Raw genomic sequence first — 69,083 nt, 5'->3', positions numbered from 1 at the left:
AGAGATAAGACAAAGAGAGAGAGAGAAGATGCGACAGAGAAGGAGAAAGGGACAGAGATAGAGAGGAAAGGTGGGGGAGGGAGGGTGGTGGGTTGGGCGAGGTTGGGCGGGGTGGGGAGGGGGGTACGACAGAGAGGGAGAAAGAGACAGATAGGGAGAGAGGGAGGAAAGGTATTTTGGAGAGAGGGAAATAGATGATGGTGGTGGTGATGGTCGGAGATGATGAATTGATGGTGGTGGTTGGGGCTTGGGAGTTGGGAGTTGGGTCGCACACACAAACGGAAAAAGAAGGAAGGGAAAAAGAAGAGAAGAGAAGAGAAAAATAAAGAAGAAAAGAGACACGGGTGGGAGGAAAGAGAAGAAGAAAAAGAAAAGAAAGAAAGAAGAAAGGGGGGCACGTGGGTTAGGGGGAAATGAAAAGAAAAAATAATAAAAATAAAGTTTTATTTTGTAAAGAATAAATAGGGTATTTTGGGGTTTTGATTTTGGATTTTGGGGTTTAGGGTTTAGGGTATTTTGGGGTTTCAAATTTCAATTGGGGTTTGGAGTTTTTTATTTTTATTACATATGTTTTTAATAATTTATAGTATATAGTCAATAACTTAATAGTTTACATGTTTTTTAATTTATATCATCTTCTAAACCTTAGGGTATATGGTATATGGTATATGGTATAGGTCATATACCTAATAAGGCCGTTAGGCTAAATGGCTAATACTATATACTAATAATAATATATTATACCATATTATACATTTATGATTGAGGTAATTACATAAATCATAAATAGTCTATAACTCCATAGTCCATATTGATATTAAAATATTATACCATATTTTACTATATTATATCATATTATACAATATACTAAATTACTAATATTATCATATTATACTATACTATACCATATTATACCATATTATAGTATTATACTATATACTATATACCAAACTCTAAGTTACTAACTATGAATTATAAATTTATAGTATTAGACTATTAGGGTATAGAAATTAGTAATTTAGTATGAGATATCATATACATATACTATATAGGATTTATAATTTAGTATAATATTAGGGTTTAGGGTATTTTTCATTATTTTTTATATAGAAATGTATTATATAAATTAAAAAACATATAAGTTAATAAGTTATATGTTTAGGGTTTATAAATTTATATATGTTTTATATAAATTATAGAAAATTATAAATTATATAGAAAGGTAATACTAAGTATTTTATATTTAGGGTATACTGGTATAGTATAGAAATGTATAAAAATGAATTATTTTAATTATATTTTTTCAATATACTGTCGGTATCGGTATATCATCGGTACCGGGCTTTGTAAATTGGTACCGTTACCAAATTCATCGGTATTTTTAGTATCGGTATTTTTCGGTATCGAAACCTGTACGGCATCAATGTTTTTCGATATTTCGGTATTTTTACCCAGCCCTAGCTATTACAACTGAAGAGATATTAGTTCTCATGCAATTTTCATTTTCTACAATTTTTCAATATAGCTGCCCTGCTGTTGTCAGATTTCATTTATTGCACATAATAATGCCTTGATCAAATTTTTCATAGTGACAAATAGAGCACCAGTCCCTTTGGCCAAATTTTCAAATTTTTTAAAACATTGGGGGATTCCAACAATTTCCCCATTGTTCAAATTTTGTAATTATTTGGATCTGTAAAAAATTAATATAGAATGATATACAATGTATTTTGTATCTAGCCTCTGATTAGCCCATGTAAATTGTAATCTCATAACCATAGTCTTTTATCTGTGTACACAACAATATTAGCTGTGAGTAAAATCCAGAGATAGTAAAAGCCTAATATCAACAAAACACTTAACAAAAAACCCAGAGAACATGAACATTAACAAAGCAACCTACACCTAAAAATATTAACAAGCATATTAGTTTTAACTTTTAGATTTAAACTCAACTAATGTATGTCCCCAGTCAATGTGTGTCTCCATCCAAAGCATGTTCCCAACAAATTTTTTTTTGAGTAATCCCTGCACAGAAAAAAGAAGACAAAAAGAAAATTTCATAAAAAAAGGAATAAAAAACTTCCCTATCAAAATTCAAAATCCTGCCAATTCATGTTCCCAAATCAAATACAAAAAATATAGAGACAATGAGCAAATCAACACCGGGCAAATTTTTAATAAAAAGAAAAACCAAATCAACAAAAAATAAATTACCTTTTGGTTTGTTCTTTGGGTTCTGGTGTTTGGATTTTTGGGTATTTGGAGTTTTAGAATTTTGGGGCTATGGGGCTTTGAGTATTCCTTGCAAAAAAGAACAAACAAAAAGTTTCATAACAAAATTAAACAAACTTAATTTCAGATCAAGACTCATCCAATTGGTGTTCCCAAATAAAAAAAGATGGAAAAAGAAATACTTTTTTTCCTTTTAACTCTGACGGAGAAGGAAGTTGAGAGAGGGATTGCGATGTTCCCAAAAGTTATATATATTTCTAAAAAAATCAAACCCTAAAGAAATCAACAAACCTTAAAATTTTTCAAAACACTAAATCAAAACCTAAAGGAAAATTAAAAAAGAAAAAACCTTTTTTGCAGTGGGTTTCACTGTTTCAGTAATGAGTTAGGTTTTGTCCTAGGCAGAGAGGGTGAGGGAGAGATTTGGTTGTGATTGTGGAGGAGAAAGAGGCGAAAAAAATCTGGGGTTATATATGATGGTCGTCGTGATCATCACACCTGCAGAGGGATTGAGCAGAGAGATATATGGGTTGAGAGAGAGAGAGAGCAGAGAGGGATATGTAAATGTAATAGCTGGGGCAAATTTGGCAATGAACAAGCCTACTGTCAGTCAATTTGAAACCAAGCCATCTAATCTCCTAATTTCATAAGCATATTTATTATAATTAAATGAAATCAATAAATATAAATAGCTTGGACACTCATAGTTAGCCACATTAGGGAATTAAAAGGATTTAGGGGGTCGTTTGGGGGTCACCGGCGACTGAGAAGTGTGTTTCAAGGGGAGGGGTCATCGGTGTCATTAGGGAATGCTCCACTAAACAATTTAAGATGGATTGACAAAAGTAGTATTATATTATAATCCTTAATTTTAAACCCCCTAATCATTCTAAAAGTTTTCCTAAATCCTCACTCATCTAAAAACTCTCTCAAAACTCTCAAACTTATAATACCTTTTTTACCCTTCTGACGTACGTTGAGACATTCTGACGCGCTATGACATGAATCAATGAAACTGAATTTCAGAAATTCAGTTATACTAAAAAAATTTAAATTTACATTATTATTAACTAGAATAAAAAAATCATTGCACCATTATTTTCAATGGAGAAAAAATAATAATTACACCTCTACTTGACAAAAAAAAAAGAGGAAATTACAGATTTGGTCCACTTATTTTATACCTAGTTCAATTTTGGTCCACGATCTTTTTTAAGTTCTGTTTTGGTCCACTAATTGTTTCATTTGTTCAATAAAGGTCCAGATTTGTGACTTTAAATCTTTTGGGTTGTGTTTTCTTCAATTATAATTGAAGTATAAGTTATATTTCATCATTTCTTAGTCATAAAAACAAATTTGGAGTATTATAATCTAAGAGAATTGAGATTTGGTGAAATTTGAAAAATTGGCAGTTTTGGGTACCCTACTTTAGGGTCAATTATCTTGAGTTTTAGAACTCCAATTTGAATGATCTTTATATGGTTGTAAAGAAGAAATGCATAGCTTTAAAACAAGTATATATTTGCTGAATTTGGGTGAGATTTGATAGGGTAAAAAGCAGGCCAAATTTGAGAAAACAAATCTGGACCTTTATTGAACAAGTCAAACAATTAGTGGACCAAAACAGAACTTAAAAAAGATTGTGGACCAAAATTGAACTAGGTATAAAATAACTGGACTAAATCTGTAATTTTCTCAAAAAAAAAAATTACATCAATTCAGTTTCACTATAGACGAAATTCAGTTTCAATCTGAATTCGAATTAATTTCACTAAATGCACTAAAACTGAATTTAATGAAACTAAATTCAGTTTCATTGCATTCATTAAATTCAATTTCAGTGAATTTAAATTCAGTTCACTGAATGCACTGAAACTAAATTCAATGAAACTGAATTTAGTGAAACTGAATTCACTGAAACACAAACCCTAGACTATGTTGTTGTCGTCATGATTTCTGATCTCAAACTCAAACCCTAAACAACGTTGTCACCGTCCAGATCATGAATCTCCAACCACCTTACGCGCGCCGAGTACACGACAGCCGCTGCTGCTTCTGGTGGCTACCTAGATATGTTTCCACTTGCAAATTTGATTCATCCAAAACTCATGTTTGACCAACTGAAACTGTTTTAAGAACTAAAATTATTCAATCTCAATACAATTCCTAAGTCTAATCCACTTAAATTAAAGCATATAATCAGAGATCAACAAAAAAGTAAAGGAACAAAGAATTTAAAACTCATAGCGCTGCCACGTGTTTCATGAACTAAAATTGTTTCACGAACTGAAACTATTTAAACTATTCCACACCTAGAATCTCTTTTCAAATTTTGAGAAAGGTAAGGTTTCAAGCTCTAGAAGACTAGACCCTCATATTTTCTTCTTTCTTGAGAAACAAACAGAGTCATCTCGAAATTTGTTACTAATAAGACCTCTCAGCTTTAAAGAAGAGCAAGACTTACTTTATCTTGGTTTAAAGCAACAGCTTTCATGGTCTGAAGATTGGCGCGTACTCTGATATATATTCATCTTTTTCAGTTTGCTAGAAAAATGAGAGAAGAGAAGGATCGATGGTACAAATTTAATACACCTTGAAATATAAACAGGTAACTACTAAATATGATAAATACATAAAAGTAATAGTTAAATTTAAAAGGACAGAGAGAGCGAGAGAGACATTTTCATATTGTTTCGAGCTTAGAACCAACAGATGGACAAGCTTATAACCAATTGTACAAACTTCGACATTTTCATATTGTTTCACATTTTCTTGAAGCGGCATTCAAGAAAAGCATAACAGATGAACAAGCTTAGAACCAACTGTACAAAGCATTGCAACATAAAAGTAGAAATAACCCAAAAACCAAGAATCTCATGTATGTTTGATTTGTCACACAACCAATATTGGAAGCTTTTATATATACAGATCTAAGTCACTGCAGGCTAGATCTAGAAATTAGTACGAGCATAAATATAGATCTACAAGCTACTAAAAGATAAATACAGACCTTGTTGTTAGAGACCTATACCTATTTATATTTCCAACTAAGCTTTAGTCTATCCACGTGTAATAATGGCTTGCTCACATGAGTAGCTATGTCATTTATTCTTTAGGCTGAAGTCGGTTATGACTCTTTTCCTTTCAGTATTATATAAAAGCCTTACTGGCTTTGTTAGTTGCTTGAGGAATGAATTAACAACAAATTTCCTATTTCTCTTTTCTCTTCAATTCTACTTGTTGTGACTCTGAACTTAACAATTTGGTATCAGAGTCATTCCTTCCATGGGGAAGCAAACGGTTTCCACCTCTGCTGAGCCCACGGCTGCGGAAATTGCTCAGGATCTCCACGATCATGTGGTGGCCCAACTTGACGAGGTTCAAGATACAGTGGCTTCACTTGTCGTACACCAGGACGATCTCCAATCATATCTCTCCGAGATTCAACGTGCTCTGGCCCTGTTGACTTCGCAACATGACTCTGAGCTTGCCTTGTAACACTCTCTGGTGGAGGAGATCCGCCGTGTGCGTCCGACTTCTCCAGCCCCAGCGTCCCTTACCTTTGGGCCGATTTCGGTGCTACATTTGGGATCTACAGCAACCACTCACATTCTCATCGGATCAACCTAGATCAGCATCCCCCTTCCAACTTCCATGCCTTCGTCGACCCCATTTTCGGTTCCAATTTTGGGCTCAGCGCCGTTAATTCCATCATTACAACGACCACTCGTGTCTCTGCTCCCTATTCATACTCTGCGCTTGCCACCTTGGACGTCTCCACGGCCTTCCCATTTGGGATCCGTGCCCACCCCCTTTGCTAGCAGCCCTCTCAGCATGCCCCTTCGTTCTTCAGTCGTTCCATTTATGTCCCAGGCCTCAATACCATTCTTGCCGCCTCTGGTATCGACTTCTCCAACTTCTCTCTCTTGGGCTGGGATAAAGCCTGTTAAGGTGGAACTTCCTCATTTCTACAGTGATGATCCATATGGTTGGATTGCAATGGCGGAAGAATTTCTTGACTATTATGAGATCGAGCTTGCACGGCGTGTGGCGGTGGCCGTCACTCATTTGGGCGATGATGCTGCTCTTTGGTTCAAATGGTTTAAGGTGCGTTATATATATGATTCTTGGGCAGTATTCACAGAAATGTTACGTCAGCGTTTTGGGCACGGGGCTAATTTGCAGTTTCACGTCGACCTATCTCACATAACCCAAAATGGTTCGGTGGAGGAATATGTAATCTATTTCATTAAGTTATCTTGTAGGGCCCCATGTTGTTCGGATGAGCTGCTTATGGGCATCTTCATTGGGGGCCTTAAAGAGGATATCCAGGATGATGTTTTGGCTCATGACCCTACGTCCCTCACTCGCGCAATTGCTCTTGCGCGTTGCTTTGAATTTAGGTAGACATGGCGTCATTCACGCCCTTCTTTTCCTCGCTCGGGTCTTGGTTCTTTCTCTCATGCACCATCACTTGCTACGCAACCCACTATCCAAGCGACTACCAAGCCCTCATTCACAATGGACCACCATGTTATTCGTCGTACCTAAGCGGAATTATAGGAATGGAGAGCCAATGGTCTTTATTTCCACTGTGATGAACCATACAAGTTAAGCCACCGTTGCCTCCAACCACATCTTCTTATGATTGAATCCGACTGGAGGGAAGATGACGTGGGCCTGATTTTCCTACCGAGGAGCACCCATCACCAGCAGGAAAAGGCGCCATCAACCTTTATGCGATCGCAGCACACAAAAGACATCGTGGGCGTGCAATGCGACTGGTCAATCATATTGGCACAACTCCAATACAGGTCTTCATCGACTCAGGTGTGGATCAAAAATTTTTGAACCCAGGTGTGGCTGAGCGTCTTGGATATTGCATTGATGGTCAGGATGTGGAACCAATCGTTGTCGCTACGGGAAACACATATTGGACTAAGGGCACTGTTTCGGATGTGGAAATTAATTTGTAGGGCTATAAGTTTTGGAATACCTTCCGTTTGCTTGCAGTTACAGGGTGTGATTTAGTTTTGGGTGCTGAATGGCTTGAAACCTTGGGATTGATTGGATGGAATTTCAAAGACAAGGTGATGGAGTTCACAGTGGCGGGTCAAAATTTCAGATTAATTGGTTTGAAAAGGACTTTTGCAAGGCAGATCATCCAGAGAGTACGACAACATAACTCATCAGGAGAGGCCATCTTGGCTCAAATATTGGGCTATTCTTGTTCCGAACCACTATTACTCGAAGTATCTCCCACTATCCACTCTTTTCTCAATCAATATGCGGATCTTTTTGTTGCTCCAACTGGATTATCTCCCACTCAAGACATAGACCATCGCATTCCTTTGGTAGCAGGCATAGGATCGGTGAATATTTGCCCTTACCAATATGCCTATTTTCAGAAAGAGGAGATTGAGAAGCAGGTGGCGGACATGCTATCCACATGGGTTATTCGTGAAGTTCCAGCCCTTTTTTCTTCTCTTGTCCTGTTGGTTCACAAGAAAGAAGGGTCCTAGAGGTTTTGTGTGGATTACCGAGCACTGAATCAAGTCACCATTAAAGACCGTTTTCCAATTCCCAACATAGACGAGTTATTGGATGAGTTGCACGGCGCAACGGTCTTCTCCAAACTAGACTTGTGCTTGGGCTACCATCAGATTCGCATGTGTAAAGATGACATTCCCAAAACAGCTTCCGGACTCACGAAGGCCATTATGAATTTTTAGTAATGTCGTTTGGACTTTCTAACGCACCCTTCACATTCCAAGCTTTGATGAACTCAATTTTCCACTCTTATTTGTGCAAATTCGTCTTAGTATTCTTTGATGATATATTGATCTATAGTGCTACTATGACTGACCATGAGGCACATTTAGTCTTCGTTTTTTATGTTTTGTCTTCCCACAGGTTGCGACTTAAATTGTCGAAGTGCTCCTTTGGCCAGCCACAAGTGGCTTATTTGGGGCATTCTATTTTAAGTTCAGGGGTCACAGTGGACGAGACCAAGATCCAGTGTATCAGGAAGTGGCCTAAACCCATCAATGTTAAGGGTTTGAGGGGTTTTTTGGGACTGGCAGGGTATTACCTTCGCTTTGTAAAAGATTTTGGGCTGATTGTACGACCTTTCACAGACATGCTCAAAGTAGATCATTTCATATGGACACCTGCTTCGGAAGCAGCCTTTGTAGCTTTGAAAATAGCTCTATCCACCACTCCGGTGCATCCCTACCCGATTTCTTAAAGTTGTTTGTTGTAGAATGTGACACTTTGGGGGGTGGACTTGGAGCAGTTTTAACTCAAGATAGGCATCCTATTGCGTTTCTGAGCAAACCACTCTCCGAAAAAAATTTGGCTATGTTCGTGTACGACAAAGAAATGATGGTCATTGTTTATGCAATCCAAAATTGGCGACATTATCTTTTGAGGAGGCAGTTCAAGATTCTCACTGATCACCAAACTCTCAAGTACCTCTTAGACCAACGCATAGACACATCGGCACAACAACGTTGGTTGTTAAAGTTATTGGGCTTTAACTATGTTTTGGAGTTCAGGGTGAGTGTCCACAATGTTGTTCCCGATGCTCTATCTAGGCAGCACGAGACAATTAGTTTGATGGGTCTCTTTAGTCCTATATTTGATTGCATTCTTTAGCCCAATCCCTGAGGGTATATGGCAAGACTTAGCAATGGATTTTATAGAGGGACTGCTTGCTATTAATCACAAGAATGCTATCTTGGTAGTGGTTGATCATCTTTCCAAGTATGGGCACTTCATCCTCATTTCTCATTCATATCTTGCTGTCAAAGTAGCTGAGATATTTATTCGAGAGATTGTGTGGCTCCATGGGATGCCTAAATCCATAGTAAGTGATCAAGATCTTACATTTACAAGCCAATTTGGGGACGCTTTCTTCCAAAGCCACGACACTCGTCTGTGTAGGAGCTCGGCGTATCATCCGCAAATCGATGGTCAATCTGAGGTTATAAACCGCACCTTGGAACACTACTTACACTACTATGCTGGAGACACACCCATCTCCTGGGTTTCTTAGTTACCATGGGCAGAGTGGTGGTACAACACCATTTTCCAATCCTCCATTCAAATGACTCATTTTCAAGCGGTTTATGGCGTGCCTCCTCCCACATTTCCTTCCTATTTTCCTGGTTCCTCTGCTATACATCTAGTTGATACCACTCTTTGTGATCGTGACGCCTTATTTCGTTGCCTCCGACATAATCTACAAGTTGCCCAAGAACGTATGCGCTTATATGCCAATAGGAAGCGCTCATAACGCAAATTTCCAATCGGAGATTGGGTGTTTTTGCACCTTCAGCCTTACCGCCAGAGTTTCGTGGGCAACTCCCATTGTCCTAAGCTTGCTCCCCGCTTTTATGGTCTATACCATGTTTTGGCTCGTGTGAGAAAGGTTGCATATCGGTTACAGTTACCTCATGGGTAAAAATTCATTCTACCTTTCATGTTTCACTGCTCAAGCCCAAGGTCGGTGATCGAGTAATTACTTCCTCTGTTTTGCCTCTAATGACGGATATTGGTACAACTCATTGGGCACCTGAGAAGATTTTGTCCAGAGGTCTGTTCAACCGCCACAATGCAGCATTGACTCGCTGGCTTATCAAATGGGTGGGTCTCCCTGAGGAAGACGCCACTTGGGAAGACGCATCCGACATCCAAACTAGATTTCCAGATTTTGATGCATGAGGACATGCAGGTTCTTTGGAGGGTAGTCTTCTTAGATACCTATACCAATTTTTATTTCCAGCTATCCACGTGTAATAATGGCTTGCTCACGTGAGTAGCCATGTCATTTATTCTTTAGGCTGAAGTCGGTTATGACTTTTTTCCTTTAAGTATTGTATAAAAGCTTTACTGGCTTTGTGAGTTGCTTGAGGAATGAATTAACAACAAATTTCCTATTTTCCTTTTCTCTTCAATTCTACTCGTTGTGACTCTGAACCTAACACTCGTCGTCGCCAGAATCGACGAATCGCCGGCAAGGGAGCTCGAGTCTGCCTAGACCCGATCCAGCGTCGATGTTCGGTTTCGCAGAGAGTGGAGGACATGGAGGAGAGGTGAGCGTGATGGGACTGTTCTTGCCGACAACTGTTTCCGGACAGCGGAGCATGCGCTGACAACAATTGCGAGGAGAGAGAGAGAGAGAGAGAGAGAGAGAGACGCACACAGATGTGTGTGTGTGTGTGTGTGTGTGTGAGAGTGAGAGAGTGAGTGAGAAATGTTGAAGGTGAATATGGACAGGCTTGCGTGTCCTAAGGCATGCACATGAATAATATGGACGTTTGATATCCAAATATCTTGAATTTCGGATTAAATAAGGGGCAGAAGCATTAAATAAAGTGAACTTAGGAGGCTGACAAATACTTTTATATAGACTTGAGGCTTTGAATTAATCTTACCCCAAATAGGGGGTTAATAATAGTTTACTAATTATATTATAAGATAAACGAAAAAGAAGCCTTGTTATTAGTTTTGATGCATGATAATGACAAGGTGGTTGTATTTAAATTCTTGCTAATCAGGCCAACCTCATATATAGACTATATAGTGCATGCTTTAGAATATCAATTCCGTGTATGATAAGAAATCGCTAGTTTCATACATGGTAATTGGTATTAGGTTCCCTTGTCAATAAAAAATTGAAACTGTTGAAAAAAAAAAAATAAAACTGTGGAAGCATCTTATTTAAGTTGGTGGAGATTTAGGCCCACAAATAATTGGCACACTATTGACATTGAGTTATTAATTGAGATTATTAATTAGAGATGTTATGGACCGATGACCCACACGCAAAACAGATAGTTATTCAATAAATTTAAGCCCAATTTCACTTTGAAATGAAGTGAGTCGTATTGAAATGGGCCATTTGAAAGACTGCCCAGTCTGCCCAATTACATTACACCATTGACCAAATTTTAGACCAATAATTTGTACGCTATTTTATATTCCATTTGACCTCTCAAATAGATGATGATGAAATCGATTTGACAAAATAAAATATTAGGAAATTTCATTAAATAGTACTTTTTAATACAACAATATCTTTTCTAACTTTTCTCTCTCATTTTTATCTTGAGGAAATTACAGATTTGGTTCACTTATTTTATATCTAGTTCAATTTTGGTTCATGATCTTTTTTAACTTATGTTTTGGTCCACTAATTGTTTCATTTGTTCAATAAAGGTCCGAATTTGTGACTTTAAATCCTTTAGGTTGTGTTATCTTCAATTTTAATTGAAGTATAAGTTATATTCATCATTTCTTAGTCATAAAAACAAATTTGGAGTATTAGAATTTAAGAGAATTGAGATTGGGTGAAGTTTGAAAAATTGGCAGTTTCGAGTACCCTATTTTGGGGTCAATTATCTTGAGTTTTAGAACTCCAATTTGAATAATCTTTATATGGTTGTAAAGAAGAAATGCATAACTTTAAATCCAGTATATATTTGCTGAATTTGGATGAGATTTGATAGGGTAAAAGGCAGACCAAATTTGAGAAAACAAATCTAGACCTTTATTGAACAAGTGGAACAATTAGTGGACTAAAAACAAAAGTTAAAAAAGATTGTGAACCAAAATTGAACTAGGTATAAAATAACTGAACTAAATCTGTAATTTGCTCTTTTTATCTTTTATGACTCTTTGTCCACTTTTTGGACAAAAATACCAATTTAGTTGCCACATCTAAAGTGATAAATATGATGAACTCGCTGCAACACCATCTTTTAAAAAAAGGGTAGAAAATGATAGAAAATGGTAGATATGATGAACTGGTATCTTTTAAAATGATGAATTGGTAAAATGATAGAAAATGGTATCTTTTAAAAAAAGGGTAGAAAATGATAAATATGATGAACTAGCTGCAACACCATCTAAAGTGGATGTAGCACCATGTGTCTACCATCATTTAATGACAATTTGTCAACCATTTGTCGTCGATGATTAAATTTCAGATCTGAAACAACAAAACCATGTCGAAATTTTATATAACAACATATGCAGATCGAAGTTTGTTAAAGTCAGATCTAAAAATGACAAAATTGACAGAAAAATTTGAAATTATTAAAGTTCCAAAGTCTCAATCTAAGCTTTTTTCTTTTTGTTGCTTAATAATGAATACAATGTTCTTAATAATCTTTTTCCTCGATTTGTCGACTATGTGTCGACCATTTATCAAATGTAAAATAACAAACTCATATCAGAACAACAAACCCAATGCCCAGATTGGAATTGATTTCCTAAGAAATTAATTCCGTGAACCAAATGAGTTCTAAATGCTTTACTAAGAGGGGGAAAACAAAACTCAAGCTTCAGCAAGAGTTTTATTTTCCCCCCAATGAGGGTAATTATTTCCCTTAGGCCATGAAATGATTTCCCTTATGTATTTACCAAATATGAGAATGAAATTGGTTTCTGATTTTCATGCCTCCAAAACTTGAACCAAACGAGCCCTTAAAATTCATTTATTTATTATAAATAAAACGCAATTATATCATTTAAAATTTAACTTTAGGATACAAATTTAGGAACTCTAATATTATCCAAATGAATATGAAAAAACCACTCAAATTCTCAATGAAACCATGTATGTGTTGTTGAACAAAAATATACTTTTTTTTATTACATGTGAGCCAACAATATTTATCATAATTTTAACTAATTATTTCACTTACCTTCACCATTTAAACTTACCAAAAATACTTCTAAATAAATTCTTAATTTTAGATTTTCAATTAAATCCCAAAGGCAATAAAATTAGAAAAAAAAAAATTGTCTTCGGATAAAATCATAAAATGGTTTTATCCACAAGAACTTAACAAATTATTTCATCTCTTGTTTAATGATAAAACCCCAAACTCTATCTTTTTGTGAAGATCCAAGCATAAAAATTTGGTTTCACAGAAAAGGGTATAGATCTAAGCATCGAAGCCATGATTAAACAAGCTTAAAAAATTTTGGGGAAAAAGAAAATAAGAAAGGTGAACTATTCTAGTGTATCGATCTGGGAAAGGGTATCGATCTGCAAGACTGCAACCATTTTGTTTTTTTTTTTTTCTTCTTTTCATTTACTGGATTAGTTTTTAGCCGTTAGATCTGCACATTAACGATCAGAAAACCCAACCAGATCCTAGCGGATATAAACATAGCAGAGGATCCCTCCCTGTCCGAGACGCCAAAAATATGTACAAAACGACAGGCAAAACCCAAAACCCACACACCTGACACTACCTTTACATTTTGCATTCTTCATAAATACATGCCCATACTACAATACCTATTGTTCAAAGCTTAAAGAAAACACACACACCACAATACCCATTTTTCAAAGCTTAAAGAATCATGGAAGGTTCAAGAGGGAATGACAAGGTTAGAAAGAAGATGTTTACTGTTAGATTATATGGGTCGATCAGCATTATTTCTTGTTTTTTGGTAAATGGTTGATTTTAATCTGATAATGAAAACCCATCTTCGTGTTCTTTTGGGGCTGGTTTAGCTACGTGGTTGATTGTGAAAAAGTGTTCATTTTTCTTTGGCTGTATATTGTGCTGGTTGTTTTATGGTATGGGTTCCTATTTTTATGCCAGCACCTTTCCATTTTGCTTTCTTCAAAAACACACGCCCACACCACAGTACCCATTTTTCAAAGCTTAAAGAATCATGCAAGGTTCGAGAGGGAATGACAAGGTTAGAAAGAAAACGTCTGGTTTTTACTGTTACATTATATGGGTCAGCATTATTTCTTGTTTTTTTTTTTGTTTTTTTTTTTTTGATAAATGGTTGATTTTAATCTGATAATGAAAACCCACTTTCTTGTTCTTTTGGGGCTGGTTTAGCTACGTAACCGATTGTGAAAAAGTGTTCATTTTTCTTGGGCCGTATATTGTACTAATTTTTTTATGGTATGGGTTCCTATTTTTTATGCCAAGAATCTGGGGTAGGCCATTCTTTATTCCTTTAACTCATGACAATATTTAATGGGTGCATTTATTGATTACAAAGTTGATTATATAATATATATATATATATATTCCTTTTCTGCAAAAGCACATAGTTGCTTAAATTTATGTGTATTTCTTATTCATTACCATATTTAATGGGTGCATTGTGCCTCTGTTTCTGCCTTTCTGGTGACAAATATGCTTAAATTTTTGTTTAATTTCTCTGTCATTCATCTATTTTATGTTTATTTCAGTGAATTCCCAATTTTTGTTTACATGGTTTATTATGTTTTGGATAAAATTTCCTTTTGTTCCTAGAGCGTGCTACCTGTTGATGGATCCCTCTTACTAGTAATCTCGTGATTATGCAAGTCTTAATTGAAATCCAAAGTCATGAAAATTAATTTTTTCAACCAATGAATGGTTCTTGACAGTGTGTATGTAGCAGTTATGAGTATATTGGACTGAATACAATTTTGCCAATGCACCAACTTGTGAAACTGTATAGAACATGAATGACGACCTTTGGAAATTAAGACCCTTTTCACTCTTTGATTAATTACACGCTCCACCTTGTTATTTTTCCTAGTCAGACTCCTATGACCTAGTTATCTTATCCCTTATTTTCCTGTTTTCTTGTAATTATGTCCTTATTTTATTTACAGATTTACAGATTTACAGGTATAGGTGTAATTCTTCTTATTTACCTAAGTTGTAACTCTAAGCTTGAGTTTATACTTTACAATAGGTGTCTCATACTAAAATTTTATCCCAAACAAGACAAATTGTTAGATTAATAAATTTGGTTGAAGTTGGGCTATGTTGCTTCCTAACACTCCCCACCCTTTCATATTTCTAAATAACATGGTTGCTAATCAAAGAAGCAGTGCCTTGTTAAGCATGTGTAGTGTTGGACTAGCTAGTTCAATAAATGTTGTTATACACACTTTGAACTAATTTAAAATTTTTTGTATTGAAGACTTAGTACATAAAGAGAAAAAATTTAGATAGCTCGATCTAGTGCAAATTGGGGAAAACCTATGCCAAATTGGTAGAAGATAAATGTGCATATGCTGCTCTGTTGCATATGCATCTTGTCTGGTATTCATGTAATGTGTCTACTGTTGTTCTAGAGTTGCAGCACATTTTGTAGACTTTTCCTCTAACAAGATTTGACATGACTTGTTTGCTTTGGGTAATTAATCTCTTGTTAGATAGAACCAATTCGAATCCCCTACAATCTTCAAGTTAGGAATAAGAATTTTAATGTGCATATATATACACAAACACACACAACTTTCCAATGCAATAACTTGTTAAACTTTATAAAAGAACATGAATGAAGGTGACCTATCAAGACAAAAGTAAATAAAATATTTATCCATTATTTTTCTCTTTTCTTCTTCTCGATCACTTACCTAAGTTGTAATTCTGCCCTTATTTTATTTACAGATTTACAGATATTTCCAGTTACAACCTTGCTCGATATCGTGATGAGGAAGCTTTTCTAAAGCTTCACTCTGAGCTTGATATATTGTTTATGCTTTACAATAGGTGTCTTACTTATTGGACTAATTAGATACATGTTATAAAATAAATGTCTAGAGCACCATCCTGTACGTGCTTCTGCTAATTGACAATGATGATGATCATCAGAAGTGTTGATTTTCCTTTTAATGTGATCTCTTTCCTTTTCAGGCACCCTGTGATAAATGCAATCTTGTTGTTCCTGAAGAAAAGAGTGCAATTTGCAGTAAATGCAAAAAACGGGAGCATTTGTATGTCTCTCTCTGTCTCTGTCTCTGTCTCTCTCTATTTCTATCTCTCTCTCTGTCTCTCTCTCTCTAATTAATCTTTCCATTTCTAGGTCATGCATGCACAATCCTCCTCAAGATCCAGAGTATTGGCTTTGTGAAAACTGTTCAACTTATGGGACAGGTAAAACTAAGAAGACTAAAATACTTTCACTTGAAGATCTCAAAGAGGACAAGCTACGGACTGAGGTGAACAAATCGGGAAAAAATTCTTGGAAGCCGCCAGCCATGTGCCAGGGTAGTAAGAGGAATTCTTCAGGAGGGAATCCTCCTATGTCTCGCAACAGCAGCTTGAAGGAAAGAATGTCAAAGCGAGATCCAAAAGGTGATGAAACCAAATGGGAGAAAAAACCTTTCCTGTCGTTGCCAACATTGTCCACCTTCAAAAGGAAAGACTCTTCTAGTCTTAAATCTTTAGGAGTGAGTCCTTCTGTATCTGGCAAGAACAAAAGCATCTCAAAGCAGGAATCTCAAATAATAAAAGGTGATCAATCTTCTAAACTATTCTTAAAAATTTGTCTTGTGTGCTTATATCACTCATACTGGTTGTAACATTAGGATTATGTGCTCCGCTGAGATTGTTGGAGAAGATTCCTGTAGGACAAGGCAACTAAAATTTTTAGGGCTTGCCTTTGTTCAGAGTTAGATTGCTTGAAAACTATTAGTGTAAGCTTAGTTAGGTCAACTTAAAATCATGTCTTTTTACATCAAAATATTTGGAGAAGAATCATAGTAAATTGTGTTGAGCTCACATTTATGTTTTTTTTATGAGATATATATTGTATCACTTTTTAACCTCAATTCAATGGGAAACTAGATAGGAATTTGTGGTTCCTCTTACTCCTTTCTCGATTTAGGTTGTTTAGAGTTGATCTTTTGAGGGCTTTCTGACTTTGTTAACTTTTTTAATATATAATTTGACAATTAAAACTACATTGTTTTGTTTTTAATCTAAGGTTCTTATTTTATTTTGGTACTAGCTAGTTGGATGGATGTTATGTGTGCAATGCTTATGATCTTTGATCTCAATAATAGGAAAAAGGACTTTCGAAAGCTCAGGAAAAGATCAGGAAAAGAAGCAACATGACTTGTCTAAGAGGATGAAGCGGACTGGCATGGAAAAGGGTATTTTAATTCCAGGCAAGGTTTATAACTTGAAACTGAATTGCCTGTTTCAAGGTGTTTTAAATTCTTTCTTTCTTTCTCTCTTAGCAAGTTAATAACATCTTACCAAAAAAATTGAATTGTATGTTTCAAGGTTTTATTCTTTCAAAGCAAGTTAATAACATCTTCTCTTAAAATTGAATTGTATTGTCTTACTAAATCTTGTACCTATTATACTTCAGGCAGTAATATTGATGAGCATGAAGAAAGAGACCTCCTTCTCCTGACTGGCCCAAAAAAGGGTATTTCTATTCCAGGCAAGGGTTATAACTTGAAACTGAATTGCTTGTTTCAAGTTAATAACATCTTCCCAAAATTTGAATTGTATGTTTCAATGTTTTAAATTCTTTCAAAGCAAGTTAATAACATCTTCTCTTAAAATTGAATTGTACGTAGTATTTTCTTACTAAATCTTGAACCTACATTACTTCAGGCAGTAATATTGATGAGCGCAAGCATTCAGATGCTGAAGAGAGAGACCTTATCCATGCCTTTTCGAGTCTGTATCTACATCGTCCAGATCATCGTCCTGCTGAACGTGCTACTTGGGAGTGTGTAACTTGTCAATTTAATATGTTAATATTGCATCCTTTTTACGATTTAGGAAACTTATTTATTGATTTGAATGCCTAGCATAATTAAAGTGAACATATTATTTGGTATTAAGTTACTAGATATATACTATGTAATTTTTGTTTTGTTTTTTTTTTTTTTAACTTAATCATCTGCTGATTTCACCTTTGTATTCTCAATATGACCGTCTCCTTTTATCCATCCATCTCCATCTTTGATAATATTCTATTAGCATGTAAAGGCTTACCATCTAAAAGAATGATTTTCCACGCTACTTACGGATTTAAATCTGAAAACCCTTTTTCAGGTCCTTCAGATGTATGTGGCATTTAATATTTTATTTTCATTGATCAGCATTGTCAAAAATTTAATAAATGTTTGTTTCTTTAGTGGACGCTTACTACTCTGGTGATCTTGAGGGACGATCTACAGGCAAAGTTCATTGTGAGACATATCAATTCTCACAAAGATTGGCTTCATATATTCATTTCAATGTGCTTGAGAGATCCTCTGTTTGGCATGGTCTATTCCAAGAGGAAGATCAAGAACTTGCACTGTATTTTCTCCCTAAGGATGTTAAGAGGTATACTTTGGCTTCCTAAGTTCATGTTTATATATATATATATATATATAGGCTCCTTCTATTGAGGTATACCTCAACTTATTTATGTTGAGCTAATTTTTTACAAGGATGATCTATCAATGAAGATGTAAAAAATAAACGGTTCGAATCGACACAAAAAGACTCGTGTACCTCAACATAAATAAGTTGAGGTATACCTCAATAGAAGAAGTCTGTATATATATATATATATATACATGAACTTAGGAAGCCAAAGTATACCTCTTAACATCCTTAGGGAGAAAATACAGTGCAAGTTCTTGATCTTCCTCTTGGAATAGACCATGCCAAACAGAGGATCTCTCTAGCACATTGAAATGAATATATGAAGCCAATCTTTGTGAGAATTGATGTCTCACAATGAACTTTGCCTGTAGATCGTCCCTTAAGATCACCAGAGTAGTAGCATAGTGCAGGATCATGATGAACAAGGAAGCGTCCACTAAAGAAACAAACATTTATTAAATTTTTGACAATGCTGATCAATGAAAATAAAATATTAAATGTCACATACATCTGAAGGACCTGAAAAAGGGTCTTCAGATTTAAATCCATAAGTAGCGTGGAAAATCATTCTTTTAGATGGTAAGCCTTTACATACTAATAGAATATTATCAAAGATGGAGATGGATGGATAAAAGGAGACGGTTATATTGAGAATACAAAGGTGAAATCAGCAGATGATTAAGTTAAAAAAAACAAAACAAAAGAAAAATTACGTAGTATATATCTAGTAACTTAATACCAAATAATATGTTCACTTTAATTATGCTAGGCATTCAAATCAATAAATAAGTTTCCTAAATCGTAAAAAGAATGCAATATTAACATATTAAATAGACAAAACACACTCCCAAGTAGCACGTTCAGCAGGACGACGATCTGGACGATGTAGATACAGACTCGAAAAGGCATGGATAAGGTCTCTCTCTTCAGCATCTGAATGCTTGCGCTCATCAATATTACTGCCTGAAGTAATGTAGGTTCAAGATTTAGTAAGAAAATACTACGTACAATTCAATTTTAAGAGAAGATGTTATTAACTTGCTTTGAAAGAATTTGAAACATGGAAACATACAATTCAAATTTTGGGAAGATGTTATTATCCAAACCTGTATATATCCATAAGAATAAAGTTAGAATATTGTTCATTTGTAGCCAAACAAACTACCTAAAACTGTTGGATCTCGTGGATGAAAATGTATTGTTCATCAGCCCCATTCATAATGTCGATGCTGAGTTGATGGTGTTTTCATCTAGATTGCTTCATCCTAATGCCAAAAGTGAGATTCTCTCTCTCTCTCTCTCTCTCTCTCTCTCTCAATTGATGTCTTTCACTCTCACTGCAGGAGCTGTCTTACAATATGAGAAAGGAAAAGAGCTAGCAACCTCAAAAGGAATAGATTTCTTATGTGGAATATTCCTAATTGGTCCAAAGAGAGTGGGAGCGAGTCTTTCTACAATAATCAACAAGTGCACTCAGGGGATACAGGGCGCTGCCTTTTGTAGATTGCAGATACAGTGTAGTTAGTACTTTGAAGTGGATCGTATTGGTCTCTCTCTTCCTTCCAATTTCAGATTATCAACTTAAGATCTTTTCTCTATTAGTTCCTTGGACAGATGTATATTGCATCACTTGGACAAGGACCATTACTATGACTTTAGAGAACCATGAGAAAGTTTAGAGGTTGCCAAATTAAATTTCCATACAACAAAGTTTAGACTCAAATTCATTTTGCTCCGCTAGTATTAATGACTTGAAAATATTCTATATCTCAATAATGGTATATGAAAAATCCTGATTATGATCCCAATCCGAATGCAAGAATGGAAATTCAAAATATATGTTATAAAACTAAGAAAAAAAGACAAATTGAAAAAAATCTCTTAAAAATTGAGCATCTCATTTCTCACAAATTATGGTGTATATCGTAACACGGCCACGTTGTATAACCCTTATATTATAACACGTAGAGTGGTATACCACATGACCGTGTTACTATTATACACATTCATTTTTTCTCATCAGGGTCTTTTATATATTAGTCTTATTGTCCACAAAATTTGAATTCAAGACATTTTCCTTATAAGGGGAGATTTGGTGTCATTATCATTGGCTTCTTATTAGGCTCCATGATTATATGAGATAGATGTCCAAAGTCTCTTTTGTATATTTGAATCATTTGATTGCACTTCCACGTCATTAAATTACATATATTAATTATGATTTATGACTACATGTCATCTTTTTGTACTTTTTTTTATTTAAATTATGTAATCATTTCCTTACTTATCTCTTATAATTTGTAAATGATAATTTGATTGGGAATAGGTATCTAAGGAAAGAGTTTTGGGATAAGTATCGTTAATCAACAAAATTATCTTCATAATTTTTTAGGATAATCTTTTTTTCTTTTCTTTTTAATTTCGAGTTTGCCTCGAGTTGTCTATTTTTTATTTTTTATGTGGTGGTAAATTATAAATTTCATATAGGATTTGAGTTTGAGGGTTAAGGTTTAGAAAATCGCACTCTTACACTATTTTGCAGAGCAAAAGAGAATCCATCCCGGTGCTTGTTGCCCTACCTGCCAGCTTTAGCCGCCATTGGAGAGCACCAACAATTATTATAATTATCTTTTTATAGAATATTAGCAGAATGAGAGGTTCAAGAAAGACCCAAACGGTAAAAACCCTAAAAGACCATTCTCTTTCACCAACATTATTTTTGTTCAAATTTTATTCTCTCCAAATTTCTCTACTGTGACGACCAATTTGTACCATAGTTAGTGTTGCAAGTGGGTGGCTTGTCTATAACTCTACATATATGTTATATACATTTATTTCATATGTTTGCTTGAAAGTGTCCCCTATGGGTCAATAAATCAAGCTTGCTTGTCTGCTTGTATTGTGAATTTATGATGGTTTTTATATATTCCATGTTATGTTGTTATTAAGTTTTTACTTGTATTTTTATTGAACTGCTTCTTGATTTAATTGCTATATTGTGTTGTGGTTGATTATGCACGCATTTTCCATTTAGATTCTTTAGGCAATTTATGTGGCTGTATTTTAAAGATTAATTCATCATATTTGTTTGTCCTTAATTTCGGACCCCCCACCCCCCCACCCCTCCCTTTTTCTGACTTGTTGATCAATTATAATGTTAATGTGGAATATGGTCTTTATAAATGCCTTGAGTAACTCTCTAAGTGCCTTAATTGAGCTCTTTAGATTGTGGAGAAACTTAGAGAAAGGAAAATGCAACAATTTAGGCTTCTTCCTCAAGTAATTTTGCCTAATTTGTACACTTCCTTCATTCATTGTGCAATAAAATGTTCTCCATATATATGTCTCTCACGCAATAAAATAGCAGTTGGTTGAACAATTTTGATTTTTGTGTTAAATTTGATTTTGGTTGGTCCTAGATAATGGATTATATGCTGATTGCTTGCCCTTGTTGGATGCTGTATTCTTATTGAGATCTTTACAGTACACTTGGTAAAATCCCTTTAAAAGGGGCAGTACCCATTTCTCCTCCAATAATCTACAATTTTATCAAATGACAAATTGAAATACCTGTGGTTTGTGAACATGCTACAGAATGAAAGCAAAAGGAGGAAAATCCCTCATTGTTTGTCAATCATTTTCCCAAGCATGTGGAAAGCAAATTCTAGTGTTACACCTATGCATGACAACAGCAGCAGGAAGGGAAGCATCTCAAATTTTATTGAGCAAGTTAAAAAAGGTAATAGATCTTTTAAACTATTATTAGAAATTTGACTTATAGTGGCTGGTCTGCCGAAAGTGAAAAGGGGATAAAGGTGTGCATATCACTCATATTGGTTGTAACATTTGGTTATGTGCTTTGCTGAAATTTTTGAAGATGATTCTGTAGGGCAAGCAACTAAAATTTGTAGCCTGAGTTGCATTTGGTCAACTGGAAATCATGTCTTTTCAGATCAAAAGATTTCTAGAAGAATCATATTTGATTGTGTTGAGCTCCCATTTATGTTTTTTTATTAGATATTTGTATCACTTTTGTTTCCTCAGTTCAATGTGAAACTAGATAGAAATTTGTGGTTCCTCTACTTCTTTCTCGATTTAGGTTGTCTAGAGTTTATCTTTTAAGGCCTTTTTCATTCTGTTAACTTGTTAAATATAATCTGATAGTTAAAACCTACACTATATTTAAGCCAAGGTACTTATTTTATTATGGTGCTGATTGCAGAACAAATAAGGGATGGTAGAGTGCAGTTTGGACCTATATTTGCTTTTGGGAGATACATTAGATTTTATGCATGTATTTCATATTAATAAATACAACAACACCAGAGTCTTCTCTCAACTATTTAGGGTCAGCCCTCCATTTAGCTTCTATTTTGGCATCTTAGTCAAAGTATTTTAGGGATGTTCCTTTGGTGGAACTCATCTTGGTTAGAGGGGAGCTATTGGGTGATATAATATGTTCTTTATATAATTAGGTATTTATAGAAACATCACCAAAATTATCATGAGACAAATTTTAGAGAATGTTAATTAAAAGTTATAACAAATGGAATAAATCTAAATCCTCTATGAATTTCCAAGCAAGGCGGCTTTTGTACATTTAGAAATGCAGAATCACAACAGTTCAAGTGTGTTCCTCCTTTTCAATGAGCATATTATCACAAATCTCTCTCTCTCTCTCTCTCTCTCTCTCTCTCTCTCTCTCTCTCTCTCTCTCTCTCTCTCTCTCTCTCTCTCTCTCCCTGCAGAATAGTATGCATGTGTGCTTTCAATGTCTTCTCTATGCCTTAATGGAATAACTTAGAATTCTGTTTTTATAGAAGAAGTGATAAGAAGTTCACAAAAATTCTTATTGGGAGTCTTTTGTCCTCCAATATAATAGTCAAGCCCATCACAAGGAAGGTGATATGGTTGGTTGGTGGAATCTGGAAAGATGGTGGGAAGCTTTGAGTTTGAAAGAGATCACCGAAAGATATAACCACAGTAGGCAACTATCATCTAACAAATTATACAAACAAATATAGATCAAAGAAGAAACAGGGATTCTTTTCAGCACCATTACTTCCAAAGTACAGAAATTTGTAAAACCTCAAAGAATATGCTTGTACATTCTGTTGTTTCCAGAAATATTGGAGAAAGCAACTATTTTGTTCACAAAATCAAGTTACACCTCATGGATGGTTGGTTCTAGTGAAATGTTGTTCATTGTTGTAACTCCTATTCCTATTGCTACTATATCAATCTTCTTAGTTGGATGAATACTAATGAAAAATACATATTGCCATGCCTTGTTCTTGATATATACAAGTATGAGAAGCTAAATACTATTGTCTCTGTCTTTGCCTTCTCTATACTTGATGACTGGCTCTTTGATGAATACGACATAGATTAGAAGCAACGCTATTTACAGAGCTTAAGAGAATCCCTCTTGGTGTTTGTTGCCCTTACCCGCCAGCTTTAGCCGCCCCATTGGAGAACACCAACAATTATTATCATTATTTGTAATATAATATTAGCAGAATGAGAGGTTCAAGAAAGTCCCACACGGTAAAAACCCTAAAAGACCTTTCTCTGTCACCAACATTTTTGATTCTTGTCATTATCTGCTTCAGCTGTGTTTTTGTCACATACTCATATGCATGTCTCTTTCAGATAAGAATAGCAGTTAATTGGACAATTTTGATTTTTGTGTTAAATTTGATTTTGGTTGGTCCTAGATATTGGATTATATGCTTATTGCTTGCCCTTGCTGGATGCAATTTTCCTATTGAAAGAGTTACTTCCCCGTTCTCATCTAATAGTCAACAAAATGATCAAATGACAATTTGCAATAGCACTGTTTTATAGTCATGGTTGTTGCTGTGGTTAAAAGTGTTTTCACAACCTTTACTAAAAACATCTCTGTCCTTCCAAATCCATTTGCCTATTTAAAGAAGAACTTTAACCTCAGAGCTGAACTTGAATTTAGCTTCATTGTTCATTGCTAAAAGTCCAACTTCCGATGACACTGGGCTCAGCCAGCATATATGGATATTTTTATGTTTTTTTTCATTTTGCAATCTCTTTGTGCTTTGCATAGGCTCATTAAATCTACTCTTTAACCAATGTCATCAACGAACAATAGCCCAGCCTGCGGTATCAAAAGCAGCAACTCACCTATTTTTTAAGTTTCAAAGCCATGTGTTTGCGCAGTATGTACTTCTAACAAGAATCTGCAGCCACATGAAACCACATGAGTTATATATGCCTTAAGATGATTAGTACTCAATGTCAAAGATCCATATGTAGTTTTAATTTATTATTTGTGAGGCATATCTTTCTAATGGAAGTTGCCTGTAAAATCTAATGGATCTTCTTATTCTCTTAAAATTTAATTGTAGTATTGTCTTACTAAATCTTGAACCTACATTACTTCAGGCAGTAATATTGCTGAGCGCAAGCATTCAGATGCTGAAGAGAGAGAACTTATCCATGCTTTCTCTAGTCTGTATCTACATCGTCCAGATCGTCGTCCTACTGAACATGCTACTTGGAAGTGGGTAACTTGTCTATTTAAGATGTTAATATTGCATCCTCTTTTATGATTTTGGAAACTTGTTTACTGATTTGAATGCTAAGCATAATTAGAGTGAAAATATTATTTGGTATTAAGTTACTAGTTTTTGTTTTTGTTTTTTAACTTAATCATCTGGTGATTTCACCTTCGTATTCTCAATATGACTGTCTCCTTTTATCCATCCATCTCCATCTTTGATAATATTCTATTAGCATGTAAAGGCTTACCATCTAAAAGAATGATTTTCCTTGCTACTTATGGATTTAAATCTCAAAACCCTTTTTCAGGTCCTTCAGATGTATGTGGCATTTAATATTTTATTTTCATTGATCAGTATTGTCAGAACTTTAATAAATGTTTCTTTCTTTAGTGGACACTTCCTTGTTCATCATGATCCTGATGATCCTGTACAATGCTACTACTTTGGTGATCTTGAGGGACGATCTACAGGCAAAGTTCATTGTGAGACATATCAATTCTCACAAAGATTGGCTTCATATATTCATTTCAATGTGCTTGAGAGATCCTCTGTTTGGCATGGTCTATTCCAAGAGGATGATGAAGAACTTGCACTGTATTTTCTCCCTAAGGATGTTAAGAGGTATACTTTGGCTTCCTAAGTTCATGATTTATATATATATCCATAAGAATAAAGTTAGAATTTTGTTCATTTGTAGCCAAACAAACTACCAAAAACTGTTGGATCTCGTGGATGAAAATCTATTGTTGATCAGCCCCATTCATAATGTCGATGCTGAGTTGATGGTGTTTTCATCTAGATTGCTTCATCCTAATGCCAAAAGTGAGATTCTCTCTCTCTCTCTCTCTCTCTCTCTCTCTCTCTCTCTCTGAATTGATGTCTTTCACACTCACTGCAGGAGCTGTCTTACAATATGAGAAAGGAAAAGAGCTAGCAACCTCAAAAGGAATAGACTTCTTATGTGGAATATTCCTAATTGGTCCAAAGAGAGTGGGAGTCTTTCTACAATAATCAACAAGTGCACTCAGGGGATACAGGGAGCTGCCTATTGTAGATTGCCGATACAGGAGTCCTTCCAATAATAAGAAGCCAATGATAATGACACCAAATCTCCCCTAAGTAGGAAAATGTCTTGAGTTCAAATTTTGTGGACAATAAGACTAATATATAAAAGACCCTAATGAGAAAAGAAAAAAATGAGGAAAAATGAATGTGTATAACTGTAACACGGCCATGTGGTATACCATTCCATGTGTTATAATATAAAGGTTATACAACGTGGCCGTGTTACTGTATACATAATAATTTTTGAGAAATGAGATAATTGTTTTTTATTACAAAAAAAATGAGAATTTTTTCAATTTGTCTTTTTTTCTTAGTTTTATAACATATATTTTGAATTTCCATTCTTGCATTCGGATTGGGACCATAATTAGGATTTTTCATATGCCATTATCGAGATATAGAATATTTTCAAGTCATTAATACTAGCAGAACAAAATTAATTTGAGTCTAAACTTTGTTGTATGGAAGTTTAATTTGGCAGCCTCTATGAGATAGATGTCCGAAGTCTCATATTTAATATTTGAGAAAAATTTACCAAAGTATATGACATAAACTTCATTAGTTCATTTAGGATATTAATTTTATTTGGTATCAATCTACACTTTTAATTTTAATTTGTTGCAAAACATAACCTCATTCTTAAGGGTATAATAGATATTGTACATGTTAAATAACCAAAATTCATGTGTTTTCCATGTTTTTGCCGAAAAATTGTCTTGCATATATGGATGTCGAATTTTCAACTTTATTGGATACCCAAAGAACTCTTTTTTTATATATAAAGCAGGGATGAGAGTTTGTGAAGGAGTATGAGATTTATTATTTAGGTCCATTGACTTTAGGTACCAAATTGTAATGTTTTTTCATTTTAACTATCAAAACATTTATGTCATTTCAGTTTAGGTACCAACTTTAAAAAACATGGTTATATCGAGCTGTAACTGTCTAACAGTCATAACTTTTTTATTAATTTGTTATTTTTTTCAATATTTGCAAGGCTTAAACTTTAATGTTTAGTCTTTAGGTTATAAGATTTCATCCTCCAAACCTAAATCAAAAGTATGAAACCCTTAAAAATTTTGATTTTTTATAAATTTTAAACAGTCACAATTGTGACTGTTCGACAATTACAACTGTAACTGTTCGACAGTCACAACTGTATAACAAACTGATTTGTGACCTAATCCAAAATGTCTTACTCTAGGTTAGTACCTAAACTAAAAAAAATTAGTGTTTTGCTGTTTTACTGAAAAACTATTAATATTTGGTATTTAATTCTAATTTCCATTATTATTTTTGGTGTGGAATGACATTTAATTTTCATGTTTAGTATACGCACGCATTCAAAATTCTTGTTATATCTTAAAAATCCATTCGAATCGTTATCTCATGATTCTCATGTGTCATTCCAAAATTCTAATTTGTAATCCAACAAAAGAATGAAATGAGAATATCGAATTTGTTCACCAAAGTATATTTAATAAATAATGTGATAATATTTTTTTTATTTTTCTTGATTGGGATAGTATGATAATATTTCATTTGTTTTAAATTTCAGTACACTTTGGACTTTATTTATTGTTAATAAATTTAGTGAAGAAACTTGAAAGTTGGTGACCTACTGTGATGCCTGCACATTTTCTAATTTGTATTTGCGTGTTGTTATTTGCAATTTTGCATTCATTATCAAAGCTTGAAGAGAAGCTCGATTCAGTAACATGAGAGGTCCAAGAAAAGGAGAAATTATTCTGTATAACTGATACACTGCTACGTGGTGTAATCAATTCAACGTGTCATAATATTGATGAATGTTATTAATACTATATCCTATTAATAAAAATATACCGTCCAATAATACCCTTACACGTTGGATTAGTTACACCATGTGACGGTGTATCGGATACACCCAATAATGTTTTCTAAGGAAGACCCGCACGGTAAAAACCCTAAAAGGACCCTTTCTCTTTCACCAACATTCTCAATTCTTTTCATTATCTTCTTCAACTTTATTTTTGTTGTTCAAATTCCAATGTGCTTGGTTTCATTGTTCACTCCAAATTTTTCTATCACATAGTTAGTGTTGCAAGTGTCTCTAACTCGGATTTGAAAATGAGGTGGGCTAAGCTAAAAAAAACCTCGACGGTACGAGGCAATTTCATTAATAAAAAAGAAAAAAGATACATCTAGTCAGGGGGGACATAGTAAGCCTTACCCCTCAAAATGTGTATCTATACATAAATAAAGACTAGAAAAAAAAAATTAAGGTGGAAAAAAAAAACTAAACATGCAATGCAACTACAATATAACTCTATCTAAGTTGAACCTTGCGGTTCTTCATAGCATAAAATTCAAAAAAACCTCGACGGTACAAGGCAATTTCATTAATAAAAAAAAAAAAAAGATACGCCTAGTCAGAGGGGACATAGTGAGCCTTTCCCCTCAAAATGCGTATCTATACATAAATAAAGACTAGAAAAAAAATTAAGGTGGAAAAAAAAAACTAAACATGCAATGCAAATACAATATAACTCTATATAAGTTAAACCCTATGGTTCTTCATAACATAAAATTCATCAATGACCTCTTCTGTATCTATACTATTAGAAAGTTCCCTTTCAATATGAAGAATCATACAACTAGCAAGAAACAAGAATAGTCAACATTAGACAAATCAATCTATGAATCAGTGGGTAGAACTCTGACTTTCTTGTTTCAACTAATTTTCGACATAAATTAGAAACATAATCCACATTTTGAAACTTGGGGTCAGATCGCATATCCTTCTCATAAATGTGCATTCTACTTTTAAAGTATGCATTTCAACTGGAGTGAAATCTTGAGGAAAGAACTTCTTTGCAAGATTACATACATCATCAGTTTTAAATGATTTGAAATTATCATGAGGATCCAACGATGCGCTAAGGATAAGGACGTCCATCGCTCTTGATGTAAATCTAGTTTCCAACTCTACCAACTGAAAGTCTATTACAGCATAAAAAATATTTATACGATAATGATGTTCAACTGTAATAGAATTCTTTTACTGGCAAGAACGATGTGTCTCTGTCATGTAACGAGCACTCATATCAGGCATATCGATTTCATTTTGTTCACAAAATGATTCCACACTTTTAAGAAAACCATCTCAACCATCTGCTCTCAACTCGTGAAGAAGCAATTTTGTTGTTGTTGAAACACAATTCAAAGCATTTAATATGTCTTGAGATTTCTTTTGCAATGCTTGAGAAAGAAAATCTGTGATTTCCATAACTTTATGCAATAAAAGCAAGTTAAACACAAATACAAAAGAAGTCATAACTTTATAAAGACTCCTAGCTTCCCCACGTATATCTTCAGATGGTCCATTCTCAATCATGTTCTCAAGCATTGTACAAGTTGAGCCAAATAAATTAATCAAGCTCTTACAAAAACGGTAATGAGACCCCCAACGAGTAGCGTTCCAGCTCGTGTCAATGTATGAGTTTGATTTAATCTAGTACCTTTCTCAAGATTTCCATCAGCTAACAATTCTTCAATTTCATTTTCCCAAATAGATTTTAATTCAGAATGACGCTTGGAAGAAGAATCAACAAAATTCACATGACACTTAACATTGAATAAAAATCTCAAACATCAGACACACATTTAGCTGCAGCATTTAAAGCTAATTGTAGGCGATGAGTAAAGCAATGCACATAATATGCATATGGACAATCTTGGATAAACAAAGCTTATAAGTCATTCCATGCACTATGCATATTGCTATCACCATCATATCTTTGGTCACGAATATTATCAGCTTGAAGATTGTATTGAGCAAGCACATTGGATATCTCATTTTTCAAAGTTAATGATGTAGTGTTAGGAACACTCACAATATCAAAAAATCATTTTTGAATAAACCCATCACAATCAACATATCTTAGAATGATAGCCATTTGTTCTTTACTAGATACATCAACTGATTCATCAACGAGAATACAAATTTAGTATCCCGGGCCAATTTCCTCACAAATCTTCTTCCTCACCTTGTTAGCAATAATGCTTAAGACTTCCTTTTGAGTATCGGATGAAGTATATGTGGCATTTTTAGAAGCTTTATCTAACACAACATTTGCAATGTCTATATTCAATTTTGCCAAATCTTTTACAAACTTAATGAAGTTGCCACGATTGGACGATCCAACGGATTCATGAGAACCTCTAAAAGAACATGTTTGCTTTCCTAGCAACCTAACAACCTCTATTGTGGTCCTAAGTCACAACCGATTTTTCTTAACATATTGTGATGATTATCGATTAATCACTTTATCTATATGTATAGATAAATTTCTTAGGCTATGCCAATATTGCATAGCATTATGATGTGGTGATCTTGGAAGGCCTATGTGTTGTAGAATGACACAAGTTTTTCCAGAGTTAACCCTCTTCCAACTTGTGAACCCATCAACAGTAAATGCAGTATGTATAGATTCTTTCATATAAAAAAGGAAGCATGGAAAAAAAAAGTGTTTTGTCAAGACTAACAGAATATTCAAGCCAAGCAAACTGTGAGAACCAAGATCGAATATTGAAATCAACGAAATTGTCTTCCATCAAAAGTGTTTGGATAATACATTAATTTATGTTGACATGGTCTTAAGAGAATATAAGCTCTTCGAACATTATCATGTTCATTAACAGGATACTTCCATATTACAAGACGTGATCCTGGATTACGTTCAAGAGAATTGATATTAATTTCTTGATCAAACTCAACTATTTGACTTTGCGATTCGCCTATCGGAATTTGAGCTTCAAAAGGATGAGGCTCACTTGGACTAGATGAGGCTCACTTGGACTAGATGAAGAAGGGTCAGAAAGGATCTCACTTGATGATTGATTATTGTTCCTTATCTTAAAATATGAGTAAATATTTTTTGTTCGCTTCGGATTTTGATGATGATCCAACATTATAAACTATTACTTATGAGTACGTGATATATTTGAAATGTGTAAACATATAATCAAAATAAATCAATTCAATTATTCAACAATCCACCATGTTTCAAAAGAATAAAAATTATATACACAAACTACACAAGAATAATATACAAACCTGGCTTTCATGAAGCTGTTTGCCTACTCTTTTATAAATAGCCTCCTTCACTTTCTCTAGGGAGTTAGTTCTTCGTAAAAAAAAAAAAAAAAAGTTTGGGAGAGAAGAGTATCCAATAGTCTGTTATGTTGGTCTTTATATTTATATAGGGCTACTCTAATTTATCCTTCGCACACTGGACAGCGCCTCAAGAAATCCTTCATCAGCTAGGAAAAACACCAAGTTACACTTACATGGAAACCCAATGGCATGATGAAATTGTGTACTCTAATTACTTTCATTTATCTCATTCTTTCTTACTTCACTACAAGAAAAGAGGCCAAACCACGTACATTGTTTTGGCGCCACCAATATATCATGTGTGCTACTTGATTTAGCACACCACATGGTAAGCCATTTTCAAAGTGGTTTGCACAGGTGCCACTCTGAATGTGTGCCAACATGTACACACTAGTCCAAATATATATGTTAAATTTTTATTTGCCTCTGTAAGGGTGCCTTTAAAAGGCTCATTGACCAAGACATGTGAAAGTTCTGCCACTGATATGACTACATGATTGTAAAGAAACCTTGAGTTATGAAGGATGGATCCCAGCCGTTCAAAGACAACTCATCATTCTTGTAAAAAAACAAAAAAAAAAAAAACAAGACAAACGCATCCTCTTATAATAAAGAGCAAACTAAAACACAAAGTCACTTGGTATTGTCTCATATACCACCTTCTTCTCTTTGGGTGGTTTCGTCTTGTTGTGTTTTAGCTTCTGGGTGTTTCTTTCTTTAATTGGGTCATGTCATTTCAACTTTAGCTCTTTAGATGATAACTCTTGCGATGCCAATAAACATAAAAGTATATTCACTTTCCCTCAACTCATTCCTCCCAGGCCATGACCATTGATTAAGTTGCAGTTTCTCCCTGTTTTCTACCTCTTCTTCTTATTCTTCCATTTTTTTTTTCATATTCTTCTTCTTATTCTTCCTATTTTCTCTCTATTGTTCTTCTTCCTATTTTTCACTTCAAACCTTCTTTTCCACACTCTTCAAATTTACTCCCTACGTGGCTTTGTTACACCACATCCGTAATGACTTGCCTCCTATTTGATTTCCTTTTGTTGTGGGATATATCTAACCAGCTATTTCAAAGGGTGTTAAGCTTCCTTCAACCTGTCATTCCCAATGTGTTTAGACATTAGATCAACACCTATTTCCATTAATTTTTCATTAGAAGCTCCTAAGTTATCATTAGTGGACAACTATTCTTCTCTATTCTTGTGCTCATGATGGCCTTTCTTAAAGAATGGATCCCCAAATCCTTAGCTAGTCCAATAATGCAGTTGTGAAGTAACTTTGAAATTTCAAATTTTGAAATAGAAATTAAAATACTTTCTAATAAACAATTGAGTATTACCCATTTTTGAAATAAAAGAAATTAATTGTTCAGGTGCACTGTTGAAGTATACAGTGATGAGTGTAACTCACGATAATGCTTGACAAAATCCTTCACTGTTTGTCAGATTAGGTGGGAAGTTTCATGTGTAGCACTCTTAGTACAAATATGCGATTATAAAATTTGGGCACCCCAATCCCTTACACCCTTTTCTAATGGGTCTCTTCATACTCCCTTGCAGTGTTATCCAAGTTCTTTGCATCAAGAACATACATTACGGCAAATATTAATGGGTTTTGTTAAGGTCTCTCCCCTTCAGTGAGAGTTTTTCGCTCTTAACTTTCTGTTAGGGTTTTCTCCAACCCTAACCCCGTATTAGGGCTTTCTATCGTGACGGTGAGCTCTGTTTTTCTCCCCAACCTAGCTTGTCTTCCACGACACACATATAGCAGCAATCAACACCTAGTCTCATTGCTTCCTTTAATCGAGATAGCGACTTGCGTGATATGGAAGAGGTGCAAACTAGTTTTGCCAAAACTTTGATCCTCACGGATGATGAAATTGATGAAGCACTTGTGGGCGGGACGGCAGCAAAGACGAATACCGAAACTCTCCGTTTGAGTGTGGTGGCGCAAGTACTAACTCTGAAACCTTTCAACAAGAAAGCTTTTAAGAACACGATGATCAAACTATGGGATACACTTGGAGTGGTACATGCAAAGGATTTGGGCGAAAATTTATTCCTTTTCACTTTTGCTTTTGCTCAAGATAAGAAGTTGGTCATCTAACAAGATCCCTAGACTTTTGATAGGGCTCTGGTGTTGCTCAAAGAGCCAGATGGTACGATGGCCCCGTCGGCTATGAAGCTAAAGTGGCCTGATTTCTGGATTCAATTGTATAACATTCCACTCCTTTACATGACAGAAGCAACTGGGAGGGCTTTTGGGGATGTTATGGGACAGTGTTTGGACGTTAGTGATGGAATAGAGGCCGACCTTGTGGGAATATTTCTAAGGATCAGGGTTCGAATGGATGTGACTCGGCCTCTACCAAGAATCAAGAAGATCAGATTGGAAGGTGGAGGCACCCATATTGTTGAACTGCGTTATGAACGTCTCCCCACTTTTTGTTTCAACTGTGGTAGACTAGGACACACTTTCAACCGATGCCCATATCTACCGCAGCCCAAAAGAAGGACCCTAACAAACAGTGGGGAAAATGGTTGAGAACCAAGGTGGAGATGGGGAAATCCAAGGTTTTGGATGATGGGCAATCTGACGAGGAAGATGAGAATGTTGCAGGGGAGAACAATTTGGTTGAACCTAATGTGCCAACTCTGTCTGCTTATGGTGGGCACAAGGGAGCTGAGAGAGGGCACCTCCCTTCCCCATCGCTCTCAAAAACTCCCTCTAGTACTCTTGCTGAAAAAATTGCTACACAACGAAAAGAAGATAATGAGCAAACATTAAAACGTGCAGAAGCTTTTGATAGGGGGGAAGCAGAACGACACCGAACATCAAAGGATCATAATGGGGAGAGTTCCATGGGTATCCCAGTTACAAAAATATTTGCGAAAATGCATACCTCCCTTGGAACGAAAAATGCCAAAACTAAGGCTACCACAGCCCACTCGAAATCGCCCATACTGACGAGTGTTGACCCAACACCAATTGCTGAGGCACAGGGGAAAAGAAATGAGGCTGCTATACGTGAGTTGGGTGATATTCTTTTATGCACTCTTCAACAACCAAAAGCCTCTAAGGTGGCCTATGAAGGAGGTCGGGGGAAGTGTAGCCCGAAACAAAACAGCACTGTGCAGGTTGAGGGATCTGCTTTAAAAGCCACTGAGGGGAGCCAGATTAAAACCAAGGCCTGGAAAAGGCAAGCACGACTCCTTTGAATGCAGATGCTGTGACAGAAAGGAAGAGGAAAATTGATAAAGAGATGGAAGATACATAAAGGAAGTCGAAGAAGAACAAGATCCCGAACGATAATGATACGCACCACGTGGTGGGACCGGACGCTCTGGCCCACCACGAGCCATGAAGATCCTTAGTTGGAATGTTCGGGGTTTCCGGCAACCTCGAACATTCAACTCTCTCAGGTTTGTGCTGAGAGATAAACGTCCGGACGTCATTTTCTTAATGGAGACGAAAATGACGGACAAACAAATGGAAAAACTTCCAGGGCGTCTTGGTTTACAGGGTGGGATTCGGGTGGAACGCCATGTCTTAGGCGGTGGTTTAATTATGCTCTGGAAGTCTGGTTGGAATCTGAAATTACTGAGTTCTTCTATAGGTCACATTGATATGCAAGTTGAGTCACCTAATGATTATAATCTGCGAATTACAGGTTTTTATGGGCTCCCATCCATGGCGGAGAGACGTCACTCATGGGAATTGCTTCGCCGGTTGAATGGAGTTGGCCATGGGGCGTGGCTGGTCATCGGTGATTTTAATGAGATCGTAAATGCTTCTGAAAAGGAAGGTGGGCGCGATAAGGCGGAGTGCCAAATGAGAGATTTCAGGGCGGCACTTATGGATTGCTCTTTGGAGGAGGTTCCATTTCGGGGAACTCCTTTCACTTGGGAGTGCTCTCGGAATGGGGCGACTTTTGTTCGAGAGCGTCCGAATCGGTGTGTAGTAAATCATGCACTTCGGGCACACTACCCACACATCCTTACATACCATTTGGAGGTTCCTGGCTCTGACCACATTCTAATTCTTACGGAGGTCCTCACACATGAGGTTCATAGAAACAGTGACAGACGAAGCCGAAGATTTTATTTTTGAAAAAATGTGGTGCAGGGAAGCCAGCTGTGAGCAACTTATAACCGATACTTGGAAGGAAACGGTGAATAATGGTGAGCAAATTCTGGCTGGCGTGCAACATTGCACACAAAAGCTAAAGGTCTGGAGCAGGGACTTTTATAATGCTCGGAAACGTGAAATGCAGCTTCTACAAGATGATCTCGGTAGAGTTAAAATGGGTCCCCATAATGCTACAACTTTTGCTTATCAAAAAGACACTGAGCGAAAGTTACAAAATCTGTTTGCATCAGAAGAGGATTACTGGAGACAACAATCAAAAATTACTTGGCTTAAGGAGGGGGATAAAAATACCAAATTCTTTCATAAACAGGCAAAGGAAAGGGGGAGGCGGAATTTTATAAAAGGGCTTTTTGATGAAAATAATGAATGGACTGAGCAGGAAGAGAGGGTTGGCTCGATGTTCTGTGACTATTTTAATTCCCTCTTCTCTATTACTGGTGGATTAGAAATGTAGCGGACCTTAGACACTGTTGCTCCGAGAGTCACTCCTGCTATGAACGCTCGATTAATGATGCATTTCACAAAAGCTGATATAGAAGAGGCTTTGGCGCATATGTACCCCACAAAGTCACCTGGTTATGATGGTATGCCCGCGCTTTCTTATCAACGATACTGGTCGGTGGTGGGAGATGATATTAGTAATTTTTGTTTGAATATTCTTAATGGAACTGCCAGCGTTAGGAGTGTTAATCATACTCTTATTGCCCTTATTCCAAAGATTGAACAACCACATCATGTTACTGACTTTCGGCCCATAAGTATGTCTCTACACCACTTTATACAAGCTAGTCGCTACGTCTCTTGCAAATCGACTGAAACAAGCTTTACCACAGGTGATCTCAGACAATCAATGTGCTGTTGTTCCTGGCAGACTTATAATGGACAACGTGATGGTTGCTTTTGAAACCACCTAAACTATCAAAAATACTTCGGAGTTGGAACCTGCAAAAATGGCTATAAAACTTGATATGGAAAAAGCATATGACCGAGTTGAATGGAATTTCCTTGAGGCAATGATGCTCAAGCTGGGTTTTCACACAAGTTGGGTGAGCAAAGTAATGGATTGTGTCACCACTGTATCCTTCTCTGTACTGTGGAGGGGTGTGCCTCTGGGATACATTGTTCCTAAGTGGGGCCTCAGACAAGGCTTCCCACTGTCACCATACTTGTTTCTTTTCTGCGGGGAAGGCCTCTCTAGCCTCCTACGCGAAGCTGAGTGCAATGGGGATATTATTGGCGTGCGTGCGGCTCCTCTAGCTCCTCTTGTGTCGCATCTTTTTTATGCGGACGACTGTATTATTTTCCTTCAAGCGACACCCAAGGCCAACTAGGCGGTCTCTCAAATTCTAAAGATTTATGAAGAAGTTGCAGGCCAGAGGGTTAATTCGAGAAAGTCTGCAATATGTTATAGCCCTCGGACGGACCACCTTATCAAAGTTATTACTTCCCAAGTGCTTGGCATTAAGATCACTGATTGCCATGAGAAATATCTGGGGCTTCCAACGGTGGTTGGACGAAAAAAGAAAAAATTGTTCCAACCAATCAAAGAACGAATCTGGAGGAAGCTACAGGGATGGAAAGAAAAATTACTCTCTAAGGCCGGGAAAGAGATTATGGTGAAGTCTGTAATTCAAGCAATGCCCACTTATTATATGAGTTTATTCCGCATGCCCCATGGGATCCGAAAGGAAATTACCTCTCTTATATCGCGTTTTTGGTGGGGAAAGAGACATATGAAACGAGGTATTTATTGGCTTAAGTGGGCAGCGATTTGCAAGCCCAAGAAAGAGGGCGGGCTAGGCTTCCGTGATTTGAAGTGTTTCAATAAAGCTTTGATTGCCAAGCAGGGATGGAGACTAGTTCAAAATCCCACTTCACTTATGAGTTAGGTAATAAAAGTTAGATATTACCCGACTGGATCCTTTATGGAGGCGACCATTGGTACACGACCTTCACTGATCTGGAGGTATCTTATTTGGGCTAGACATTTGTTGGATAAGGGTCTGCGTTGGAGAATTGGAGATGGTATGTCCGTCAATATTTTCGAGGATAAATGGCTACCACAACCCACAACTTTTCAGGTACAATCATTTCCCTCCCTTCCAACTGATATGCGGGTAGCTAGGCTTATCACCCCTGAATGGCAATGGAGATCTGCTCTCATTTACGAACATTTTCGATTGGAGGAAGCCGATATGATTACTAGCATCCCTTTAAGTCTCTCAGCTAGACCTGACCACCTTATCTGGCACTACACAAAGAATGGAATGTATAGTGTCAAAAGTAGATACTGGCTGGCGCTCTCTATGAGGCATGATGACCAGGGTAGCGGCACCATTGCTAGGATTGCCCATGCAAACATCTGGAAAGATATTTGGGCTTTAAAAGTGCCTGGGAAAATTCAACATCTACTCTGGCAGTGTAGTCATGAGATTATTCCATGTAACTATGCCCTCTATAGAAGCACTTTGATTCCTTCTCCCAGGTGTATGCGCTGCGGAGAGACCACTGAGACTGCTTTACATGCGATATTGGGTTGTCCTTTGGCTCAAAGAATCTGGCAACTTTCGGCCCTTGGTAATTTAATTGACTTGGACTTTGAGGGGCGTTTTGATGTATTCCTTCGGCATGCTATGATGGTGTTGAATGACAATGAGAAGATCATTTTTGCTTTCTTATGCTGGGCCTCATGGAACTCACGGAATGACTACGTGATTAATGGAATCAATGAAGATGCACTGGGGTTGTATGGTCGGATTCAGAAATTCGCGGTGGATTACATAATGGCAAACCACACGGAGGTCCTAATCCCTCGAGTTGCACCACCACCAAGTCTATGGGAGAAGCCAGGTGAGGGATGGTTCAAAATCAACACTGATGGAGGGATGAAGCTAAAGACCAGAGGGCGTGGACTTGGTGCTGTCATTAGGGATAGTGCGGGGCGACTTGTGATTGCTGCAACCAAATCCATTTTTGGTGGCTACTCGATGGAGGAGACAGAGATCATGGTTGGGATTTTCGGGCTACAGCTGGCTCAAGATTTACAGCTCACTCATGTCATATTGGAGATGGACTCCTCACAGGTTGTACAAAGAGTCAATCGGCAACTTCCCTCGATGGCAGCTGATGGGGTTATTATCGAGGATCTCAAGGCTCTTTTGGCGACTTTTGATCATACTCTATGTCAATTTCGTCGGCGTGATTCTAATGTAGTTGCTCATTTACTAGCTCGTTTTTCTTTGTCTAACCTTGGGTGCTTCCTTTGGTTGAATGTGAACTCGGGGCCTCCTTGGCTCGAGCATGCTTTGTATGAGGATTCCTCTCATTAATAAAAAAATTCTCATCTTTCATCAAAAAACAAAAAGTTCTTTGCATCAAAAAGCACCTCCATGACAGTGTACGTGGTTTGACCTCTTTTTCTTATAGTGCTTATAATATCATGGGTTTTATATGTCCTCAAGACTACATGTAGTCGTATATTGTGGTGGCCCATCATCTTCATATTCTTCCTTATTTTACCATCATAAAATAAATGGTAATAAAATTAGTTTTTAATTAAAATTCCTAATATGCTATAACAATGGAAAAATAAGACTAATAAATTGTAACTATCAAATTAAATATGTCACTTTTGAGCTATTATGATAGATTGATAGGGTTCCATTTCGGCTTCAAACTTTAATGCGGTGCACGCGGTGAAAGGGGGCGGCGGTGCGGCGAGCAAATAGATCTGATAGGATTGATCGGAGGACTGTACATGAGCGTCAATAATCTGAGAGAATTTGAGGGTGAGGGAAATATCTAACAGCCATAAATGAACTGATTGTACGCACAATAAGGTTGTGTATTTATTATAAGGGTATAATGGGCTTTTCACATGCAAAAAGGTTTAGAATTGTTAGTTTTTGGAAGGATGGGTTAAAAGAGTAGTATTAGAGTTAAACTGAGTTATTTCATAAATTTATCCAATTTTGAACATGAGGTATCAAGTTGAAAATAGAGGTATAGTTGAGCTATATAATTGTAATTTACCTTAGTTTTTGTTTTGGCCAAAGTACATTTTTTGTCCCTGTATTTTAATGAAACTTCTACTTTGGTCCCCTTTTTTTCAATTTTGACAATTTTGGTCTCGTACTTTCATTACACTTGCAATTAGGTGCAAATTGTTAACTCTATTTATTTTTTAGACAAAAATATGACGTGGCAGCACATATGATTGAGTATTTTAGACATTTCATGATTAATACTGTCTACTAATTTTTAAAAGGAAAAAACAATTTTAAAATTTTAATAAAATATAAATAAACTCTTTTTAATTCATTTTATTATTTTCTTTTATATTTTTAAAACCTAAAAAAGAAACTAGATAGCAACTGCAGATGAGGGAGATACAAGGAATAAAATTTCGACGAAAATTTCGAAGGTTTTTAAATTTCGACAGAAATTAGATGGAAATGATGGAAATTGCTATCAAAATACGGAAATTTTGAATGAAACTTTACCATATGTTTATTTAACATATTATTTACTAAATTGATAAAAAACATTGAAGAAATCAAATTATATAGTAGGTTTCATGTGATATAAGGTGAATATAATGCGCGCTGAAACAAATACTGTTAAATAAAATTAGTATAATGAATAAACAAAATTAGTATATTCTTTATACTCTATAATTTAATTATACACTAAAATCTAAAATCTAAACTCTAATACTCTATATATTCTATATACCTTAATACTCTTTATACTCTATAATCTATACATTAAACCTATATACTCTATATTTTTTAGGATCTTAGGTTTTAAGCCCTTTAGGATACTTTTAATTATTTTTTTATATAGAAATGTATTAAAGTTTAAGGTTTAAAATAACTAAAAGAAATCTCAAACCTTTTTTTCTTCTTTCCAATTGCCCAAAGACCCCAAACCTCCCATCATTTTTTTTCTTTTTTTTTTTTCTTTCCTTACATTTTTTCCATGTGCCTCTCTCTTCAGTCTTTTTTTTAGTTTTTTATCTTTCCTTCCTTTTTTTCTCGTGTCTCTTACTTAGCCAAGCTTTGTCTTCACTAAGTGTAACAACCCAAATTTTGGCTTATGGTAATTTTGTTATTTAAATTTTTCAAATTTTTTTTAAGGTTTGTTTAAAGGAATTAGAAATTTCTTTAAATTTATTTTAACTAACTTAGACCTTTGGTTGTGGTTCTAGAGCTTAGTTGTGTGGAAATGAATTTTAAAAAATGAAAATTCAAGAATTTGACGATTATTATTTTTTTCATAATTAAATTTTAAGAGTAGGATTTTTCATAATTTTTTTGAAAGCAATTTGACTATTTTGAGGTTATAGGAAATTAGTACTCATCAATTCGAGTTCGTAGAATTTTTCGTTGAATTATTTGGAATCTCGAGCTAATTTTGGTGAATTTCTGAAGTTTGAGGAAATAGAAAATATGAAAATTTCGATAATTTCGATAAATTTCGGTAAATTTCAATAAATTTCGATAAATTTCGGTAAATTTCGATAAATTTCGATAAATTTCGACGAAATTTGCCCGAAAAATTATTAAACATGTGTTTCGATTTCAACACCCTAAAAAAATGAAATTTAATTCCTTGGGAAGATAAAAGCAGGAATGGATGGTCAAACGAGGGAAGCGCTAATGGGCAGGGTGGCAGAGGCTGGGGTCGATTTTCTTATTTTTACTTTATTATTTTATTTTTTTTATTAAACATAAAGATAATTAAGAATAAAGAAAAGACAAAAACTTAAATAATTAAGAAAATTATATAACAAAAAAAAATGTGTCCAAGTATGATTGGACTACGTCATCCGGTTAAATGAATTTCACTTATAAATTATTTAAAATATATCTAATACCTCATATTTTTGTTAATAATTTAAACCTAATTATTGATTTGGATTCCATTACAAACTTAATGGAAATACAAAATTGAAATTGTTAAAATTGAAAGAAGAGGATAAAATGAAAGTTTCGCCTTTTGTTTTTAATTTTAATTTTATTTTTTGTGCTGTTGGAGATTTTCATTTGATATCCACGGACCACAGTCGACTGACTAAACCCAAGCCACTCTACTCCAGTACTCTACTACCGGAGAGAGCCAATGAAGCTTCATCGTTTGAGCAAGCTCAAACCCTTCTCGCTGCAAAACCCTCACAAAAATTATGGTGTTTTAACTTCACTCCGCACTGCTAGAACCCGAAACCCACCTTCTCTTTCTTCTCCTCCTTCATCTAGTGCTCTCCACGAACGCATCAAGATCATCAGAGACCCAAAAGCTTCGGTTCTACCAGCGCTCGATCAATGGGTCAGTGAAGGACGAGCTGTTGACAAAAAACAGCTTCAGTCTCTGGTTCGACTCATGAAGGACTTCAGACGCTTCAATCACGCTCTCGAGGTACATACATATATATTTCTTCCACACTTCGAGTTTGTTTCGTGTTTACTAGTTTTTTGCGCAACTTGTAGAATTTACATGGTATAGGCACGAACCCCTTTTCATTCCATTCAATTTTTCTTCACCTAACCAATTGCCCAACTGGGCAGGATCCCTTTTGTTATGTTTCTTTGGGTTCAATCAGTTATTGAAACGATTGGGATTTGAATATTGTATGATACGTTTTTGGGAATTATAGTTTACTGAGAGTTGGGCTTGTTTTTAGATGATAATGAGTAAATAAAGTGTACAAATATATGTGTAAATAAATTCTCAAAACATTTCTCTGTGTTTCCATTTTGCTACTTGCCCAAGTGACAAGATGAAGCACTCTCATATATCCTGAATCCAATGGATAAATCCTTGATTTTGAGATTTCTTGAATTGTCCTTAAATTTGGTTTCCAATGACACAAAACCCTCTTGTTTCAAAGTAAGCATATGCATCGTTTTTCATTCATTAGAAATCTTTCTTGAATTTTCTTAGATTTGTAATCATGCTTGCAAGAACTCCCTACAAGCGCCATTACCCAATGATGATCACGCCAATGTGGAGTTACTTGGACCGAATATTTGCATACAATTCTAATGCATTGCATTTTCGAATCTCCTCTCAACAATCAAGCCTGCAGAGTTGGGCTTGACAACCCAAGACTGTTACCATGTGCCAAATCTTTACTGCTCACGGCCAGAATAATTCTAAAATTCAATATTGAAATGATGCACAATGATTCTCATATTTATCTTTGTCTGGGTTAGTGGGAAAGAGTCCAAAGACAACCCTGGTCCTTGAAAATTTTTCTGAACTTCTTTTCCTTTTTCAATGTAACTATCATTGAAGTTTTCTCTACTTATATGATTCCCCCCCCCCCCCCTTCGAAAGAAAGAAATAAAATATCCAGGCTTTCCAACTGGTTGTTTTTTTGTTACTTTCATTTACCAATATCAACTCATGTGGTGCTATAAATGATAGATTCCAGCGTAACCATATAACCAAAATTACCTGTAAAAGTTTCTAATTTCTTTTCCCTTAAAAATAGGGAATATTAGTTACCTTCATTTAGCAAAAAGGAGCTATCATGGCATATTCAATGGTGGCCGTAGAGTTTTGTAGGATTAAATTAATCTCTTATCAGGTTCATACATTTTACTATTTAGCACTTACCAAATAACAGCATGGAGGGGCTGCTTTCGCATTTTACCATGACAATCGTTAAATTGTCCCTATCTCTTCAAAAAATAAATAAATAAATTGTCCATATGGCCTCTGTCTTGTGGTGGGTGATTCTGTAGTTGTACGTAGATGAACACAGTCTTTGTGCCCAAGATTGATTTTAACCTTGCCAGCAATGTGTTTCGACTGCCAGTTGCTAATTATTTTGTGTCATCCTTTTGTTTTTTAGATATCTCAGTGGATGACAGATCGTAGGTATTTTGATTTATCACCAATCGATGCTGCAGTTAGATTGAATTTAATCCACAGAGTTCATGGAATAGAACATGCAGAAAATTATTTCAACAATATGTCCAAAAAATTAAAATCAGTTAATGCATATGGTGTTCTTCTCAGCAGTTATGTCCAGGAACATTCTGTTGAGAAAGCAGAAGCCATCAATCAGAAAATGAAAGAGATGGGTATGGAAAAATCATCATTCCCTTACAACATGTTGATCAATCTCTACTCTCAAAATGGAGAACATGAGAAGGTTGACATACTGATGCAAGAAATGGAAAATAGCAGGATTCCTCTCGACAAGTACACTTTGAGAAATCGAATGGTGGCTTATATTGCAGCATCTGACATGCCTGGAATGGAAACTTTCCTGAAAAGGATTGAGGACGATCCAAACTTGATTGTTGACTGGAAAATATATTCAATGGCAGCAAGTGGGTATCTAAAAGTTGGGTTGATTGAAAAGGCTCTGTCAGTGCTGAAGAAAATGGAGGGAATGATGCCTCTTCAAGGGAGGAAATCATTAGAGTTTCTTGTCACTCTTTATGCAAGTACAGGCAATAAAGAGGAGCTTTACAGAGTTTGGAATACATACAAGCCATCGAACAAACCAATGGATGTACCATATGGTTGCGTGATCTCATCCCTTGCAAAGCTGGATGATATTGAAGGAGCTGAGAGGATTTTTGAGGAGTGGGAGTCACAATGCACAATGTATGACTTTCGGGTTCTGAACAGGCTTCTTGTTGCTTATTGCAAAAAGGGTCTTCTTGATAAAGCAGAATCAGTTGTAATTAAGAAGGCTGTGGAAGGAAGAGTCCCTTATGCCAGCACATGGAATGTATTAGCAATTGGGTATATGGAGAATAAGCAAATGCCTAAAGCAATTGAAATGTTGAAGAAGGCACTTTCAATTGGTAGACAGGGGTGGATGCCGAATTCCATCACTCTGACAGCCTGTCTGGATTATTTGGAAGAGCAAGGAGATGTTGAAGGAATGGAAGAGATCAAAAGTTTATTAAAGAACTTGGGTCTTTTGTCCAGGGATTTGTATCGCAGACTGTTGAGGACTAGTGTTGCAGCTGGAAAACCAGTTTCTATAATTCTTGATCAGATGAAAATGGATGGGTTTACTGCTGATGAAGAAGCACAGAAGTCCCTTGAAACAAGGCCAACATAGCTTATTGGAACTCCTGTCATTGCGAGAGAATTAAGAAAGTTTCAGACAATTCAAGAGAACTTCAAATTCCAGAGACCCATCATTAAACAGCATCGGTTGGCCTTTCCTTCTTGCTAGATCGCACATCTGTATTCAATTCATGAAGACATCAACCAGTTGTAGATCATCAAGTAATGTCATGATACAAGTTGACATTTCAACTGAGATGGGGTACTCTGACCTTGGTCTAACATATTTGCATCTGTTTATTACATATTCATCTTAATTCCTAACAGCTTGAAACTTTATCAGTGTGATTAATCTATATGCGAGTAATTTTCTGTACTTTGCATATGTGTATATGTTGAACTCTATTCCCGTCCTTTAAATTTTCTATACAAACTACAGCAGTTATCCTGTAGATAACCCCTCAGTGGATAAGGGATCTTTCTTCCATTGTAGCTGCAAGTGGCTTACATACAGGAAGTGTAGTTGATTTTGTTGTGAAAAAATAAGTTCAAGTCTCAGGATGGTAACCGTGCTTTGTATTTTTCTAGTTGCATTTCATTTTTTATGTTTATTTTCTAATATTTCTTGAAAATTTCTGATTCTCTTCATTTTAATCTGATCAATGCTTTCTTATAAATACCCAGTGCATGAATTCAGGTTGGATGTCAATGTAATTTGCTCTTTTGATGATCCTTTTGTCTTTGTTTACATCTTTTCCTAGCTGCCTGTGGACAAGTTTGTTAGGCATTGACTTCTCACAGGGTCGTAATTTTTTTTCTTTCTATTTTTTTTTTTTTGCTGGTATCTGATTGTGAAGTAATTCTCTGCTGCAGATGAATTAGTTGCCCATTAGATGTGGATGGTTTCGATATGCCGTTTCATCACAGCAATAGTTGAGACGGTTTATTATGATGCACATAATAATTATGAAATGGGATTGTTTTCTAACATAAATGATAGTTTCAAACCTTAAATAAAAGAAGTTAATCTTCCCAATCTTTTCATCAAATCCAATTTATCTGTTGGAAAAAGTCGGGTGTAGAAGTATGGCTTCGGAGGCCTCAAGCAGCTGAGCCAACCACAAAAAGACAACGATCCCGAGAAGATCATGAATTATTAATTAAGAATTTTGTGCATATACCATCCAAATTATTGGGGCAATTGCCATTTGGTCATGTGTTATGCCTAATTAGATTAGGATTGTGCCCCAATAATTATTTTAATCTTTATAAAAATTTAATTTAATTAATAATTATTTAATTATATAATTGTTATTAAATAAACAATTCGGTGAATTATACTAAAATTATTTGTTTATATTATAATAATTACATAATTAAATGATTTTTAAATTTTTTTTTTTTACAAAAATAATTTTTTATTTAAAAAATGATTATGAAATTACACTTCAAAATAACCAAATAAAAAGAGAAAGCTATCGGGAAATGTAGTAGCACTCCCATAAAGAAAATTGATTATAGTTGTATTGAAAAAAAAAAAAAAAAGTCTAATTTGCAGGAGCAGTTCCTAAACCCATAAACTTTCCCAACATGTTCCAAAACCTTTATTAAAATCAGGGTCGATGATGAAGCTTCTTGGTTCAAATGCTGGGCGTTATGCGATTTCTATGGTTTTGCGGGCATCATTTTACTCCACCGAGGCCCCGGTCTCCTCCTCTTCACCCCCATTTCAGTCTCTGCACCGTAGGATTTCGCGGGATGGAAATCCTAGGGTTTCCATTGTCCCTGTGCTCGAGCGTTGGGTTGAAGAAGGGAGAGACGTCACGCAATCAGAGCTCCAAAGTTTCTTCAGGCAGCTCCGTAGATTCCGTCGCTACAGCCACGCTCTCCAGGTTTATTTATTTATTTATTTTTTAGTTTTTAATAATGATTTCTTTTCAAATATAATGCAATGAATGTGAAATGGAGTTATTGATAGCATAATCGATTTCATTCACAAAATCCAGGGATAGAAATTAATATTAACAAAAGATTATGATGGAAAATCGATAACCCAACTTATGAAATTTTATAGTATAAGCTAACCTGCATACAAAATTATGCATTTACTATGAGAATTATGCAGCTAAAGATGCTAAGCCCCTAATTAGTTTGGGATAAAATTTTAAACAAGCTTCATGAAAACAACACTTTGTTTTCACATCAAATAAAATGACTGTAGTGTATTCCCATCTATACTTGTTATGGAACACATGGTTGGGGTACAATGGACAAATTTTTATTGTGTGGACTGCTCATTTGTCGACCATAAAAGCTCTACACGTTTGCATAAGTTATTTTCTTGGAAATCAGACTAAGCCTCTTACTAATCTCTGTTGGAACTTGGAACCCATTGATGCTTTAAACTGCTCGCTTTGTTTTTCCTTTCTTGTGTCTTTGGTGGTTGTGCTTAGTATATTTTTTGTGTACTTGCGTTGTGTCCCTAGATGTTTTCTTATTAATGTTTTTCTTTCTATAATTTCCACTGCCATCACTCTGCTAAAGCTACTAGAAGCTACATGTTTCAACCTGTGAAGTTCCTCTAGACATTGCCATTGAAAACGTAATAATGTAATAGTATAATTAGTTTCTTCTCTGAGGATGCTAGTCACTATTTGTGCTTGTATGACTCTGGTAATAGATTCAAGTTATAAGCTTTTAAATGTTTAGTAAAGTGATAATCAACTCAAATCATTGCTAGTTGATGGTGTGTGATCTGCATGTTATTTAATCAGAGGACCCTGAACTGTGTTATTTTTCAGATTTCAGAATGGATGAGTGATGAAAGGAACCATGATTTATCTCCTGCAGACATTGCAATTCGGCTTGGTTTGATCTCAAAAGTTCATGGCCTAGAACAAGCTGAGAAGTATTTTAGTAGCATCCCAGACCCATTGAGAATCTCTAAAGTGTATGTCGCTCTTTTACACTGCTATGCAGAGCATAAATCTTTGAAAAAGGCTGAGACCATTTTCGAGAAGATGCAGGAGTTAGGTTTTGTGAAAGGACCATTACCTTATAATGTTATGCTAACTCTCTATTGCCAGATGGGTAAACATGCAAAACTCGATAATCTAGTCAAAGAGATGGAAGAAAAAGGAATTGGTTATGACAGTTACACATGGAAGATACAGTTGAATTCTCATGTAGCCACTTCTAACATAGACAGAATGGAGAAGCTTTTAATGAAGATAGAAGCTAATCCTTTGGTCACAATTGACTGGTATGGTTATGTTCTTGCAGCGAATGGGTTCTTGAAGGCTGGCCTATTGGAGAAGACATCAACGATGCTTAGGCGATCAGAGCAACTCATTAGCAATAAACCAAGGAAATTTGCTTATGAAGTCCTCCTCACTTCATATGCTGCTCTTGGGAATAAAACTGAGCTATATCGGATTTGGACTTTGTACAAAAATATGGTGGGACTCTACAATTCTGGCTATCTTTGTATGTTAAGTTCGTTAGTGAAGCTAGATGACATTGATGGTGCTGAAAGTATTGTGGAGGAATGGGAATCTACTACCACATCCTTTGACATTCGAATTCCAAACTTGCTGATCACTGCTTACTGCAAGAAAGGTCTTTTGGAGAAGGCCATAACATATGTAGAGCAGCATACAAAGAGTGGAAAGGAGATAGATGCAAGCACATGGGCTCGGTTGGCAAATGGATATTATTTGAATGGTCAAATGGAAAAGGCCGTGGAAACTATGAAAAAGGCAATCTTGGAAAGTCAACCAGGATGGAGGTCTGATTATTCAACTTTGGCTGCATGCCTCGAGTACTTGAAAGAGAAGGGAGATGTAGAAGTATCACTTGAGTCTGTTAGATTATTGAGAGAAAGGGATCATTTTTCAACAGAATTGTGTGATAAATTAGAAAATTATATGAATGGTGAACCCCAGAAGAGAGAAGTGGAAGTATCACACAAGCTTTTGAGATTATTGAGTGAAAGTGATCATCTTTCAACAGATTTGTACGATAAATTAGAAAATTCTACTATTGGTGAATCTCAGGTTCTGGTGTCCTTGGATCAACTGATCAAGTGAAAGAGGATAACCATATGGAAGGGATTGATAAAATTAAGGATGGAGAGGCACATGGGATGGTGGAACTCAATAATGTGGGTGGCAGCTAAATTTATATTAATATCTGTGGAAGGTATTTTGTTCTTTCACCAACAAAAGGTAATTATCTATATATGCCATAGAACCACTTTTAAATGCTTCAGATGACTTGGTAGCTGCTAGTTGACCTTGAGGAATTACATTTTCAGCAAAACTGAAGGAAAGCTCTCCTTCATGTTATAATTGTATTTGAGGTGGATTGAATTCCCTCCTTTAATTAGCCAATACTTTAAAAATGTCAGTTGATATCAAGAACACTGAGAAAGTGGAAATGTACAGTTAGGTCGTTTTGCTCTCTCCCAATTACTTGGTTTGGTGTCTTTATCATTACCTATTATTTAAGATGGGTTGCCTAAAAGGTTAGAAAAAATCTACGATATAAAAAATTAACAGGCCATTATTCTCACTCCTGTATTTACTAATGATCATGATTCGACATCAAAATTACTTTAATTACTAAAAACTTTGAGGGTTGTTAAAACGAATTTTATTTTCTTAATGGGTATTTTGGGGTTACTAAAAAAGTTGGGGTAAATTTGGTAAGAATGTATTGACTCCAGTTGGAATGAGAATCAATACCAAGTCCCCCTCCCCCTTCCCTTCCCTTCCCAAAGAAGTGTGATTGCTGAAAAGAAAGAGGATGTGATTACCGATTTTGAAGTAGGCTCCACTTATTTTTTATATTTCTAAATGTAAGTAAATACATGGTTGGAATGGAAGGAGAGTGACTCATATTCTTTCGATTCTAATTCTATGTTAGTGTAAATGTGCCCTTAGAGGCTTGTAGCCTTAGTCATTAAACCCTGGACCTATATTCGAGCTCTGAACTCTCTTTGATCCCAAGCCTTCGACACAAAAATGGATCTTGAGTCCTTCACTTAACACCCCTCTCCTTGGTTAGGTTTATCATTCCCATTCCATCTATTCTTGGTGTCGCACATAGGTAAATGGAGATCTTGTCGAATACACCTGCGGGCCTCAATATTATCTTTTAAAATACTTTCTTCGTATTAAAATATGTCATTATAAATATTTTTATTTTTTATTTATTTAGGGATGGATGAACTGAACTTAACACCGATCCAAACATTGCAGATGGAGATATTGTTAGACCAATAGCTAGTTGGTCATAAATACGTAAGTTAATATATACACTTATTATACATTTATACCTGCTATTTTATAATCTAACAACATAAAACCATATAATAACACAGTTAAACTTTAAAAACAAAAAAAAACTTAAAATTCAAAAAGTAAACGGGACGGGAACTAAAATTTTGAAAAATACAAACCAAGTATCATCGCCGCAATTCTCGCAGCAGCGGCCTATGCTGACTTGCTTGTAATTTATATAATTATATATCAGTTTTTTAATTTAAAATAACTGAATCAGAGCTTTGTAACTATGGAGGATGAGAGTGAACCAATAATAGTAATGGATTGGAGGAGCCTCATGCTCGTCGTTGGTGCGGACTCACTGTGTGTGTGTGTGTGAAAGTTTCTAACAATGAAATGGGGACAAACCCATCAAGACCCATCAATTTTCCATGGCTAATCCCAAAACTAGCAAGTGATTTTTGAGTTCAGATCCTCTGTCTCCAAAATAGTTGTCCCTCTTTGTCTCCTATGCTGATAGAGTGACACATGTCCTTTTACCTTTTTTTTTTTTTGGCCGGTGACACATGTCCTTTAACTTAACTAAGCATTAACAGTGTTAAATCAATTAAAATAACATAAAAAACTCAATATTTAACGCAGCACCTCAAGGCTCAAACTATATCCCTCCGACTCACCGCCTCTATTCGGACTCACCACCGTGTTCCGGTTCAGCAACTCCTCCCCCACATGGAGAAAAAAGCAAATCAAACAAGTTCAATCAATTTCAAACCTTTATAGGTCACGTTTGGTGCATAGGATAAGATTAGATAAGATATATAGCTAAATTTATATGTATTTAAAAAAAAAGTCTCTAACTTTTAAGAAATGAGATGTATTAAAATGGACTAATCATAAAGGGAGACTTATTCCTTCCAATTCCCCCAAAAATAGTGAATTAAATAATTCATCTTCTTCTCATCTTCTTCCTTCAAGTTAGAAAACACCCTCCATATTCTTTCTTGAATACACGTGAATTTAACTATTTATCGTATCCTATGTTATCATTTGTACCAAACAAGGCCTATGCTACTCTGGTATCTCACAATGGCAACCAACAAAAGGGAAAGGCAATTTCAGTCAATCTAATAATAGATTCTCCAATGGTTAAGGTCATTACAGAATCAAGGGAATAGATTTTCTCTCTGTATATTCAGTATTCTTGAAAATCAATTAGGAACAACCCAATTGCTAAAATCGCACAACTGATCAAGATTTTGGATGACATGTGAGTTGGGTTTTGCAGACAACATATATGCTTCAAAAGCAAAACAGAGAAAATGTGTTCTTGTGCTGGTACTTGGAGCATGATGAAGGCGGCAGTGGTGAATCGGAAGAATGTGGAGGAGATGGTATTGGGTTAAATGGATCTGAAGGTGAAGAGAAGTTACCAGTATAATTTTTATTTTATTTTTTTCTTATTTTTCAATAGGGTTTAAGTGTTTAACATTGTTAATGCTCAGTTAAGTTAAAGAACATGTGTCACTCTATCAGCATAGGAGACAGGGAGGAACAACTATTTTCGGGAGAGAAGATCTGGACTTGTGATTTTTGACCCAACTCAAACATTAACTGTAGTGATAGGAGAAATTTTCAATTTGATTGTTAACTTTCCAAAGTGTAGATGAGCTCTCATAAAAACATAGATTTGAGAATAAATTGGTACTCTATTTAGAGAGAGAGAGAGAGGTTTTTTGTTTCTTCAAAGTTGGTATCTACCCGAGGTAGAAGGAGAGAAACCGTTGATACCATGGCATCCACTTTCAATATTTGCTTAGAAAAAAATAAATTAGAATTGTGATTTCAACTAAACTTGTTCCAATATTCCATTAAACAATGAAATTGATCCATTCCAATTATGATTTCCATTCATTCTCATTCCAACCATTAAATACGACCTTATTGTTTAAATAAGTCAAATCCCACAATACATTTTTGGTAGTGAAAGATAAGAGGTGTCTGCCATTACTGAATTTTGAACTATATCCAAATCTATGAAAGCCCAAGTCCACTATATATATATTGATTTAATATAAAGCAGCATAATCAGGTTTTCAATGGTGCGAATGCTGTCATTTCATTGCATGTTTGATATGATCCAATCGATCAAGCCTAACATAAAGCCGGCCCATTGCCTATTCTTCAAGATGCTTGATTATCAAGATGTCTGTTCAAAAAGTGAAAATTAATTTCAAGTTGAATCATTAGCAAGCAAGCTAATTAAAGGCCACTAAGCCATTGGCTCTAGCAAAATGTCCAAAGAAACATGCATACATTGATTAGACTTTGGCAATCAAACTAATTGCTAGTGGAACAAGGGCCCCTATTATTAAAGACAAAAGGCAGACCAAAATCATGAAAGTCTACTCAAAATAATAAATAGGGAGCATGTGCAATATTTATTGCAGGGAGATTAGGGAGGGTCTACACAATGGAGGGTAAGTCAAAAGTAGGTTGGTATATTTTAGGTTTGATTATTGAGGGGAAATTGATGGAATGAATGTCCACAATATACGCTAATTATTTTATCAATTAAAGTACCCACTGAAGCTGTCATTTTCTTCAACTTAAGTAATATATAATTATACATAGAAAAAGACTACCAATACAAACTCCCAAAGCACCAAATGCCCCTACAATAGAAAATGTCACAATCATCTTTTGCAACGAACATGGCCTAAATACTGGGTGGGTCAGTGGTGGCATCCAAAGAATGCGAAATTAATGAATGATAAAATCCTCACAACCCCTTAAAGTTTTCACATGGCCAAAATGTCCTTGTCACCTTGAATATACCAGATCAAGTGCAGGCCGAGTAAAAAGCCCACAGAAGCTCTCGGTCCAGGAGAATCATGGCCCAATTCCAAAACCCATTGTTTCAGACCCAGAACGCTCGGCCAATGGAGACTGCTTAGCAAAAGAAGAATTAATTACACTTACACCCCCTGAGGTTTATCGTCTTTTCACATATATTCCCTGGGGTTTCAATAATTACACATACACCTCATGAGGTTTCAAAACTGTTGCATATAACCTCCTATAGTGAGACGAAAAATGATGAGAAATTATGCAAAAAAGCATGCTAAGGGATTAAATAACCTGATAAGATTTCTCAAAGTGTAAGATCCAACCTCAATATAAATATTTTCTTTTTTATTTATTTATTTTTTTCTCTTATAGGGGGTTATATGTAATAGTTTTAAAACCTCAAAGGGTGTATGTGTAATTATTGAAACTCCAGGAGGTGTATATGAAAAGACGATAAACCTCAGGGGGTGTAAGTGTAATTAACTCGCAAAAGAATCCAAATCAAGCAAGTAGTGCAAAAAGGGTAATCCACAGTGAAACAAGAAAATAACTTGCTTGTCTCCGTGTGATAGGGACATGGGACAGGCTGGTATCACAAAGAGAGAAAAAGGAGAGGAGGGAGAGACTAGTATCACAAAGAGAGAAAAGAGAGAGAGAGAGAGAGAGAGAGAGAGAGAGTGGAGGATGGGGATACCACCTGTTGGTATCCCTGGAACATACAAGTTCCTCTCTTAAACAAATACATAGTATGCCTATGGGGAGTTTGTTTAAGCAGCTGAGTAGCTGGTAGATAGATTGACATGTTGTTTTCTTTCTTTAATTTGGATAGGGGATTCCCACTAGCTTGTTGCTTGCACCACCACAATTGTCTTATTGCTCCTGCGCTAGATGCTCAACAGAGTGCAGTGTAGTGTAGGGGATTATGTCTGCTTTCTGATAGATACCTACACATAGAGGTCACATGTCTCTTAAGAGACAATCTGGATCTGGATCCTAGCAAGCTAACAGACATTAATTGTTTGTGGTTAAGGCTTGAGACGAAGAAGGGATAGGAACGAAGACTTTTGTGTCCAATGACTACGAGTGATTCCTCTATATATATATACACACACACACATAGAGCTTTTGGTGTGAGATTTTATATTTAGGTTTATTTGTGAAATCCTTCATGGGGTCCATTTTACATTATATTTTGATAATCAGAATGTCTACTTTTTTGATCTCCATTAAAATATTGTACTTGCAAAAAATTAGGTTAATCGAAAACCATTTGACCATTGATTAAATTATCACTATTTCAAGTGTTTATCGAAAATATTTTATTTGTTTATTTATTTGATCAAAGTTTGATACATTAATGGTTTTCAATTTACTTAATCTTTTACAAGGATAATCTTTGAATATAGACTTAAAAAATAGACGGTTCTAATTGTTGAAATACTATATGGAGTGGGCCTCATGAGGGATCCCATAAATAAGCCTAAATATGTGATCCCACAAATAAGCCTAAATGTGGGATCCGACCCACACCTTACGGAGCCTATATATATATATATATATATATATATTTGATCAGTGCACACCTATAACCGAGCGCTCGACAATGTTTTTTTAATACAGGCGAGCAGTGCTTGCAGCTCTTGACGCTGCTTCCTCCGTCGAGTTTTGAGGATAAATCCTCATCTTTTCACCTCATCCTCTCCTATGGTATAAAATGGACTTGGTGAAGGCGTTATGATAGGGCCAAAATTCCGGAGCTAAAACATAACATAAACGCCGACAAACCATAACATATACAAGCGTTATTTTGCAGCTACTGAGCGCTCGGATCTCGATGTTCGGTGTGAACATGCAGACGTTCACACCTGAATGAGCCTGTATATATACACATACAAGCCTCTTCCATTAAGGGATCCCTCGAATAAGCTTATTTGAGGAATCTCTTGTGGGGTCCACTTTACATTGTATTTTGAGGATCAGAACCGTCTTTTTTTTTTTTTTTGTCTCCATTAAAGGATTGTCCTTGCAAAAAATTAGGTTAATCGGAAAACGTTTGACCGTTGATTAAATGTCACAATTTCAAGTGCTTATCGAAAATATTTTGTTCGACTATTTATTTAATCAAAGTTTGATAGCTTAATTGTTTCCAATTTGTCTAATTTTTTGCAAGGATAATCTTTAGTATAAACCTAAAAAATAAATGGTTCAGATCATTGAAATACTATATAGAGTGGGGCCCATGAGGGATCCCTTAAATAAAATTATTTTAATTGAGATTCGTTCATCAGTTGTAACTCTCATTGTTCTGAACTCTCGGTTATCGGTTATATTTAGTTTTTAAATCCCGAGTTTCAGGCTACTGCTTAAAACTCGAGTGTTAAAACCTTAAATATAACTTCGAACGATAATTTTATTATTAAAATATAGAATCTTATACCCTATAAAGTGAACCCTGTCAAAAATGGAAAAAAGTCATAAAAAGACCCATGTCCATTCCTCAGTTAAAGAATAAACGTTTTATATAATTAATTTTTTTATATCTATGTATATAGAGGGAGCTTCTTTATAGGATTTCCTCAAATAATTTTATTTAAGGGATTAATGGTGGGGCACACTCTACATTGTAATTCAACGATCTGAGTTATCTATTTTTAAGGTCTTATTTAATTCAAAATATTAGACAAATCATAGATTACTAAGATATCTAATTTTGATCAAATAAATAGACAAACAAAATATTTTTAATAAACACTTGAAATGATAACAATTTCATCTAACAGTTAAATAGTTCTCGATTTAGCTAACTTTTTGCATTGATAATTCTTTTTCGGAGACCTAAAAAGTTGAGTATAATATAGAATGAGTCCAACAAGAAATCCCTTAACAAAAACTCATTCTACATCTATAATATAAATAAAAAAATAAAGAATGTAAACTATATTCTAATCCATTCAATCTTTACATTCTCATATAAAAAATAAAAAATAAATTAAAAAACGAAAAGAATCTGAACTTGCATAGAAGGTGTTAGAAAGCATGACACAATCAAAGAATAATGACACAATTAAAATAGAGCTTTTTAACAACTTTTGTTCCATTTTGCCATTGCAACTAGCATTTTTACAAATTGTCAGGAATTTCTGAATAAGTTTTTAATTAAAATAAAATGGAAAAGATTCAGCAATAATGTTGGAGTCTTAAATTAAGATTAGGTTTGGACAAATTATACTCAAAATAAAATAAAAACTTTTAATAATTTAATCTTATTTGAATGAATAGCACAAACCTTAATATGTGTTACATAACTATCAATAACTCTCAATATTTTTTTTGTTCAAAATCATGTGTAGAAAAATATGTTTAGATGATTTTATTATTCAAAATAGTACATGTATTTATAGATACAAAGTTTATCTTGGAAATACACAAAAGGGGAGTGCTAGAGTGCCTCAAAAATTGGTGCCTCAATCAAGGGTTTAAATTTCAAAATTTTCGGCGAAATTTCGCCGAAAATTTCGATTTTGAGGAGATCCGAAATTTTAACACTGATTCGACAAAAATTTGAAATATTTCGGCGAAATTTTCGAACACCCTACTAGCCAAATTTTTTGAATTTCAGCGAAATTTCGTCACTGCACAGCTAACCAACTTACCTCACGGTCCTCACCTGCACAGTCGAGGGAGAAAGAAGGGGTGGCGGGGGGCGGCAGGGCAGCAGCAGCGGCAGGGGGGAGATCGAGGGAGAAAGAGGCGATGGCATGGGGGGTGATGGCAGGGGGGCGACCGCAGGGGGCGACGGCGGGGGGGCTACGGCAGGGGGGACGGCAGGGGGGAGAGAGAGAGAGAGAGAGAGAGAGAGAGAGAGAGAGAGAGAGAGAGAGAGAGAAAGAAAGAGAAAACAAATAGTGGAGATGGTTCAGCAGCTGAACTGCAGACTCGGGGGGACTGGGGGAGAAGAAAGAAAAGGAAGGGAAGGAAAGAAAAAGAAGAAAAAAAAAAAAAAAAAAAAAAAAAGGAAAAAAGGAAAAATAAAATAAAAAAGAGAAAAAAATTAAAAGGTTTAGGATTGATTAGGGTTTGAGGTCTTTGGGCAATTGTAAAGAAAAAAAAATGGTTTGGAGTTTCGTTTGACCATTTTGGAGTTTCGTTTAAATGTTTTTAAACCCTAAACTAGTAAATTATAATATATTTCTATATAAAAAATAATTTAAAATACCCTAAAGGGCCTAAACTCTAATATTATATACCATATCCTAAACAATATAGATTATAAAATACATAGGGTTTAGTGTATATATTATATAGTATAAATAATATACTAATTTTATTTAACAGTATTTGTCTCCAGCGTGCATTATATTCATCTTATATCATATAAAACCTACTATATAATTTGGTTTCTTCAATTTTTTTTATCAATTTAGTAGATAATATGTTAAATAAACATATGGTAAAGTTTCATTCAAAATTTCCGTATTTTGATAGCAATTTTCATCATTTCCGTCTAATTTTTGTCGAAATTTAAAAATCTTCGAAATTTCCGTCGAAATTTCCATCGAAATTTCTATCGAAATTTTTTCGAAATCCGAAATTTTATTCCTTGGCCTCAATGACATGGATTACAATGTAAACTAATATACTTGCCACATCATATATTCTATAACCTATTTTACCCTTTTTCAATCTTCTTCATTTTCAGACCAAAAAAATAAATCTTCATCTTCCTGAATCCTCACTTATCAGTCCAAACACTGCATGCTAACCATTCTGAACTCTCCATTTTCCCTTTATTTCCACAGCTCATCAAGAATTTGTTTATTCATTTACTGCACAAAGGAATTTTGTTTCATCCTAAATAGAGAGGTAGTTCGATGAGGGAGGGAGAGAGAGAGAGCTTTGGCTGCAACTTGAGTGGTGAATGATCCGTGAACCCTGCTATACGCAAAGTGGTAGCGACCCTTTTGGCAGCATCCAGGAAATAGATTAGATTACCCAATCGCCATCGGCATCAATTAAAACAATGTTGACCACTTTCCTTGGAAGCTTCTCCACTGCCACCACCCACCCACCCGCCCGCCCACCACCCCAGCATGTATGTATGTACGTGTTCGATCTTTTCATTTTGGGTGCTTGTATGTTACTTCAAATATATGACAGGAACGAAAGGGACTTGCCATCTCTTGTCGATTGGCCACTCCAAGGTGTTAGGATTAATGGGTCACTAGGTCAATAATGTATATCTAGCTTAACATCATCCATCATATACCGATAAATATAAACAAACATAATTGGGGAACGGAGAATTCGAACCTAAGAATTCCTTCAAATAAGGCTCTAATACTATATTAGACAACCACTAAATCCCAAAAGTTTAAGCTGTCAGAAAATGAGCCAATATATGTAAAAGAGTTATAAAATATATAAATGTCCTTGAACATTGATCAGTTTTTCATTTTGGCCTCTAAAACTAGAAAACTTCTCAATTGAGTTTAGATTTTTTATTGGAGTGTTTAGTAATGACAAAATGAAACATCCATTTAAAAAGTTGATGGAACAAGGCCGGACAATTTCTTCCATTTAATTGCTCGGCTTCTAAAGTTTGGTTCCTAGAGATCGATATGTACGTCGGCAGATTGCTGATTTATATCTTAAGCAACAAGTTCCGCTACACTTTTGGATATTGGTAAGGAATTAGAAAAGATGAGTGACAGGCATAATGGAAAAATGTAGGGTTTATGAGTGGAGAGGTATGTGGAGTGGGTAACATCTAATGGGCGAAGCTGCCATTCTTTCATCTTGTTTTTAAACCAATGTTTCATTTTATCTTTGCTAAACAAACAGATCTAAAAATTGAAGAACTCAAATGGAAAAATTTTAAAGATGAGGTCCAAAATACCTAATATGACCATTATCTACGAACAAGAATTATCTCGTAACCTATTTCCATCCTAAACTTACTAACCTTTCAGTTTTTTTGGTCAAGGCTTCCTAACCTTTCATAGCCAAAGTAAGGTCCTCACGAATTAGCTACATCAATTTCATTTTAATTTTCTTAGTTTTCAATCAAGAAAATTTTTTCAAGCACTCCCGTGCACTCCTACCTCTGTCTCTCTCTCTCATTAGTCTCTCTAAACTCACCTTATTACTCCGAATAGTCCTAATCATAGAAATGATTTTTTGTCTTCTTCATTTTGTTCGGATCTGCCCCAACAAGTATAGAAGATTTCAAAATCTCTGAGTTGAAGAAAGAAGAAAGAACTTATAATCAAATACAATTGCAAAACTGACCCACTTTAGTGATATAGAGGAAGTCTAGATCTTATGAATTATCAAGGCTAGCTGAAATTTGGGAATTTGAATTCATAAATGTTAGAACTTCATGGCCACCACAACTCCTATGATAGCAACGGCCAAAGAAAATTGAGAAGATTTTTTGCCATAGAACCGTGCTTGAGCTTTTTGTGGCTGCCATTAGTGTCTATCAAATAAACTAATCTTTTAATTTCTTTGAATTGGAATGTTTTTGGGTAGCTGCATAGCACCTTCCTCACCACAAACCCCACAAGAAGTGCAATCTCATCATGAATGTTATCTTAATTACCTAAATAGAACAGAATGCAAAAATAGCAATGGACCAAAAGTAATAATTATCCAAAATATGATACACAATGAAAATTTTATGAACATGGCTTTTAAGATGATACACAAATACCACATCTTGCAGCACTTATAGTAACATAAAATTAGGCAACTCATCTTAGATAGTTGAATCCGCAAATCTTTCATATTCTTATACTCATTTTTACAGGAATACAATGAGCAAGGAGCCAAAAATGGGCTCAAAACAAGAGAAGGCACAAGATAAAGCAACAGAATAGAAAAAAACAAATTCTGTTGAGCGATTTATCAACCTGCATTACATGCCTTCTCACCCTAGGACTACTGGTCCCAGCAAGATTATACGAATTCGGGTAGGTGTATAAATTTGTTACTGAGTTACCAAACACTCTTGCATACACCATTTCACCAAACATTCCGATCATTGGATTGGAGACGTCTGTTGCTGTACCGACAGGGCTATGCATCGGTAAAGCAGTCAAACTGCCTCGTTGTGGGCTGTTTAGTTGCGAAGAATAAGGAGAACTTCGGTAATAGAGCTGCTGAGTGCCGAGCGGACTCATGGTGGTACTGGGTGTTCGTGGTGAGTCGACCCCGCAAACAGCAGGACCAAGAGGTCGTCGTGGAATGATTATACCAAGATGGGGAGCCTTGCCTTTAGAGGGCTTTGGGGGTTTTGTTGTTTGGCCTGGACCGTAGAGTGGGATTAAAGAGGCTTCGGAGACTTCAGCCTTGCATACAGGGCATTGAAGCAGTTTTTGCTCATCTTGGTTCCCAGACGACGGGCTCTGGAACTGGAGCCACTTGTAGATGCAAGGCCAGCAGTAAAGGTGACCACAGAGGGTGACCACCGGATCATGCACACAGTCTAAACAGATGCTGCAGTCAAAGTTTCCACTGGAATTTTTTTCAGACTCTTTAACTTCATCAGAGACAGCATTCCATTTTCCAAAGGAACATTTATCTTGTCCAATGGAATCATTTTGTGCTACAGCCTCTTGAAAGTGCTGCTCCATGGCCATCTTAACTGATCAACAAAGTAGTATTCCTCAGCTGGCTAAATCTGAGACATGGAAAAACAAGAGCGTTAAAATCGTGGTCTAAAAATCAGGTTCCTGATGAAGTTCAATGATCTAAATGAAAAGGGCTACAGCAAGGATGACCAAACTCAAACAACTAGATTAGAAACATACATATTGCAACAAAAAAGAATCAAACAGAGATCTCACGCACCAGAACGAAAGTTGGAAGAAAAAAAAAAACTCATGAAACAAATGGTCACACCATTCGATAACCAATCAAATTATTATAGACAAGTTAATCGAAACAGTATGTGGTACACCAGATCGATTAGATTTATCTATTATCATCTGTCCTTCTAGAAAGACTTAAACAACACAAACATTTTAAATTCTCTAAATATTTATTCCATATATTCCACATGTTTATAAAACAAAAATTTTCAGAGACCTGATATCAAAGACCTCAAAACTTTCTTGGAAGCTGGCCCTCAACAAAGTTTCTTTTAGATCAATTCAATTAGGCTTGAAACTTGCAACCTCTGTTTTTTCCTCCTTACAATAAATTTGTTACAGTCAGAAACCCCCAACTTAAGTCTCTTCAGGGTGCTAGAGAATTAAATATGTGATTTCAAGAATTTCAAGTAAACTAAATTTAGAAAATGAAAATATTTAGGTAAGCTTGACAGATATGGGTTAGGTGAGGATTAGGCAAAAGCATAATTTCATGAATTACAAAACTTTATATGCTCAACTTCCAAACATCTCCCCCTTCCAACTTTAATTGGATGGGAAACCTAACAGAGAGATTATTTCTTCCAAACATCACCAATAAACACATAAAGTTGACATTGATGGACTCTTCTGTCTAAGATTAACCTAATATCAAGTTGACAATCATAGACTAAATTAACAGAAAGGCCAAAAACACCTATATTTCAAAGGTTACAGTTGACCCGAATAGACTAAAACATGATAGATCTGATTAATGAATACAACTTATTCCACACTTAAACAATATCTTCTTGTGTTCCTAATTAACATTTAAGTAGGGCATTAAAGACCCAAGCTTTATCAGTTTTCATGGACTTTTCATGGATCTCCATTCTCCATCATATTAGGGAGAGGAAAAGCCAGAGATTCCCATTCCCAGGGAATTCCAAAGCATTTAACTAGCTTCGTCACATACCATTACCATGGTGGGTGGGTAACTATAAATTTTCTCTGAAATTTAATATTAAGTCTATATTTCAATCATCCTCTAGATGGAGACCAAAACCAGCACAACGTTTTGAGCAAGTTCCACTACTACACAAAAACACCCAAAACCCAAAAGGGCAAAAACCTCTTGGATTTCTCAGAATCCAAGATTCTTGAGTTGAAATCACCACATGATCAACTTGAGAAACCGAAAAAGAGCAACTACCAAAGAAGAAAACCCGCTCAAGGAGACATAAGAAGAAAGAGATACAAGTAGATATATGAGGCAGAGAGGGAAGTTGAATGCATACCAGCAAAAGTTGAGAAGTGGGTTGTGGCTTTCTTGGTGTATGAAAGCTGAGAGTGCGCAAATGGGAGCTTTGGAAGCAGGGCTTCAATGGCGGGAGAGAGAGAGAGAGAGAGAGAGAGAGAGAGAGAGAGAGAGAGAGCGTGGGTAGTGTATGAAAAATAATTAATGGAGAGGGTGAGAGGAAAGAGGCATGGGGGAAGGATATATATAGAAAAACAAAACATTACGTCTTCCAGAAAGAAAGAAGGAATATATTATTACTTATTAAGTTATTAGATAAATTATAAATCCATGACTCAAGCTGAGCCACTTTGCTATTCACGCACGGTTCTCTATGATATTTGGTGATAACTTTGATTTGATACACCCCCCCACCCCTCCCTCCTCTCTCTATCTCTCTCTCTCTCTCTCTCTCTCTCTCTCTTTCTTGTTTACGTGGCACCCATCATTTCTCCTTAAAAAAAAAAAAAAACATTTTATCTTCTAGATCTTTTCTTTTGGTCTCTTTGTTTTTATTTGTTCCATTGTTTGATTCTTTTTTCTTCTTTTTGCTAACCTTGTTTTATTGCTTGTTATCTTCTAGATCTTTTCTTTTGGTCTCTTTGTTTTCATTTGTTCCATTGTTTGATTCTTTTTTCTTCTTTTTGCTAACCTTGTTTTATTGCTTGTTTGTTTGGATCAAATTGGCTCGAAATTGTACCCGTTATATATTTAAAATATAAATAAAAAGAAATTAAGAAAGAATTGAATGATATTTGGAGCCACTCATTATTGTCTTAACTTTGTAATGTGACAAGTTTATACTTATTTATTTATTGACACATTATGGACTTCCCAAATTTTCTGGAAATTTTTAGAGAGAAATTGGTATTTTGATTTCATAGTAAATTAGTCTTATTCAAGATGAGTCCATAGAAATTTTTCGTATATTTTTCTGAGTTCGAAACTATTTTTTAATTAATTTTCAAAATTTATACAAATAGAAAAAATAAAAAAAAATTATAAAATATAAAAAAAGACGTGACAAGTGATGCACATCCAATATGCCACGTCAGCGTTGATTAAAGATGAGGCTGATTGCATGTTCATCTTGTTTTGGTGTACTCACAGGTTTGTCTCTAAATTATGTTTGCCTCTGTTTTACATCTTGCTTGATTAAAGATGTATGTTGCCATTAGATAACATACTAACTATACGACTCGTTTGTATGGATTAAATTGAAGAAAATGGCACATTGGGTAGGATCAAATACTGCATTCACCATGGTTTGAGAAATTTACAATTTTTCTTGTTTGGCGTTGGATTAACTAATCAAGTTAATTAAGAGTAATAAAAAAACAGAGCAAATGAAATCAAACAAGGAGATTAAAAGTAGCAAAAAGTGAAGAACAAGGCAACGCCCATATATGCATAAAGCCAAACAGCACAATTAAAAGAGAACTTCTGGATCAAACCTCATCACCAAACTTGAAGGGTTGTTCTGAATTAATATGGATTTGAATTATTGTCTTCGATCTATTATGAAATTAAATAAAGGGAGAGTTAGAGTTTAGTCTATTTTATGAGTTTTCTTAAACTAAGACCGGTAGTGATTTATGATTTTTAATCAAGTCATTTTATTTTTCTTCTTTAATGGCTTTATATTAGGTTTTAATTCCGAAATTTTGGATAAACATGAAACCTCTACAAAGCCTATCATATACTCTAGGAGGGGAAATACCCTTTAAATCGAGGGAGGACTTTATTATGAATTTAAATAATTTTTTTATAAATTAAAAAGACTTTATTATGAATTAAAAAGATTTTCTTATAAATTAAAATGATATCATTATAAATTAAAATAATTTTTTTATAAATTTTAGAACACCTCTGATCTCCATCTAAAAACTGTTTTTCTAAAGAAGCTAAGCATAATTATCTCTTAAATAAATCCGTAAAATTTAGTCATTAAATGAGAGATTTAACTTTTATTAAAGACAATTAATGACATGCATGTTTTGAAATTATGGGCGAATATAAAGGTCCAGTCTAATAATAAAAAAACCCATGGGTTAGAAGCTTGAAAAAAGGATTGGAAGGGTTTAAATTCAATTAATTGAGAAATTATTCTATGTATCTGATACATCGCTACGTAGTATAATAAATTCAACGTGTCATAATTTTAGAACACCCATGATCTCCATCTAAAAATTATTTTTCTAAAGGAGCTAAGCATAATTATCTCTTAAATAAATTTAGTCATTAAATGAGAGATTTAACTTTTATTAAAGACAATTAATGACATGCATGTTTTGAAATTATGGGCGAATATAAAGGTCCAGTCTAATAATAAAAAAACCCATGGGTTAGAAGCTTGAAAAAGGGATTGGAAGGGTTTAAATTCAATTAATTGAGAAATTATTCTATGTATCTAATACATCGCTACGTGGTATAATCAATCTAACGTGTCATAATATGAGTGAATGTTATTAATATTATACTCTACTAATATAAATATTTCATCCAATAATACCCTTATATGTTGGATTGGTTACACCATATAATGGTTTTTCGGATACACTTAATAATTTTTCTAATTAATTAACCTTTGTATTTTAGGATATGTATGGAAGAATGTAACAAATGCACACTCAATCATAGTAAATGATATGAACTCTTTTTTTGTTTTTTTTTTTCTTTTTCAAGGAAAAATCTCTTAACCTATGCATTAATCTTGAACCAAAAGATTACATCAGGCTGGAAATAAGAAGAGAACCATAACACGTTGGTATAACAAGTTTGAACTCTTACAAGGATGTATAGCAGTTCTCTTTGAGCCAAGTAGTTCAAGCCTTCAAGGTGACAAAAGAAAGTTCTAGATTCTGTTATATATATATATATATATATACAAGAATGCTCTAAAATTAACTACTTAGTAAGTTAATATAAAGTTAACCACCATGTTGGGCTCACCGCACAATATAATCTCAAAATCCGAACCGTCTATTTTTAGGCCCTACTTTAAAGATCATTTCTATAAAAAAATCTCCAAAATCAGAAGTCATTAGTCATTTGATTATAATAACAACTATTTCTATGCTTTTATCGAAAATACTAATCTCAATTAGATGACTACATGATTTTCGATTTAGTTGATTTTTTGCAATGATGATTTTTGAAGTATGACCTAAATAATTGATGGTTCGGATTATGAGATTAGTGATGTGGTGGGCTCAAAAGCGTGGTTAGCTTCGTATTAACTTGCTAACTGGTTGATCAAAATTAGATAGGCAAATAATTTCCGATTTGACTAATTTTTTGCAAAGATGATCTATTAAGAAAGATTATCTTTGCGAACGGTTTGGATCGACACAAAATGACTCGTGTGGGCCCCAACAATGTCATACCTTAACATAAATAAGTTGAGATATACCTCAATTGAAGGAGCATATATATTATTTTAGTCTAAAAGTTCTAGATTCTACCTATTTTTTTAATTTTAATTCGTATGTATATGGATTTCTCGGAGCGGAAAGTTCCTTTGAACTTGTACAGGGTTGAAAAATAAATTATAATTTTTGGGTTAGAATGTTAGATGCACTATATTTCTAGAAAGAAAATTTAGAACCAATGTTCTCCACTTTCTATATGTACAGTGTAATATATGTCATGATTGTCATCAACCCACACCCGCCAAGACCAACCATATAAATACAAATGGTTTTCCTTGTTCTTCTCTTTTTGTTTGTTGAATTGAAAAAAGGTATAGTTTATGATTATTAAATTTCTTCCAATTAGACAGCTGTTCGATCAGTCTATGGACATTATATATTAAAGTAATTAGTAAGACCACTTATATACCATTATTTATAAATATATATGGTTTTTTAAGGAACAAATTTTGAGAAGTAATGAATATTTATTTTGCTTAATGATGGTATTTAATATAATGATCAGATTTAATATAATGACTAATGAGTTATTAATTTTAATATTTACAAATTCAATTCAAATTATATTGTTTCTTAGTACTTATATTTGTTCAAAATTTTATCTTTCATTTGAACAACTTTATAAATATATATGTTCTTATAGTAAATATGTTTTTCCTATATTATTAATTAAAAATGCCAAACAGGCCAAAAGAAATTAAAAATGACAAAATGGGATTTTAGCCTATATATTTTATTAAAGGTATTATTCTCAAAACAAAAAAGAAAATAGATATATAACACAATTGGAATAATCATGTTTCTCCCCTATGCATGTGTTAGCCTCTCAGGTTTTTTGTTTGACGTTCATGTTGCATGTTTTTCTTTATTCCTCTTTTACCAAAAATAGAAACTAACATCGACAATTCCATTGATAACCAATCTTCACATTACGCCAGCATCTATCAACCACAATAGAAGAGCCTCATCCAACTTTGCAATAAGATCCACTGTTTAATTAGCTTTTTCAATATATGTATCGTGTTGCATGCTCTTACTATCATACATTGCCACTATCTAGTATTATTATCAATCTTGAAAATTGAAAAAAAAAATGGAAAAAAAGGTCATATATATACAAAGCATTACTTGAATGCACATTTGTATACTCTAGCTCATCCCAAGAACATGCATAACAAACCTAAATAATTTTATTACAAATTAATAGGGCGGCAAGTGATCTTTATCGCATATATCTATATATAATTTGCAATTTCTACATAGTTGACTACCAAATAATTTTAGTTAAAATAGTGATTGGCCATATTATTGCTAAGTGTACGTGTTATAAGTCAAAGCCGTTTACATTTCTATATATGCTCCTAATTTATGGAAAAATTATTGGGTGTATCCGATACTCCGCCACGTAATGTAATCAATCCAACGTGTAAGGGTATTATTGGACGGTATATTTATATTAGTAAGGTATAGTATTAATAACATTCACCCATATTATGACACGTTAGATTGGTTATACCATATAACGGTGTATCAGTTAGATAAAATAATTTCTCCTAATTTATAAATATTTATGTGTTTTTTTAATTTTATTTAGAGATCACATTCTATTAGTTAGACTATAAAAAATATGGAAATTTTAGTCATTCATCGACTAATCATAACAAATAATGTTGAGAGGGAATCTCGCATTGAAAAATTAATAAGGAATTGACATTTTCACACATTATCAATTAGTTATGGGTTGCATGTATACTCATATTTTTAAATTTAAACATGAAATTTATATTTTTGCCCAAAAAAATAAGAGTATTTTAATTTTCAAGCCAAAATTACTAGCTTACTTACCTAGTAGCATAGCCGATTGTATTATTAAGTCCTAGGACAAGATTATCATCGAGCATTCGGCAGCTGCATATGCACATGTTAATTGTATCTGTCATTTTACCCCATTTGCAATTACAACATTACAGCTACATTATATATTTTAAATACAAAACACTAATTTTAAATGTTTAACCAACAAATCCCCTAACATACACTATATAAAAATAAAAAAACCTAATCAACCATAAAAATATTAAGATTCAAGTAGAAAATCAAGAAAAAAAATCAACTGCTAACTATAAATGTAGCTCAACTACATATATAGGTGCCAAGCCTTCGACAGTCTAACTTACGTTGACAGATGCACTTAACACACACAGATTATCAACTGCTAACTATAAATGTAGCTCAACTACATATATAGGTGCCAAGCCTTCGACAGTCTAACTTACGTTGACAGATGCACTTAACACACACAGATTATCCTTTAGCTTAATTATGTTATTAATTTTAATTGTTTAGTAGTAGAGAGTAATTAATAAACCCAAAAATTAAAGACTATTTTGGTTAAGTTAAATAATGATGATTGAATGTCCTATGAGAAATATTTATGTATGTCTTGTGAAGAATGATGACTTTCATTATTATAATGTATATCAACTACAAGTCTACATGTATGTAAGACCATGAAAAAATAAAACAAAGTTAAGAGCTCTAAACATTTCGATGCTCCAAACTAGGGCTCGGTCGGATTGACCGAAAAACTGAGGCCGAGCCCGAAACCGGCCCAACCGATACCGAAAAAAACCGTACCGAAATAAAACCGTACCGGAAGTTCGGTTTGACTACCGAACCGGGAGGTTCGGACTCGGTCCCGGTTCCCACATCCTTAAACCGTCGGTAAACCGAACCGAACCGAATATATTTAACAAATCATTTACATAATTCATTTTTATACATTTCTAATACATTTCTAATAAATAATTTATAATTTTATATAATACATTTCTATAAATTATATAAAACATATATAAATTTATAAACCCCTATAATTTTAATTTATATGTTTTTTAATATATATAAACTAATTAAAAATACCCTAAACCATAATATTAATTTATTATACTAAATTAGTAAATGGAGTCAAGGCCCAAAAATGGCCCAAAATATGGCCCAAAACATGGCCCAACATGTGTTCGGTCTAGGCCCATAAACGAGCCGAGCCGACCGGATTTTTCGGTTGACCGAACATCGGTTTATCGGCTTTTCGGTCTCGATCTCGGTTGCCATGGAGGCTTGGAGGAGTTCGGTTCGATCTTCGATTTAGGAGTTTCGGTTCGATTACCGATCCGAACCCACCCCTACTCCAAACAGTTGCATACTTGGCCTATCATCAAAGTCACCTTATTAATGTAAAGTTTCGATTTTCAAAGCCTGAATAAGGTTATGGTCCAGATCTCGAGGCAAGATCGCAGAAACATATATCGAACCAACCTAGGGGCTGGAGGATTGAAACCGTTAACGGCCCGAAAATGAGGACGCGTAATTTTGATGTTTCTTATTTTATTCTCTGTTGTTTGTGGAATGTGTAATAGAAGCAGGAAACAGTGTGGACGTGGCAGATAGGGAGGCATGGGCACTACGGCGTAGAATAAGCACCGCCACACGTAGCACAAGACACCAAGACCCCATTCACCGATAAAAACGCCCCTTTCAAATGCTTAGCCAAAACAAAGGGGCCCCACACATTGACTGCTCAAGTGGCATTTAATTAGGTCCCCCTCGTGAGTGATGAACGATGATGGACCGAAACCACCAAACAACAAGCTTTTTACCAACTAAGTTTACCAAACAAACAAATTTACAAATTTTCTAAAGTGGTAAAAAAAAAAAAAAAAAGAACAAACAAATTTACTAAAAATAAAGTTGAAGTAGAAGTCTAAAAATGAGAAAGAAGGATAAATCAGGTCCAACTGGTTCAAAACTTAAGTAGAAGTCCAATCTATTTACTGAGTGCTCGATAATTTTATAGAGCGTTTGGTAGTTTTTACTGAGTGCTTAACGGTTGTAGATGTAACTTGCATTTGTGACCTCATCCTTGCATTTGTAATCTAAAACATGTATTTACAACTTAAAACATGCATCTACAACCTAAAAGCTACAGTTACAACCTAAAAAATTGTATCTGTAACTTAAAAAAAATGCAT

At 35.0% G+C, this 69,083-nt stretch overlaps 4 protein-coding genes across 5 annotated transcripts; 3 read left to right on the top strand and 1 right to left on the bottom strand.

The window, feature by feature from the left end:
* Nucleotides 1-34,631: 34,631 nt before the first annotated feature.
* LOC147286489 (uncharacterized) lies at nt 34,632-36,210 on the top strand. Its single transcript, XM_086240776.1, has 3 exons — nt 34,632-35,110; nt 35,283-35,694; nt 35,761-36,210. The coding sequence occupies exons 1-3, from the start codon at nt 34,632-34,634 to the stop codon at nt 36,208-36,210; spliced, it is 1,341 nt and encodes a 446-aa protein (XP_086096902.1).
* Nucleotides 36,211-41,359: 5,149 nt separating this feature from the next.
* On the top strand, nt 41,360-44,718 carry LOC147286488 (pentatricopeptide repeat-containing protein At2g20710, mitochondrial-like). 2 transcript variants are annotated; one of them, XM_086241510.1, is made up of 3 exons: nt 41,360-41,723; nt 43,165-43,190; nt 43,335-44,718. In XM_086241510.1, exons 1-3 carry the CDS (start codon nt 41,430-41,432, stop codon nt 44,392-44,394), a joined length of 1,380 nt encoding a protein of 459 aa, XP_086097636.1. In that variant the 5' UTR covers nt 41,360-41,429; the 3' UTR covers nt 44,395-44,718. The 2 variants fall into 2 exon arrangements, with proteins under 2 accessions (XP_086097636.1, XP_086097635.1); XM_086241509.1 differs by having other exon boundaries at nt 43,165-44,718.
* A 1,135-nt stretch (nt 44,719-45,853) lies between these two features.
* LOC147286487 (pentatricopeptide repeat-containing protein At2g20710, mitochondrial-like) lies at nt 45,854-48,797 on the top strand. The gene is made up of 2 exons (XM_086241533.1): nt 45,854-46,234; nt 47,144-48,797. The coding sequence occupies exons 1-2, from the start codon at nt 45,965-45,967 to the stop codon at nt 48,428-48,430; spliced, it is 1,557 nt and encodes a 518-aa protein (XP_086097659.1). The 5' UTR covers nt 45,854-45,964; the 3' UTR covers nt 48,431-48,797.
* Nucleotides 48,798-59,236: 10,439 nt separating this feature from the next.
* On the bottom strand, nt 59,237-61,784 carry RMA2 (RING membrane-anchor 2). Its single transcript, XM_086242150.1, has 2 exons — nt 61,623-61,784; nt 59,237-60,155 (listed from the first exon to the last, which is right to left on the bottom strand). Exon 2 carries the CDS (start codon nt 60,112-60,114, stop codon nt 59,314-59,316), a length of 801 nt encoding a protein of 266 aa, XP_086098276.1. The 5' UTR covers nt 60,115-60,155; nt 61,623-61,784; the 3' UTR covers nt 59,237-59,313.
* Between the last annotated feature and the right edge of the window lie 7,299 nt (nt 61,785-69,083).

This window comes from Dryas octopetala, chromosome 4, assembly GCF_963921425.1.
Source record: "Dryas octopetala chromosome 4, drDryOcto1.1, whole genome shotgun sequence".
NCBI classification, from domain to species: Eukaryota; Viridiplantae; Streptophyta; class Magnoliopsida; order Rosales; family Rosaceae; genus Dryas; species Dryas octopetala.
This window is presented reverse-complemented; position numbering and strand designations above follow the sequence as displayed.

Coding starts and splice junctions, on each gene's coding strand:
- LOC147286487 (XM_086241533.1), top strand. CDS start 45,965: ATGATGAAGCTTCTTGGTTCAAATGCTGGGCGTTATGCGATTTCTATG. Junction 46,235..47,143: donor GCTACAGCCACGCTCTCCAG/GTTTATTTATTT, acceptor GTTATTTTTCAG/ATTTCAGAATGGATGAGTGA.
- LOC147286488 (XM_086241509.1), top strand. CDS start 41,430: ATGAAGCTTCATCGTTTGAGCAAGCTCAAACCCTTCTCGCTGCAAAAC. Junction 41,724..43,164: donor GCTTCAATCACGCTCTCGAG/GTACATACATAT, acceptor TTTGTTTTTTAG/ATATCTCAGTGGATGACAGA.
- RMA2 (XM_086242150.1), bottom strand. CDS start 60,114: ATGGCCATGGAGCAGCACTTTCAAGAGGCTGTAGCACAAAATGATTCC.
- LOC147286489 (XM_086240776.1), top strand. CDS start 34,632: ATGACGGACAAACAAATGGAAAAACTTCCAGGGCGTCTTGGTTTACAG. Junction 35,111..35,282: donor GTTCGAGAGCGTCCGAATCG/GTGTGTAGTAAA, acceptor AATGTGGTGCAG/GGAAGCCAGCTGTGAGCAAC. Junction 35,695..35,760: donor GGACTGAGCAGGAAGAGAGG/GTTGGCTCGATG, acceptor TTAGAAATGTAG/CGGACCTTAGACACTGTTGC.